Source organism: Xiphias gladius, chromosome 6 (assembly GCF_016859285.1).
Source record: "Xiphias gladius isolate SHS-SW01 ecotype Sanya breed wild chromosome 6, ASM1685928v1, whole genome shotgun sequence".
Classification (NCBI taxonomy): Eukaryota; Metazoa; Chordata; class Actinopteri; order Istiophoriformes; family Xiphiidae; genus Xiphias; species Xiphias gladius.
Window position 1 is genome coordinate 29,893,725 of NC_053405.1, and position 72,089 is coordinate 29,965,813.

The 72,089-nt window shown below is 38.8% G+C and overlaps 2 protein-coding genes across 7 annotated transcripts in view; both read right to left on the bottom strand.

Annotated features, from left to right (window-relative positions):
• Positions 1-527: 527 nt before the first annotated feature.
• st3gal3a (ST3 beta-galactoside alpha-2,3-sialyltransferase 3a) lies at positions 528-58,639 on the bottom strand. The gene is made up of 11 exons (XM_040128883.1): positions 58,161-58,639; positions 51,728-51,879; positions 39,421-39,463; positions 39,100-39,192; positions 28,087-28,181; positions 23,061-23,124; positions 20,148-20,243; positions 18,683-18,869; positions 8,453-8,599; positions 7,870-8,016; positions 528-1,595 (listed from the first exon to the last, which is right to left on the bottom strand). Exons 2-11 carry the CDS (start codon positions 51,840-51,842, stop codon positions 1,491-1,493), a joined length of 1,092 nt encoding a protein of 363 aa, XP_039984817.1. The 5' UTR covers positions 51,843-51,879; positions 58,161-58,639; the 3' UTR covers positions 528-1,490.
• A 7,743-nt stretch (positions 58,640-66,382) lies between these two features.
• Positions 66,383-72,089, bottom strand: part of kdm4aa (lysine (K)-specific demethylase 4A, genome duplicate a) — a 27,032-nt gene continuing 21,325 nt past the window's right edge. For 2 of the 6 annotated variants that reach the window (XM_040128739.1, XM_040128738.1), the window contains exons 21-22: positions 69,943-70,035; positions 68,773-69,773 (exon numbers count right to left, since the gene is read on the bottom strand). In XM_040128739.1, the coding sequence (XP_039984673.1) occupies positions 69,633-69,773; positions 69,943-70,035 (234 nt within the window). In that variant the 3' untranslated portion in view covers positions 68,773-69,632. Of the gene's footprint in view, positions 66,843-68,772; positions 69,774-69,942; positions 70,036-71,287; positions 71,429-72,089 lie in introns of those variants that run through there. The other 4 variants (XR_005707582.1, XR_005707581.1, XR_005707580.1 and 1 more) reach the window with 4 other exon arrangements.

Sequence of the window (72,089 nt, forward strand, 5' to 3'; positions counted from 1 at the left end):
TCCAATACACAGCACAGTACTGTGGAGAAGCCAAGAGCCTGTACTACTTAATTTCAACATGTTTTGTCTCCTTTACTAACCTGTCCAGGGAATACAAGAGTCACACTCAGCAGTATGACCCAAGATGCAGGTCACACATTAAAAAATGGACGTTTGAGATGAAATGGACTCAGTGAGATAACCCCTCATGCCCACTAAATGAAGTTCTGTCTCGTTCTGGTTGCACCACAGCTTTGTCACGTTTCTGTTGCAGTTCAGATGTTCAGCATTTCAACAGACACATATCAATATTGTTTTGAGTTGTTTTGCCAATATTTCTTGTTTTACAGAAGATTGAAAACTTGTTTGCAGCTTGTTTATGATTGGGAACACATACTTTATGTTTATATTTTAGTGGTTCTATTTGGATTGTCAATGTAATGGACAGGCTGTCTTATATATATGAATAGTAAATATTAGCAGAAAGAATTTCTTCTCCTGCTTCACAGACTTCAAAGGACAAGAAACAAAAAAAAGTAGCTGCACTGTTTGTATGTAAAGACCGTGTTTGTAAAAAACATGAAATGCACCATTAAATTCTCATTTTAAGTCAACTGTCATTTATATACATTCACAAGTGCTTCATGCTTCAGACATGTGAGCTGCTCCAGTGCCATTGGTAGTGAAATGTGACTCCACATCCAGTGGACACTAGGGGTGGGGAGGTGCCTTGAGTCATGGTATCTTGCTGCCTCACAAGAACAAACATGATGTGACTCTTCTGCATTTGAGTGATAAGCTAGGCTGTGCATTTGAGTGTGATATCCATGCTGCTGTTGAGGAAGCTTGTGTTCCCCAGCTCTCTAGTTTCCTATCGACTCTGACCCACTCAACAAAACAAGCTCTGGTGATTGCCATGTTGCTCTGATAAGAGGGTTTATTCTCAGAGGTCAGAGACTGGTCCAGGACGGCTGACATGTAGTGTGCACCCTGTTTAACACAGTAACTGGAAGATATAAATCAGTGACTACAGGTTTGATGCAGAATACATTCAGATGTGTGAGCAGAAGGACACTTATAGAGGTATTCTTGACACAGGCTCAGTGTTTTTATACCCAACATCTCTATCCTCTCCTCTTCTCTCGAGCCTGCAGCAGTTCTAGTAGGGCAGCCTGGTCCAGGTCCTGGTTTGATCCCCAACACTAATGACATACCCCTGAGCCATGGCACCAAATCCATGTTTATATACACTAACCTGCAAGGTAGAGCTAAATTCTGTGATACAATGCAGTGGCCAACTGCAATATGTCGAAGTGCAACACTAGGGCAGTGTATCCTGGTCAATAAGCCTCACACACACACAGTCTCTGCAGTGACCATGGGGTATGACGGCTGCTGCTCTCTGCTGGGAACATGGCCTACAGAGCCTTGAGTTTCCCTCCTCAGGTGCTGGAGCAGGTGGGGTTAGCACAGTGCTGCAGGCCACGAGCCACGAAGCTGAGTGCAGACCATCAGCACCCTGCACCACAGATCCCATTGGTCCAGTCCTGGATAACCCCAGCCTTCACTAGCTTCACCAAGAACTCCTTTTCTTTAGATATGTTGTGAGTCCAGGACTGCAGAGAGGACAGACACACACAGGACAGGAGGTTTGGTGTAGACAGCACAGTACACTGAACAGTTGGGTTTCCACATTACTTCCAAAATTCTTTACATTTCATTTAAAAAAATTACTATATGCATTTTCATCAAACAGAGTATGTGGTACAGTATCATGGAGTACAGTATCTGTCCCAACACTTTAGTCCAGAGCAGAGGTTTTCAAACTATGTTTGAGGAGTTACTTCTGTGCTAAGTGACCCAATTCAAAAAGATCCAAAATTTTGCGTGACCAACAGTGGATGCTAATCCTATGTTGACTTAGGACCTTCTACCTTTTTCTACCATGGAAACAATTTTTGGAGCCCAGTGTGACCAGAGAGGTTGTGTGTGTGGACTGGTTATATTACGCATTGAGCATAAACAAGCAAAGAAGTTGAGCCCAGAGCACATTTTTGGAGGACTTCTCAGTGTACAAGGCTCACAGAATGACATTCAGAAAGTTGAGTAAAACATGCCTGAACTCTGTCCAGAGGAGAACATGAACAATCACTGCGCAGTGTCTGTGTGTTTGTGCTCTCCAGTTATTATATTGTTTATAGATTTCCATGTTGTCTGCCTTGATGATGCTTTATTCTGCTATAAATTCTGTAAGAAGTGTCAAGCTATTTAATTTATGTAGCTTAATAATGCTTGTTACACCAAGCTCCGCAGTGGCCATTGGCCTTTTTGTTCATTTGAGTTGTATTGTATATTTGTAATCTATAATCAGTTCAGGTAATCAGTTCAAAATGGTCAGGTAACTTTAGCAGCCACTGACTGTTGCTGTCACCAGCTGAAATCACAATCACCACAATATTTTCGTATTACCATCTGATCCACTTTGCTTTGTCGACCTTTGATCCCCTGAAGCTGTTGTTAAATATTGTATACTTGCAAATGTTTCACAATAAAAGCCCTGTTAAGAAATGAAAGGTTTCTGTCCCCTGAAAAGCTAAAGGACTTTTAACTTGAAACGGTGATGATCAATGATAATCATCAAACAGAGGGAATTAGAAATAAAGACCTGCCTCTAATACAAGCCTGCCTCAAAAAAGGCTTGTTACCTTCTGCAGTTGAGGTAAATAGAGACCCTGGTCACTATTTGAGGAAATAGGGTATATATGTTGACAGCAGGTCAAACTGAAATCTTGTTAATTGTCTGTTTAATTAGCTCTCTGCAAGCTAGTACTTAGCCAATGATTGCTTGTGAGGGAAAAGAAAGACCAATTTGTAACATTTGTTTACCATCAAAAGTGGACAGTGTGTTATAGGACAGGACCGACAAAGAGTCCTGTCCTTGATCTAGTTGATCAGGACAGGACAGTTTCAGTAGTTGGAATCTCCTGGTTGAATGTTTTCGTATATTATATCTGAATTAGGATCTTCAGTATTTAGATGAAATCCCTCATGAAAAATAATGTGCAAGTCAGTAGGCCATAACTGTACAATGTGTGATACCATGAACAAAAGTTGATTACAGATCTTAACTGAATATGTGAGCTTCAATTATTTATTAATTTAAGTTACTTGTGAAATGTTGAAAAGGAAGCTAAATTAAATTTGTTAAGGTATTTGATAGGTGGTTTAGATAATGGATTCATAAAATGCTGTTGGACTGACTAACAGGATCAGCCCATATTCTTGGAGAGTCCACGTGGCTACTGTCATGTGAACCCAAAAACCCCTATGTCCACCTGGTTTTTAATATTTGACCTGTATCGGGATACATTATCTGGATATTGACATCTGATCACAGACCTTGGCATTTGCACTTGGTATTAAGACTGAAAGAACACTTACAGTCTTGTTTCTCCTCACAATGTGATCAGATCTCTGTATGCAAGGTGAGGGTCACAGCCGAAAGCATCTGTAGACTACTTCTCATTAACTTTGCCAACTGGGCTTATGTTACTTACACTTTAACAAGATAATTAGAGCCAGTGGAGAAGCTTGCTAACACTAGTTTGATCAAATGTCAACATAATTTCAGTCTTGCCAAGGTTCTAAACCCCATTCATTTTTTATCTTATAAATCATCTACTGACAAGTGCTGGCTATTTGATATGTTCTGTTGTTTTGTCTACATATTTTTTTCTTTGAGCAGTCACTGAAATGAATGACAGGTTGTGGCTTATAATAATCTTCTATATTTAATTGCAGTATCACAGACACAAGTGGTTCCTTGTTTGAAACCTGAAGGGAAAGAAAAAACTTACAGTGCAAGGACAGAGAGAGAAACTGATAGGAGAGAAACTCCATACTTAGTGCATAGGCACTCTTTCCAAGAAAGCAAATAAATGTATTTCCCTGAATGTTGGATTATTCCTACTCATCCCTAAAGGATGAACCCATTCAAGTCTGAGCTTTCTTTATGCAAAAGAGTTGTAAAAGTACTATACCAGTTTTGTAATAGTAAAACTGACTGATTTAAAAAACATTTATTAAGATATTATGGTGGTAGTATCAATAATATTCAATTATGAGATTAAAATGATGTCATATTTATTGATAACAGCTAGTAATTTCCAGATGCCGGTTCGCTTGGCATGCAGTTAGCATGCTAGTTGAATTTGTGTGCTAGCTAACTTGACATGTTGCTTGTTGTTAGATCAGTTCATCTTATACACACTTCACTACTCACGAACAGAAATTTTGACCAGAGGTGCCAAAACTTTTACTATTACTCATATTGAAACAACCTCTTTTCTTTGGTAAGAGAGGTTCAAGCAGCATAACTCATAGTCTCTCTTACTAGATCAGTTGCTAACTAGTAACTATTGGTAAGACTAGCGGCACAATATGTACAGCGACCGGTGGAATACTGAGCATGGCACTCAGATGAAGTTGTCAATTAAGCACTCTGTGGCCAACAGACACCTGCATGCACAAAGTATGTTATTAACTAGACAATAGTTTCTTCTTTGTTGTTTGGGAAACAACATTATTTAATTAATTAGCTACAACTGAGCAAATGTGCAGGTGACAGTTGTCATGATACCTGAAGAAAAAAAACAACCAACAATTAAAAGTTTCACATCTTTCAGCTAATATAGCTTTAATAAAGTTTTAATTAAAATTGTGGCTCTTGCAATTTGAAAATCAGAATAAGAAAAGTTGGTGTTTGTCTCATGGTTGGATAATGACACCTACCACCAAAATAGATCAGTCCATATGAGCCAATGAGGGACTGTAGAAGAGAACAAATTTCTCACCTGTCTCAATTATACATGCAAGGGGCTGGGGCCAAGCAGCTCTGTGCCTCTTTGAACTGAAACACAAGTCTCTGCAGTCGGTGAAAATAACATGCGGGGGATTGCATGTCTGTCTAAATAACCTTGGCTAAGAGTAATTTATGAGCAGGTTGGAGAATGTGAGACTGAGAAGTGGAGAGAATGGCAACTTAGACACTGTACGTAGTGCCCTTTGTCCTGCTCCCAAAAACCAGTACCAAGCAACACTCCTACAATTGAGATTTCATACACATCCTAGGCCACTACTCAGTGTGCTTGGTAAATCCCTTCTAGATTCTTGAGAGGCGTTTTATATAAGAAAAAGGTCACAGTAAACTGTTCCAGTGCAGCGTAAACCTGTAAAAAACTAACAAAAAGGATGCCGGTCAGAGTGCTGACAAATTTTGAAGTTGGGAATATTACGTGGGATTATTGTCCATTAAGAGTAAAATGCACAGTAAATAGAAGGTTGACACAATGGAGGGGATGAATCATAACTTAAAACTGTAAATTCAGAGCTCAGACTTGGAGGGTCAGAATGAGCCTCTTAACATTAGGTTATTTGTGCCTGATAAATCTAGCAAAAAAAGCCAATCAAAGTTGCTGTCAAATGGCCACAAGGTTTTAATAAATCAGCAGCTACACTAATTTCTTAAAGTCAGACTGAAATTTTAATTATTAATCTTTTTAATTTCCTCTTTTTGTATGTAATGAAATATAAACTATGATACTGCAGCTGTTGTGCATATTTAATTTGTTCATAAGAGGATAAAATCTCTTTCAGACCTCTGTGGAAACAGCATCTAACTCTAAAGTCTCTTAGTGGGCGTGTCCTGTGACGTCGGCTGAGTCACAGCTGAGAGCAGGTGTTGCTAAGAGGCGAGCTGTCAACCTCTGTGGTGTGCTACTGACTGGACAGCATCGGACTATATCCTAGCAACGGTGATAGAAAATGATTTTCCCCCTTTTTAAAGAAGTCTACATAGCATTAGCTATCAGCCATTACTAATAGCATCTGTTTGTCCATTTACAACAACTGGGAGGAACAATCATGCTTTTAAGTTTGTATTACAATCAGAAAGGGGAAGCTAGTTAGCATAGCTCGTTGTTATTACCAATTCCCACTAGATGTTACGTTACAGTACTGGCACTGTCAGTTGGTGCCAAACACACAATTTCTCCAGTGGGCATCCCTGGAGAAATCGTGTGAATGTAGGGAGCGCTATGACTGCAAAAAAACAAAACAAAACAAAACAAAACAAAACAAAACAAAACACCAAGGAGATACATGTTGATTCTTTCCCAAAAATTAAATATAATATCAGTCTGACTTTAAAGTGAGATGATGTGATTTTTGCTGAGGAAAGGCAACAGCGATCTCTGTGGCCACAAGTGGTAAATACAGGATGCTGCTGCAACATTCTGTTGGACTCCAAGTCTAAGCGAGGAGGGGTGATGGAATGGAGATGAAACCCATCCTCAAGTGAGGTAATAAGACCGAAAACATCTGAACCCACAGCAGTTGTGAAGTGAGATGTAGTTGCTAGGCGCTAGCTTTACACTGACTTACTGACTAGCAACAGGGAAGGGTCTTCCCTCAGCAGGGGTGACAACTCAAGGACTGCTGACCCTCTGCTGATCTTTCTCTTTCCTCGTGACTTTCAATGCTAAATGCTCTGGTTGGTGATGGCTCTTCCACTTTCCCTGACAGTTTTTTTTTGCGGTCACCTCTGCAGTCACTGGTGTCTTTGCTTTTACATCAGAACCTTTGTTTACACTTTTATGCTTGGGGACACACAAATGAACAAAAAGTAGGATTTAGCAGCCAAAACAAAAGTAACTGTGGGTTTAGTATGTTATCTTTATTGCTTGGATTGTCATATAAAACCGTACTTAACTGAGCTTGTGGGTTGCAGCTGGCAGAGTGATATCATGGGTCTGAGGGGTATTTGTGGATGTCAGTTGGAAAAAATTTTGATATTTGCAGAAGACAGAATTATAGGTCCAATTCTAACAATACAAGGGAGGGGCGTGTTGGTGGAGGCAAACACTTCTCTACAGCTCTGTATAGCACCTTTCCCTAAGTATTTGATTGAAACCGCATCCACATACTCCACATACTCTGTTTCACTCAGAAATACATCACATTACGGAAGATAAAGATGCTCCGACTGCCAATTCACTGTGACTCTAAAAGGTGCTATATGTAAGTTTTTGTTATTGCTACAAAGCCAGAAGAGACATTGCGAGTTCAGCATCAAACTTAATTCCTTTTGCACTACTTCTTCATCCTATCATTCTGAATAGAGGGCAGATTGGACACTACAGTGTCTCACTATTGGAAAGTGGTATTATGAGATGGGACGAGCTGGTGCTAGCTGGTTAGCATGCTAACTTCACTACAAGAAAAGAAGTGATAGATATAGAAACAAAACAAGAGTTAACATTGGCATTGCTTTCAACTGCTGGAGACAGCTCTTGGCAAGTAAAGGAATGATGTTTGATGATTTACTCACAACATTTCTTCTAGACTTTTAAATAAACAGCTCTTAATGCTAACCCCTATATGAAGTTACTCTTTAAGTGACTGAAGGTGGGGGGCAATTTACTTGTCTATGCCCAAGGGCCCGTTGTCTCACATTCCATCCATGCTAGGACAAAGATAAGCAGCAGAAAGTTGATGGATGAATCAACCGATAAAAAAAATAATTAGTTTAATTATTAGTTTTTGCAAAAATCAACACAATGACTTATGAGTTTCCTAGTTATTTGCTACAGAAGCCAAGAAAACCTATATGAGACACCTTTGTAAATGAAATATTGAGGGAACTTTATTAAATGCTTTTAAGACAGGACCTGCAGATAACCTGATGTATCAAATAAAAGGTGGGATACATGTCAGTGTGGCTTAAAGATCTGTTAGACTGAAGTCTTATCCTGAGCTACGGAAAGCTGTGCAATGTCTAGCATCAGTTTTAGAACCAATTGTGGCATCTTAACAAATCAGGTCTTTAGGTACCTCTTTGATGGCTGACATCCTGATCCTCTCATAGTAGTGCAAAGGGGCATGGGGAGTGCTCATGTTGTAGCCAAATCCAGCCACAGCTACCTCATCACAGTTATGAAGGGCCATCGTTATGGCAACTGTCCCCAGGGTTGGGATATTCTGGAAAAAAAGACATAAATTAAAGAGTTAGTATGAAACATGTAAACCAACCATGACCTGTATCCCAGAACACGTATAGTATGTAGTGTAAATGTGAATGTACAACTGAAGAGCCTTAAGCACTGTTTGGTTATTGTGTGGATATCTTTCAGATGTGAAATCTGAAGCATGGTTATATTTATAACAGCCTAATAGAAATGCTTTTTGTTCTCAGACTGTTTTCAGGCTCTGTGTACGTGCTCGGTTCCCTGCAGCATCTGCTGTGTGTTCACAGAAGCCTTCATAATGCAAATAGACAGACAGGAGAGTCAGCTCCCAGAGCTCTGGTCCTGGCCATTAACTCAAGGCTGTGTGAGAAACAGCTCACCATTCCTGCTACTCCTCTACCTAGAACTGAACAGTACCTGACTGCTAGGCAAACAACCAGGTCTCTCACCCCTCTGCCCATCTGTCCATTGTTATAAGGTAAGCCAATCAGCTTGAAGGAAGCCTCCTGGATGAAGTACGGGTTCAAGATGCGCATGTCGCTTGGCTCCCTTGGAACATATCTGGCCACCGACTTCCAGAAGCCATCAGTGCTGCGCTGAGAGACAAAGCGTGAGGAAATGACACTGTGTGGTTAGTGTGACCCTCGCACTGAACAAACAAAAATGTACATATAAACAGATACATTGATAAGCTTTTTTTTTTTTTTTACATACAATAATACACTAACACCATATCGTTTTAGAGAAATTAAAATGAGATCAAATTAGCCAAATGAATAACAGAAATAATTAATTAAGTAATAGCAAAATAGAAATACTGCCAGTGTATCAATGGTGAACAAACTTGTGGATTTGTTTACTTACTGTTTTTTAATTTTAAAAACAGTAGTTTAAAGCTTCATCAATCAATATTTTCTATATGGAATCAGGATCAGAAACATAAATCTAATGACAGCATGTAATATTAAAACAGTCATTCATAGTGATGAAGCAACAGAGAATGATCACCCAGCTCTGTAGCTCTACAGAGCTTTGAAGCTTCCGTCAGGTCATTGTTTTGGTTTTATGGCAAATTTATTGTTTTGGTTCACTATCACAGCTCTCATCAACTTTTTAGTGAAAAAGCTCTGATAAATCCACTGCACACTACCTGCTCAGCAGCCAACAGCACAGACACAGTTGACAACTTGTTGGCGGAGCATTTAGCAGCTAAAGAGCCAGATCATTTTTCGCAGGAGTTGATGGAGAGTAAAACAGAGTTAAAAGGAGAATGAATATTGCACTTGCATTCATCAGGTGAACACAAACAAGACTACAGATGGATATTAATGTTCCTCTGGGTAATGTGTATATTTGGGAACCGTTTGCTAACATGTTAGCCTTTACAAGCTGCTGGGGCTCTGTGTCTGTCAGCTTTTATTGAGTTCTTCTGGCCATACATCAAATAACAACTTTAAGTGCCACAGAAAGTTGGGACTATTCACAGCCATTTCAATCTATATAAGTTTTATTTAAAAGATTAAAGGAATTATTAGCGCATTAACAATTAATCATCTTTTTTTTCATTTATTGCAGGAGTTCATGTCATTTTTAAAAGTTTTTAAACAGCTTTGTTACTCTATCCTTTTTTTTTTTTACTGCTGTTACAACATACAAAATTCTAAAGTCTTAAAGAAAAAAAAAAATTATTGATCAATACAGTGGCTTCAGAAAGTAATCAGATCCCTTCACTTTTTGCACTCTATTGTGATGTAGATTTACCATTTTCTTCATCTGTCAATCACAAATCAATTAACAAGCCATTACTCCTAATGACAAATTAAAGACATGTTTTTAGAAATTTTTGCAATTATATTTTATTTAAAAACTGAAATTTCACATTTAAAAAATTATTCAGACCCTTATTTCAGTACTTTTGTAGAAGCCCCTTTGGAACCAACTACAGCTTTGAGTCTTGGGTAAGTCTCTACAAGCTTTGCACACCTGGATTTGGACAATTTATCCCATTCTTCCTGGCAGATCCTCTCAAACCCTGTCAGATTGGACGGGAAGTGTCTGTCAACTGCCATCTTCAGGTATCTCCACAGATATATAACTGTATAACTGTATATCCATTATCAGAAATGTTAATGCTGATTATTTATCATCAATATTGACCCTGAAAATACTGATAAATTCTTACAATCATCACGCTGTGGGGTGGAATGCAAATATGATGGTGCTTAAGAAGCCCAGTGAAAACAATACCTTGAGCAGAGGCCCTGAAAGGAGAGTTCAGCACCATTAAAAGACTGATGAAAAACAAGGAGCAGCAAACAAAGCCACCCAGAGAAAGAAGGCCCTGTATCAGTATACTTGGGGCAATTACACTAATTACTAGCAGCCAACCCAGTCCTCATGGTTCTTTATGAACTGTTACTGTGATACCTGCCTCTGGGTTTGCTTAAGTATGTTGGAGTACAGGGCAGGGAGAAACCAAACAGCAATGATATGAGCTTTTAGCTTACTAGCATAGCACTGTTACCCTGTAAGACTTTAAGCTGCTCACTGACAGATCAGTTGGTAATCCTTTCTGACTGAAAGCATTTTGCTTTTCTTTTGGAGTTGGAAACCCAATACCTCTTCTCTGCTGGCAGCACTGGGAGGATACTACACTCTGTGGAAAACACATCTGCACACAGCAGTTGGGATCAAATGACAAGCAATTCTCACATCCTTTAATAAGTATCAGTGAATATGTTTACATACACTTACTCCAGGTAAATCTATGTCGGTATATATACAATAAATAAGTTTAGCCTATGTCACAAAGTAGAGCTGCACTAGCATCTAGTCCCATTCGGTTATAGCTCCTTTCCATTGCAGGAATATAACAAAGCATAACCTGACGCTTCCCACAACCTGAACCTTGTGAGGCCTCAAAATTACGTTTTTCCCTGCATTTACACTCTAAATGAGACAGGATGTGCAATATGTCATGGACAAGATTAAGATTCTAAAGTCTACTTTAGTTATTCTTTAAGCACAGTGGTGCTTTGAATAAGTGAAATTTTTGAAAAATGAAAAGATCACCAAAGCCATCAAAAGCCATCCTTTGGGCACCATGGATACAAGATTTTATGGCAATTCTTTCAGTAGGTGAGTGATGGACCAATCAACATTTCCTTTTTTGGAGCCATGCCGTAAAAGGGCAATAACAAGACCAATTAGAATGACATATAATTATAAAAATACATGTAATAACAACACATGGCAAATATATTGTTAAATATCCAGTCACATATCTCTATGTCTTTTCGATGGACAGACCTTCATGGCTTCTATATTGTAACCTAATAACTTTGGTAATTACCTGACTTCTCCTCTGGTGTCATCAAGAGTATGAACATGATTTTAGACTCTTGATCTTGTTTTATCATATAACGTGCCTATATACAGTATACAAGAAAACTGAGTACACACGGTCAATATCACTAAGATGTTAAGTAATTCCAAATCTTTTTCATTGATACAATTTTATCTGTTTTCAGCCAAAGCCCAAGAAGAATGAAGCCAATTAAATGGAAAAACAGAAATGTTTGACTAATAAAATTACAATGAAAGGTCCATATTTAAGAATCAGCTGCAACAAAACAGATTCTGTTTTTTAATTTTTTAAATATTTTGTGTCCACTTTGATAACAGATTCGATCCTCCTGGGCATGGATGTAAGTACTGCCATTCTTAACAGATGATTCTTTTCAGCTGCTCTTTGCTAGAGGGGTGTTCTTGCTCTAACTTCTGCTTTAAAATACTCCAAATTTTAATTTTTCACTTTTTTCTTTGGAATTTTGCAATGTGCTTGAGATCACTATGTTGGAAAATTCCCCTCCTGCCAAGCTACTTGAAACTGGGAATCATCTTTTAGATGCATTTGGGTTTACAAAACTCCCATTCATAGTGCTATCTATAAATGTCTCCCCCTACACCTTTTGTACTCATGCAGCCCCATATCAGCACACTTCTTTCTCCACTGTTATGCAGTCACTGTGGTAGTCCTGGCCAGATCCACGCCAAACATGCTGGAGCCCATCTGATCCAAACAAATTTATTTGGGTTTCATATGATCAAAGAATGTGTTGCAAACATTCATCAGGCTTCTTTTAATGTTCTTTGGCAAAGTTTAACCTTGACTCTTGTGCCATTTTGTGAGTTTTCTTCTTGGACGCCATCCGTAGAGGTTGACTTCATGCAGTGTCCTTCGCACTGTTGATCTGATCAGTCACTAAAAACACAAATTTCCACAGATAATCCTTGTGCCAGGTCAGAAGCACTTAGAGCTTAAAGCATTGTAATTGATGTCATTCATTCAAGTATGGCCACTGTGCCTTCTGTTATTGATAGTATAACTCTTCCCATACCTCCTTACCACTGTTGCAATTTAAAAAAGCGGTACTTTGGCTTTGATGCAGCCACCTCTCTCTGTGTAATCACCATTCTGTGGGCTCGACCAACTTCACGCCCACAGAACTCTTTGATTGGTTCCATGTCACGAGTAATAGCCTTTCAACACTGAGGGCTACTGCCACAGACAGGCACAGAGGAACAAATTTGCAGACTGGAGCAGCGCCGGTGAGCAAGTGGAACTGTGTGTCGAAGGTAAGGCAGCAGATATTGGCAAAGTTGCAAAAAAAAATCACAATCTTCTATGCTGAAGTTGCAAAAACACCATGATCTTATGAAGTTAACTTGTTGATCAAAGACACATGAGCAAGCGAGAGTAGGAGAGATTAGCCATCGCTAACTGCTAAGCTAAAGTAACTAGCAGATCTAAATAGCGTGAGAAAGTGGCTTAAAGGAGTAGAAAGCTAAGAGTGCTTGAGCAGAACTAGTGCAAGTTTAAATGTTAGCTGCTTTAATTAAAAAAATAGCAAAAAAAAAAAATGCTACCAGTAACACAGGAGTGCTGGCAACTGAAAATGAGACAATATGCTTACCACAGAATGTCAGCAACGTGAATGGCCACTTAGTACTGTTATTTAAAATAAAATTTACTCAAGTAGAAGTAAAATTATTTGAGTAAAAATCTTATATGGTGATAATAATGATATACGGTAAAACTATTACATTAAAGAACATCTCTAGGCATTGGTAATTCAATGTATATACACCACACCAAAAGCCACCAATAAATTCAAGTCAGGAACTTTAGAGCCTGTGCATACAACAGATAATTACAAATATACACTCAGGTGGCAGTTTATTAAGTACATGTAGCTAACACGGATGCAGTCTAATAGCAGAGTCCTACAATAAATCCTACATTCATAAAAATATTAATTTTAATTTTTTATTAAAATTGTTTTAGAGAGATGTTGATTCAACTGTGTGTGTATATTATATATATATACATATCAGTTATATATATAATATTTACGCACACATACACATATTTACACACACACGAACACATATGTACACACACATACATATATACACACACATATAAATACATATATATGCACGCACATATATACATATATGCACAAATATATACACGCACACATATATGCACATATACATACGCACACACATATATAAATACATGTATATATACATACGCACACACTCACATACATATACATGTATATGTACATAAATATACGCACACACACACACACACACATATATATATACGCACACACACACACACACACATATATATACGCACACACACACACACACACACACACACACACATATATATATACACACACACGCACACACATACACATATATACACACACATATACACATATATACACACACACGCACACACATATATACACATATATACACACACACGCACACACATATATACACATATATACACACACACGCACACACATATATACACATATATACACACACACGCACGCACATATAATCATATATACACACACACGCACGCACATATAATCATATACACACACACACACACACACACACACACACACACACACACACACACACACACGCACATATAATCATATACACACACACACACACACACACACACACACACACACACACACACACACACACACACACACACACACACACATATACACACATATACACACACATATACACACACACACACACACACATATATATACACACACACACACACACTGTAATCTTTGTTGCTGCGGATGTCTGTGCTGTCCACTCTCATATTACGGATTGGATCTGGGCCGGAACATGTAAGGATGAATTTGAGAAGTTCTCATTTAAAATCAATTATGTTATTTTACTTAGCAGCTTTACAGTTTTCTTTCAGAACCTCCACACCAGTAAGAGCCCAGCATTGCTCACAAGCACTTGTTGCTGCACCTCAGGAGGCTTCCAGAAGTTGGCCAGTGAGAAGAAAGATGCGCTTTTAGGGAGTGGGGCCTTAAAGAGCCCGGAGCGAATATTGGCTGTTTCAGTCAGAGGCTTAACTGAGGGGTTGCAGTATGAGATAAATAAGATTTTTTGAATTGTGAGTCATGCAGAGCTACTCTAGTGGAGTCCCAGAAAGAAAATATAGAGCTAGAAATGAGCTTAATAGGTCCCCTTTAATTGAGGCCCTTATAGATGCACTGACACAAGGTCTACTGTACAAATATACAGTAAAAACCTCGAAAACTATCACTGTTAAATCTGCATGTTTTCTCACGCCATCCTAATTTTGGGAACACTGGAGAAAATAACTAAGACAAATTAGAACATATTCATTTCCTGAAGAAAATGCGTGAGATTTCTGCTTCTACTGCCGTTGCCATATTTTGTGTTTTATTGAGCAAAACGATTCTAGTCTTATAATTTCACTTTTTTGTACTATTGTTGCATCGAATGCAGCTCATATCACCTTGAACAGCCATAATAGGAGCCAACTTATTCTAACATACAAAGTAGTTTTGTATCTGGCCACGCAGTGGTGCTATCGCAACATTTTCTGACGGAAGCACTTCACCAGTGGCCAGCCATCTGTCAATTTTCAATTCTGTAGCCTTTTCAGTTTTTGAGATTAGTGATTTTCTGCACTCCTCGCTGAAAAATGAATAACTCATTAACTATATCTAAGTATATAAGATATCATCAAGCCATTTACGAGCTAATATGGCTTTGTCATGCTTGACGTTTTAAAAGTGGAACCATGGTTTTCTAGCCATCACTATCTGGGAGTAGTAGCGATTTGTATTGAGCAAGTTTTGTTTTTTTTACACCTCCTGGTGTTGAAATTGGATGAAACTCGGCAGTCTTATTCATGGCCTTAGTCTGTAAACTTGAGCCAAATTTGGTTGCAAATGGATGAAACATTTAACAGTTATAGTAGGCTGAGCTGATTTGACCACACCCACAAAATTTTATTAGCCAATCATGGAAAATGATACATAATAACTCAAATCAAATATGTGGGCAGTTTTCAGGGTCATACAAAGATGGTATGTGTGGTGACGCTTGAATTTAAAAGTATGTCGAGCAAAAAAGTCGAAATGGCGGAAATATGTTTTTTTTTTTTTTTTTTTTTTTTAAATGGGCTCCATATTTGAGCATGTGAAACAATGAAATATGGGGAAGCTGTTCACCAATTTTACGTTTAATAACCTTTAAAGTTTTTGAGATATCGATCATGTTTCACTCATTCCCCATAGAAAATTCAAAAAACAAATTCCTAAAGAAATTCACATAAAATCAACCATTACAGATATCTGCACCAAAAGAATGGCAGCTATCCCCTAAACATGCTTTATATTATAGCTTTGGAACCATGTTTCTAGCTGCAAGCATGTAGGATTAATAGTGCACCAAACATGTACAGAAGAATAGAGAGCTAAAGTATAAAGAGCTACTCTGGCAGTAATTGTAAATTCATTCTTATGTTGCATAAAAACGTTTGGGAGGCAATTTTCTTTGCTATCTGGTTTATGTATGGCAATGAAAACGGTTCAAGTATACGGGTTTTACAAGAATGTTTAAATAAATTTGTGAAATAAAAAATAGGGTAAAAATAAAGTCACATTGAAAACAATGTGATGGAGCATGTCTACGGCCAGTGTGGATGGCAGCAATAGCTAAACAAGTGTTGAAGTCACTTCCAATACGGACAACATATGAGCCTGTGGGTCTTTGTAAGACTTCACAAAGTGGAGGAATGTAGCAATACAGGCTGCTACAGCAAACAGACTGTCTGTGCTTCCACCTGGCAGTGGAGGGGAAATGTGATCAAGGACTGGGACCAGTCTGGTGATATCCACCTTCTCCTGACAGACCACACAAAGCCCTAGCTTCCTGCTCTGCCCCCAGTACTTCTGATGAGCATCACAGCCTAAGTCTTAGTCTCCCCACTCAGCCCCCTCTCGCTGGGGGTTGGATAGGCATGCACACTAGATATCAGAGGAATCTAGGTACTAAGAGTCTGACCAAGGGCAAAAAATTGTTTTCATTACTTATCCAAAAGTGCATCATTCAAAATTAAGCAATTAAATAAAAATATCTTAGGTATTCTTGGAGAACATATACAAATGTAGTTTTAAAAAATGTGTTTTGGCTGGTAAAACTGAGGAAAAATGGAAATATGAAGGTATTTATGTCTTCTCCCCTCCTTCCAGAGTCAATAGTTGGAATGCTAACTGATAAAACAAGCTGTCTTGCTAATAGGTATACTTCAAGTGGTTATAAATAGTGTATTGACTAACATTCTTAAACATTTACAGTGGCTTCAGCTTGTAGACAGGCAGATGTGACATTAGAGGAGGCAGCCTTTGTTTGCTCGGTTGATGTTAAGGCTCATAATAACCACCCCAAGGCCTGAAAAGAGGGACAATATTGATAAGCATGTATTTAAGTATTACATTCTCTCTCTCACACACACACACACACACACACACACACACACACACACACACACACACACACACACACACACACACACACACACACACACACACACACACACACACACACAGGTTACACCTCCCTCTCTCCTACAATGCAAAGTATCTGAAAATGAGTATCTGCATTGAGCAGCGTCACTCTGATCTCAGATAGATACCTCATATAGAATCTCATCTTCACTGTGGAGTGTGTTTCAACAGCCACTGTTCAGGCCTGCCCCTTAAAATATGATGATTAGAATCATTAGTTGAAAAGCCCCTGAATTGGATTTCATTTTGTCAGACAATCAGAGCTATTTTTGTTTTTTTAAATGCCTCATTGTACACAAAGTAACACAGGATAATAGCTTGGCAGGGTGATGTAAAGTGAGAGCAGAGCGACTTGTTTCTGTTCGCTGCTCCAATGCTTTTAGCTCCAGTGCTTAATGGTAGCGAAGCTGGCTAAACGACTTTTGAACTAGACACTGGTACAATCTCTTCGACTGCCATCCAGTTTGGTTGATTCTTTGTCTGACTGCGCTGTCAGCAAACCCCCAGGAGTGTGTTAGGATCTTATAACTGAACTATGTCCAAGATGCACACTTTTTATTTTTCCAACAGTGTGGAAATCTGATATTGTTACATCACAGTGGATGAACATAAGTATTAAAATAGGACTCTTACAAATAAAACATGAGGCTCATTTTGGCTCATGTGTTAGATTTCAGTGTTAAGTGGGTGGAGGTCGTGTATAATAAATTTCTAATAATTGTAAGTGAGGTGTACTGAAGAAAAAACATCACTTATAATACTGAGTATAAATATGAAAAGTGTAGATATGAAAAAGATAACATGTGGATAAGACAAAGCAGGAATCACAGGAACCACAACCTACTCATACTAAAAACTGGCAGCTGCTAACCTTCCATTTAGACTACATGACTTACAAGATGCACCATACATGACCTTACATGGTCTTACTGTGCTCTTGTCTTGTGCTTTCAATATGAGAGTTGTTTTTCACACTGTTAACAGCCTCTGTTAGCAAGGTTAACCCACACCTGGTGGACAAGATTTTGGGTGGTGATGGAAAAGAGTTGCTCTTCATGTCACGCAATGTTCAACTCTCCCTCAGCTTTCTGTTAATATTGTGCTAGAGCTCTACCTGACAATGTTCAATGCTCTTAAGAAATTTCATGGCAATCCATCCAGTCGTTTTTCAGAAATTAACGTATGGACCAAAGCGGTGGATCGAATTGCAATCAATAGAGCCTCCCCGCAAGCGGTTCCATTGGCCTTTACTGCATGTCCTGTTTCTGAGTTTCTTAAAATTTTTTGTGATATTTTTGAATTTATGGTGTTTCCCATCAGGTTTTTTAATGTGCAAATCAAAAATGTACATAAAGACAGGTTGTTAAGCCCCACCTAGTGAGGCTGAGTACATGAGTAAGTGAGGGACCCTTACCAGTGAAACCTTTTAAACTACTGCAGAAAACTAAGCTTTGAATTAATATTAGCACAGAGTTTTATTTCCTATATATGTTTGCATACATTTTTGTATTATTTTTCAGATGATAATTTTTCCCTACTGCAGTCCTGAAATGTTTTTTAATCCTGGTTCAACCATGTACAGCACTTTGTAACTTTGTTTTGAAAACTTATAAACTGTATAGATAAAGTTTATTTTTTATTCTTCTTATTATTCACATCACCACCAACTGTCTAGCTACAGATGCATTTGCTGGTGCAGTGGCAAAATAAAGTGTCCAGCTGGCTTACCAGCCTCTGGTTGAAGACCATGTGTCGAAGCCACTTGAGGTCCAGAGCTTTAAAGGCAGAGAGGACAAATAAAGACTGAGTCTCGTAGTGTTCTGTCTTCTGGATGGCCCCCTCTGGATAGGTGATCCTCATTGTGGTCTTGGAGCCGACGTCTTTCTCAAAGCCTTTCACTGGGGCCTCATTTAACCTGCAACACATGGCTGCGAAATCAATCACAAAAAGCACTCTTCAAAAAAAAATCAAAACAGGTTAAAACTTCTCATTTTAAACTGCAATTGTACAACATTTTTCCAATTCCCAAATATAAAGCTGATAGTGCAGATCATATTGCAAGGATGTCAGAGTCCTAATACTCTATTATATAACGTGATAGTTGTCTTAGCTTGTGTAAGCAGTTTGTTACAACAAATACAATACAGTGTCTTCATGATGCCTTCCTGGCCAGCTCTCTCTTGAAAGAAGATTTTAATTTCAGGGAGACTTATCAGGTTAAATAAAGGTAAAGGAAGAAAGATACTGTTGTATAGCACATAGAAAACTATTCATAATCAAGGTGGGGGAACGACTGAAAGAGCAGTTGAACTGATCGACAGGTAGTTGGTAAAGCTTATGGGCGCTGAAAACTCCTCATGGAAACATATGGTTGATCGTACAAAAAAAAAGAAAAAAAAGAAAAAAAGAAGCTTTTTTGTACCAGTTTTACATCATTTTCAAAAAACACTGATGATAGGAGTCTTTCTTCAGCCCACATTAGATGAGGACAGTTGATACAGTGAGGCTATCATCAATAAGAATGAACTTAGATGGGTCCAAAATACATAATAAAAACTAATACTCACAAAACAGACAAAAAAAATTAATAGATAAATTAACAATGAAATAAATTAAGAAAAGATGAACACACGACCACACACACACGACCACACACACACACACACACACACACACACACACACACACACACACACACACACACACACATTTCTGTTCAAGACTCAAGACTCTCTATCCTCCTTTCATTTTCAACTCGGTTTCTGATTGACCAGGCAAGATTTTGTCCGCATCTCTGCTGAGCAACAGAGCAACCAATCATTACTGTTGATCCCGCTCCTAGAGGTTGATTGACAAGCACCATCCTGAAATAAATATGAAATGAAATACATAAAGGCCTTCACGGAGGAAATAATGAATAAATAAAAAATGAATGAAATAAATAAAAAAAGCCAGAAACTCTGATATATCTCAACAGATCTCCATTGTTTATTTCAGTGGATACTTCAGTGGACAGGTGATTTGAGTATTTCTGAGGCTGAGGGAGTGTGTGAATTTTTATCTGTATGTGCTTTGGTATTAGCTGCATTTCTGGGGGACATTCCCTTAATGTTTGTGCTTTCACGCTTATGTGCGCTTCTATGTACTCTATCCTTAGGGGCCACCGTAGTATAGTACTTCTGTCATAACATACCTGACCACCACATCAAACTGATCAATCCTCTGTCCCAGAGACTTGTTGGCGAGGATTCCTCCATTCCCTACGATGATGCACGTCTTACAGCTCATACTGTAACACAGACAAAATGCACCATTATGATGTGCTACTACATTACTACAGTCATTTACCCCATAGATTTGCTTGAAGGAAAGTATGTGTTACTTTTTCTTATTCTCAGCAAAAAAAAGAGATGTGTGTTAAAACTAGTATGCTTGCCCTTAACCAGTGGAGGTAAGAGAGAACAGGAGGAAAAAGCTCCATAAATAGAGGAATCCCTACATAAACCCATTTTTTTTCTCTTTTGGAGGCAAATATTGTCAATCAGGTAACAGGACAAAGAAAAAAAAAATCTGCACAAATTTGGATGCCATTTGCATCTGTTCAGAGCACATTATCTGTTTATATTCAAGTAATGGATTCATATTCAACTACATCCCTAATGCCTACTGGTCTTTTTCTTATTCTGTTTTAAATGATTGATAGATGGCAAACTGACTGCTATTTCCATGCCTTGAAAATGTTCTTGTATTGTTACTCTGATTGGTAGATTTCAGAAAACCTGTCAAATACTTGAGCGGAATGTTTCTTTCACCTTCATGATTTTTGCCAGGAAATTAACTTACACTTATTGAACGAGTCAATTTATCACACAATCACACACACTCTTGATCTCAATTAAATGTATTCTTTAATTTCTAAATACAATACAACTAGCTGCATCACTGATCATTTAGATGTGTCACATTAAAGTAGCTTTTCTGTTGATTAGTGTCAGTGGTTACAAAAACCACCAACTCCAAAGAGAAGGACTTTCTTGTATGCACATTATATATTTATGTATTCATTCTTCATTCCTGTCTTGGGATTCCAATGTAGAAAACTGTCACTTCCAAGGAATATTAATACCATAGTTCTTCACTCGTTGCATCTTTACTCATTTCTTAAACTCAATTTAAAGTGGCAAAGTGGAAGATGTCATTCCTGGTTGATTTGGCAACACCTGTAGTTACTGGTTTAATACTGTGGTTTAATACTATTGGTCACAGAAATCTGGGGGCAGCGAAACAAACTATAATTGGCCTTCTTCCATCATACTGTGAGCAACCGTGATCTGATTTGATGCTGCACACGGCATGAGTCGGTGAACAGCAGAGCACAGTGAAGGAGCTTGTTACCTGGCTGAGAAGTTGGAGGTGTGCATCCTAATCGCTTGCAGCAAACTAATCCGCTGTCCAAAACTGCCCAAAATGATGCCTTGTTTTGTAGACACATTTTTTATGAAAGACAGAGGTAAATGCTAAGCTCACTGACCAACACATTGCATTTCCTGTGACTACTTTATAATAAACGTCAACTCATGTTTTGCCAGTTAAATGCTTTTAATGTGAAGCTGCAGCAGTAGGAAATGTTGGTTTGCATTAGCAGTAACTTAAAACAGCTTTTTTTCCAGGAATGTTGCCACAGACAACCAGGTAATAAAACTGCAAATATATAAATATTGCAGTACTTTCATCAGTGGGCCATAGGCTCAGTCACCCCTGTGTTACCTCATCTGGTGATAGAGAGTGACTTAACAGGCATTTATTTAAATGAAAACCTTTGGGATTACCACTTTAAGTACTCTCTGAGGCACTAAAAGCAGAAATTGGACTGTTAACACAAGTCAGTATGTCACACTTTAGTTAACATTATGATTATAATGCTGTATTTTAGTACAACATGTGTCCTGTGTTTAGTCTGTGCTGCTTAATTCTGGGTGGGAAAATAAACACATTCCTAATTGTTTTAGCTGGCTGTTGAAACAGGGTCAGTGCACAATGTCTGTGCAACTGATGAAGTCCATTTAAAGATAAAATCTTCAACCGAAAGTGGAATAAAAAAATAGATATTTCAAGAACTGATCAGGGATCCAGTCAATAATGTTGGAGTTTCAGACTAGACTGACAAACTTACCATTTACCCATAGAATCTTCTCAATTGTATAGATAATATATGGATAATGAACCATTGGGTCCAATATTTGTAAAAGCCACAAAGAGCCTTTCCAAGATATGATGATGATTTATAATGATCATGTAACAAAAGAGTTGGCCAGTGGAGCAAAGCAATAACAGTGAAACCTTTAGTGGCAAACAGGTTTTAAGTGAAAGAACTTTTTGATGAATGTGCTGAGTCACAAGCATTGAAAACCAAAGCTCAAAACTTGGGCTTCAGGGAAGATTTACTGAAGCTACTCCTTAAAACAGAGGAATTTTTGATTTCTATATTGGGAACTTTAGGCCCAAGAGGGTCAAATAAAGATCTAGCATACAAGCCATTTTTGTAAATTACAGTGGATTAAATTTGTTCTCAAAAAAGAGGAATTTCTTGAGATCATTATAAACTATACTAAAGGGAGGGACTTGTTGAGGTAAACTGAGGGCTGCCTTAGAATTCAGTTTGGGTTCTCCATAAATATAAATGCTGAGAGAGATTTAAGCATTTGTTTTGAAAAATAAGTTTGATAAATTAGGTTGAAAAACTTTTTTGTTATCGATGTGGAAAAACAGAGGTTCAACATTTTTATGCATTGAGGAGTTCAGATGAAATATTTCACTCTATGATTTTGGATTTATTGCCATTTTATTTTTCTTTCAAACTCTTTTATGTCCATTCTGAGTAGTTACTGAATTTTGCTATTCTTAAAAGGTGATGGTATTGTAGTGTATTTATGGTGACCTAAAAGACAGATGACTAATTGATGGACTACATATAAAGAAACTGGAAACATTGGCACCTTACTGTGTGTGCATTCAAAAAGTTTTAACTGACTCTGTCAACAGTTTACAAATACTCCTAATTCTCTGTTTGGATCAGAGCATGAGAGGAAAACTAGCACCAACTTACCTGTCAAGTTCTTCCCCAAGGCCGTAGCTCTTAATAGCTGACAGAAGAATATCTATGATCTTCTCTGCAGATATAGAGAGAGAAAGAGGAAGAAAGAGAAAACAACAAGTAAGATAAAGATGAAGTGAAAGACTTCCTCCCTCCTTATGATGTCCTCATCTTCTGCATGACTTGACTAACTCGACTAACTAGGTCGGGCTGGGAGTCAACGGCAGGTGGGCTGACACCTCTTCATGTTACAGTGGTATACCACAAGGGGAACGCCTTTAGATATGTCACTAGCTTTTCTGAGTGATAGGCATGTGAAGAAACAGCCAGATGAAGGAACAGCATTTTTAAACAACACACTCTGCCTGATGACAGCCAAATGAGATAGAGGTTATGTCACAGCTTTGGAATAAAAGCCTTATTGTCGTCAGGTTTGACTCATTAGGCTGTGAAAAGTCAGCACTAGTCTTATGAAATACGTAAATCACACTATAAATCCATTCAATCGCTCAGATTTCATTGCTCCAAATTAAATAAACAGCGGAGATTAATGCGGCAAGTTGTTCCAAAAAATCATATGATCATATGCTCTGTAGGAGGAAAGTTTGAGTCTGAATTGCATTTTGTCATTAGGCACATTTGCTCATTCTCACAAGTAGCCAACTCCTCCAAACACTGATTCCTGTTGCTGGAGATGGATATATAAAGTGTCCAGACAAGGTCAAGAGGTTCAGTTAAAGAAATAGTTCCACTATTTAGGAAATACACTTATTTTCTTTCTTCCTGAGAGTGAGATGAGAAGATTGATGTCAATTTTATGTCTGGTTATTAAGTATATAGCTGGAATACTCAATGTTGTCAAAAAATCAATAACAGCAGACAACAAGCTCTGTATACATGAATACATGAATACACTAACATCAATTTTCATGTTCCCCCTTGCTCCAAAGTTGGAATGACCACTTCTCCACATCCTACTGTCCATATCATTCATTCATTCAAACCTTCATTTATAAGGGGAAGGCCACTGAGAGAAAGCTCTCTTTTTAAGAACACCCTGATTACAATACAAATATATAATCTACAAATTTAAAAACAATTATTAACATATGCAATAAGCAATATAAAGTATAAGAAACAATTAAAGAAATATATAAAAGCAGTAAAACACATAATATAGGACCTATTAAGTCGATAAAAGCAATATAGGCATATATAAGTTAAAGCTGAATTAAAACACACATTAACACAGCCCTGAGTCAAGTAAAAGATTTAAAAAGATCAAAAGAGATTAACTCCTCTAATTTTACTCTTTTCTGCATGTTGTTCCACTTGTGTGGAGCACAATTTTTAAAAGCCAATTTTACCAATCTCAGTGTTAATACGTTGATTTTCAAGGACCCAACAGTCTTAGGACTTAGTGCAGTGTGAAGTTGAGCGACAGTTAATAAGACATGTCAGGTACCCAGGAAGTTTGCCAGTAAGTGCTTTGTAGATAAAAAATAATGCAGTGTTGTTCTCTTCTCTCTGCCAACAACTGCTACTCCACTTTCTGATAAAGAATGCTATGAGTTCTAGAGTTATCCCCAGTTATGAATCGAATGGTGGAATGATAAACCGCCTCTAGAGGTTTAAGAGTAGAAGCAGGAGAGTGCATATAAATTACATCAGCATAGTCCATAACTGATAAAAAGATTAACTGAACAATTTGCTTTCTGTAATTCTGGGTAATACATGTATTATTTCTATGTAAGAATACCAGTTTTGCTTTAAAGAATTAGTCATTTCATTAATGTGTTTCTTGAAGAACAGCTTGTCATCTGTCCAGAATCCAAGGTATTTACAAAAGGATACTCTTTCAATCCATGTTCCATTTAGTTTAGTAATATATACCTCCATGGTACTGGTTCTAGAAAACACCATACTTTTTGTTTTTTTTAGTTTGGCAGAAATTTCAGATCAATCAATGTTTGCTGTACCGCACAGATGTCAATATTCAAATTCTGAACAGCCTGGGCAGCAGAGGGTGCTACTGTATAGATAACGGCATCATCTGCATAGCGTTGAATTGTGCTGTTCTTCACTTTTTCACCTAAATCATTTATAAAAATAGTGAATAAAGAAGGCCTAAAATGGAACTCTTTGGCACACCTTTGCTAACAGTCCTAAAGATTGACATTTAGCCATCTGCCACAACAGCTTGAGTTCCACCATTTAGATAATTCGCAATCAACTGCAAGCCTTTCATCAAATCCAATGAATCGTCAGTATCAGGCACCTTTTAAAATTTTCTCAAATAGTTTTGATCTAAGAATTTTCTCATCTGCTCATTTACCAGTTTCTCCCTACTGTAGCTAGACGCAATAGTTTGGAAACTGGTTGATAATTATGTCACTCATTGTACTATACCCTTTTATGTAAAGGTAGGAGCACTTCATATTTGGTAGAGGGCTTCAATGAAAAGGTCTGAGTGTCCAATGTGTTTGTCCAATAATCTGAGGAAATAAAATGTTAATTAAATGCACCACATTTCTTTATCAACCAAGATAGTGGTAGGACCTCAACTATTTCACCAGGTAAGGATCCAGTAGGATTATGTGATATGTTTTACAACAAAAAACTGCCATTAAACCATTGCAGAAGAAGAGAACACAATGACATGACATCAATAAAACAGTGCCAGTCAAACATCCAACAATGGAAAAATATGTGGAAAACATGATGCAAATATGGCATTCATCTTTGTTTCATGTATTCATTTGATGAGTTACAGATCTGCTGCTTATGTTTGTAGGTATTTTACTTCTCTTCAAGGCTTGAGTGACAAATAAGTCACAAGCTTCATGTACATCATGATTTATTGTTTGATTCCACTGCACTTTATCGCATTTGGTTTTTATCGATGCACCAACTTTTCCACCTAATCAGACAGTAAAAACGTGTTTGCGATATTTCTGGTGTTTGAACTCAGGCTTTTAACACATAAATTGAAAAACCTCATGAAAGAATGTGAATAGAAACAGACTTAGTGTTTCCCTGGGGAAGGTGCAGACAGCTATATGTCTCCTCTCATACGCAATAACTCAATACTTCTTTTTACATGTCACACCTGTCAGCAGAGTTTCAATGGGATCTAGAAATGCTTGATTTAGACATGGATTACAATGGGGAGTTTCTGACTCCTGGCTTACCCAGAAAGCAATGTGTTACACTGGGATCAAAATACAGTACACAGTATAAGGCCAATGCCGATCTGTGTATGTGCTCATGAGGCCCAGACGGAAGGACTAGCATATCAGATCGTTTCTGGCCTTCTCTTGCCTAGTTTGATAGCCTGTAAAATGTGCTTGGAAGTCTTCTGGCCACTTCTGCCTCATCACTTTTGCATGTAATTCAATGCATATCTACGTCCCTTCAACATGTCTGTTTCGGAAATGATTTATAAAAAAAACAAAACTCTTTTCGTCAATATGCAAAATTTATTTTGAAAAACAAGAATAAAAGTTTGTAAAAATGGTTGCTCCAAATACTGCTGATTCAGTTAGGACATGTGCACATGGAGAGAGCATAAAGAGCATCTCTCACTGGCCTTGTCTACTACTGTCCCTTGATACCTTGTTACAAAAAAATTTACAAATTAGGAGGTTGAACAAAAGGTAGCAGTACATTGAAAACACTTTAGGGTACATCTAAGAGTCATCTAAGTGGCAAAGTTACAACAAAAGAGAAAAAGTTAAAATCAAAAGGAAATCTTAGAAGTAAATCTCCAACATATAACAGTAGAAATTTAAGGAACGGTGATCACAAAATTTGACAGAGCAGACACTTTGAAAGAAGTGAGAAGTGAAGTCAGATTCTGACAGATTCTTTGTGTTAATGATGTCATTATGTTCCCAGATCTCAGAAATTACTCTGGTAAGAACAATGCTATTATAACTGACAGAAATGTTAGCCACAACTATGACAGTAGGACCCAAGCTGTAATAAACTGAAATGATCCCTTAACATTTAAATCCTTCTACCTGTATGGTCCTGGTGTCGGGATTGTGCCGTATCTTTTATCAAAACTCCCTGCCATTTATAGAAGGTTTTTGAGCGTATTCCGCTATTTTGAAAAGGTCAGAAGTGGGCTTCAGAATATGTAAATGAAATGTGTAGCGTATGCCTGAGCAGTTTAATTTAAGTGTCCTAATATATCAACTATACTGTAGAAATGTTTACTTGTGCCATAATAACAAATGTCTTGCCTTTCTAGCGATGCCAAAATCACTGTATGAGCAACACGACTGTTAAAGGCCAGAGGAAAGTCAGAAATCAAACTTTAGGTTTTACAGACACACAGACAGATTTCTACCTTTTGACGCAGTGGTCTAGTTTCCTGTTTAGTGGCTGTTGTGCAATAAAAAAATACTCCATTTGGAGGTCAAAGTTAAATGTCTGACTAGTGTATAGTGTACAGAGATCCATTAGTAAGGGAAATTAAGAGACTTAAAAGTTAGATTACCTGTCAGGAGACAAAAAAACTCTCTGGGACTCCAAACAGCTAAAATGGCAAGGCCACCTAGTACTACTATAACTAAAATTGATGTAGCATTGTTGTGCTTTATTTCTTTTGCATTAAATTTGGTAGAGTGGCAGTTTAGAGTTTTTAGAAAAGGTTCAATAGCATCAGTCTGAAGCGATTCATTGTTATGAAGGGTACTCCATTAACCCCAGTTGTATGATTCACTGTGTCAAGAATACAAAAGACACTCCTAAGACAAAAGAAAAAATTCATGGAGGGAGATCAGGGAGTTAGTGGGATGGAGCCAGGAGGATGAGAGCAGGCTTTTCCACTCAAATTCAAATGTGGCCATTCAGAACAGGTAAAAACACTTTTGTTGCCTCAGAGAATAATGAGGCCTTGACAGTGCTAGGGTATTTTCCCAGCTAGTGATTATTAAATCTAGCCTTAACTGGTGGTGAGGAATGCAGTACCACTTAAATTAAGTTGGTCTGTATTACCTTCAACTGCAAAGATAAGAATGTGTAATCATACCTTGTGATTTTACTCCAAATGGAGGCGAATAATCACCAATCTTGGACAATCGTTTGTAATTTGGATCAAGGAACATGGGCGCCAGTTTGGTGAATCTGTTGATATAAAGGAAAACATGTTACAACAAGTAAGAAAGAAAAAGTGGTGTTCATCAATGCAGTATCTTTTGGAGACCCCTACAGCCCTGATGTTAACAGTGTAGATGCACTGATTAATGGCAGAATGCTTAAGGGGATTTAGAGTATCGTGTTTCCAGCTAATCCAAAATCTGTCTGAGTTTACTTTTAACAAAACAAACTCAGACACCAGTGTGAGGGAGAGGACAAAGCTCCAAACTTCACACAGTGACGCTGGGAGCAAATAAACAGTCTGACTTACTGGCCGCTGAGCAGCCACATGGGAGCAGCTTGTTAGGTGCCTTGATTAGGAGCATCTTAATGGTAGTTACTGGGAACCAGGCAAGCACAGACCAGTTACTTCCCCGCAAAGAATTATCCTGGTGGACTGGGGAATGAACTGGCATCCTTCCAGCGACAGGCTCCCTTCTTATCCCTGATATGGCTGGCCACTACTGCCACGTGAGCTAGCTAACTCAAGTACAGAGGTAACACTATTTAAAACAAAAAAGAAAAGATAAATGAGTGGTTGCTATATTAGAATCTCGTCCAAGAACTCTACCTGGCGTACACATTTACGCATTTTTACATACTGATGTTGACAGATAGTGGTTGTAGACCGTTTCTAACAGATGGTTAGATTCAGCAGAAGACGACACTAATGCCCCCCTTAACAAACATGCATTGTACACTAACATTAAATCTTAGGTGAAACGACAATACAAAAAGCTTAACACATAAGGAGGAGGTTGGGGTGGTAAAAGAAGCTGCAGCAACAAACCCTGATTTGTATGTAAACCAGGAAAAGACAGATGCAATGAAATTTGTGATATGGCCAACCAAGTGTAGCCCTTCTGAAACTGGCTTTTTGAGGCTGATACTGATAGATATTCAGGAGTAAAAAAAAATCTGATAATGATATTTCTGCCAATATAAACCTTTTTGATGCTGATACTGATATCCACATTTATGAGTTAAAAAAATCTGATAATGATATATGCGCCAATAGTAATTCTTTTCAACATAAACAAATAATCTTAATATGGATTTCTTAGATTTGTTTTTTCTTTTTACTATGTGGGACATTTTACAGTTGAAAAATAAACTTGTTAACACTCTCTAACAGACAAACTATGTAATGTTCACATTGTATCTAAATTACCCCAAACCTATTCTGGCATTTTTGTACTGCAATCTCGTTACTTATCGGGTGACATAAGAACCAATATGATATATCTGCAATAAGTTAAGATCAATTTAACTATAAAATTTCCTGCTTAAACACAACCGATATCTTGTCCTAACCTATTTATCAGTCTAGATGCATATATGTAAACCTAAAGCATATTAAACGGCACCTGGGTTTTATCCTTTTAGACTCTCAAAATGACAAGTGTAAACTAGGTCACATATACCAGAACAAGTTATGGGTTCCAGTGATCCTTGACAACACGATTGAAATATATATTTCTTAGATACTGCCAAAGAGTTGACCCAGTTTGCTGGCCAACACTAATGCTAAGCAAGGATTTTTTGTGGGTGTGTGTGTACCCTCTGAAAAGTTAAGTATTCAGTATTAACGTGTGATATATCAATATAATCTTCATTAGGCTACTAAAGCTTTGTTAAACTTTGAACAATTATCCTTCAGAAAGATGTATACAATAGCTTCATAGAAGGTATTAAGAGGTAAGTGAACAGTATAATAAGATATAATAAGATGATGATCTAACCTACACGAATACCACCCTGCCTATAAAAGGAAGGTCTGCTCAACATTGCACATAAAACAAAAATTACAGATAAGTGTATTTTGTTAGTTTGTTTCTTCACAGCATTAGACATGTTATGCTTTATTTAATCCTCACATCTGTCTCCACTTTGGGGGAATAGGCCTTAATGAATGCTGACATCGCTGAACTTCTTGTTTAAGAGCAACTGCACATGTGTGTACTGGATGTATGTAAATGTGTGCGTGCATTTTGTCAAGATCCCCAGGTGACAGATGACAACAACTTTTGGACCCCATTGTATATCCAAATAAAATTTTGATGCCACTGAGTGTCCTCACATTTCCACTAAGCTTCCCCACATCCAATCTGACAAAGAGTTTGATTTGCAATCTGACATAAAGCATAAAAGCAAAAATGTGAAAACTGACAGTAGCTGTAAAGAGGAAATACAAACTAGGTATTTGTAAAAAATACATTTCATAGAGAGCACACAGTATCGGAAGCCAAACTGACTTTCCTGTAATACTGGAATGCAACTAAGTACATACTCTGTCAGGAAACTGATACTTTGGAAAGCTGTTAAAAAAAATATGCTTTTTTTTTTTTTTTTTTAAACGACACCTAGAAAAGGTAATTCACATAAATCTAAACAGGAATTTCCTGTGGAACAACCATAACAGTCTAAGAGAAACTTTTTCTTTAACCAAGTCAACCCCTGCAGCTTTGGCAGCTTATTTCTTGTGTGTAATGTGTAATATCATGTAATGAAGCTAAAATGAGCTCAGATTTTGCAAAATAAAGAAGCTGCTAATCAGTGAATGCTGGAAGGTATACAAAATAACTGAAAGAAAATTTTCCTGAAAACACTTAAAACACAGTGAGGAAATCAGCTACTAAGATGACTAAGATGTATCTTGATTTTCTGTTTCCATACTGTTTTACTGTTTGATGGTGTGTTTTGATGGACTAGTACTGCTTGAATGTCCTTCCATGAAGGCACTAGGTTCAGTTCCCATAAACCAGAGATGAAGGAATTTACTTCTTGAAATCACAAGTGAAATAAAAGATGTACACCTACTTTACACTACAATCTGGCTATGTGTTTTGACTGGGTGAAAGGTGAAAAAAAAAAAGAATCGAAACACTTCACTTAAAATCTTCAAAATACAAACCTAAAATTATTAGGTAAAAAGAAACTAAAGTGGCATTAAAAAGTCTGGGTACCCCTAGTCAAAATTTCTGTTTCTGTGAATAGTTAAGTGAGTAATAGATGACCTGATTTCCAAAAGGCATAAAGTTAATGACACGACACAATGATGATGATGACGATGACACATTTCCTTAATATTTTAAGCAAGATTACCATTTTAATACCATCTTTTACAGTTTTAAGTTCAAATACAAATTCTTTTTGTAGTGGCTAAGACTCTTTCAGGTTTTGTTTGAGGGATTTTCACCTATTCTTCCTTGCAAGAGGCTTCTAGTTCTGTGAGATTCTTTGGCTGTCTTGCATGCACTGCTCTTTTGATGTCTACCCAAAGATTTTCAATTATGTTAAGGTCGGGGGACTGTGAGGGCCATGGCAAAACCTTCAGAGGTAGTCCATTGTGGATTTTGAGGTGTATTTAGGATCATTAACCTGTCGTGGAAGCCATCCTCTTTTCATCTTCAGCTTTTTTACAGAGGGTGTGATGTTTGCTCCCAGAATTTGCTGGTATTTAATTGTAATCCATTCTTCCCTCTATCAGTGAAATATTCCCCGTGCCACAGGCTGAAACACAAGCCCAAAGCATGATTGATTCACCCTCGTCCTTGTCATGAACAGAGGTCTTCTGTTCATGACATTCTGCACCCTTTTTTCTCCAAAAATACCTTTGCTCATTGTGGCCAAAAAGTTCTATTTTTAACTTCATCAGTCGATAGGACTTGTTTGCATCAAAATGCATCAGGCTTGTTTATATTTTTCTTTGCAAATTTCTGGTGCTGAATGTTGTGGTGAGGACGCAGGAAAGGTTTTCTTCTGATGACTCTTCCATGAAGGTCATATTTGTGCAGTTGTCGCTGCATAGTAGAACAGTGCACCACCGCTCCAGAGTTTGCTAAATCCTCTTGAAGTCAAATGGGGGATTTGATTTCTAGCAATCCTTCGAGATGTTGTCTCTGAAGGTTTTCTTGGTCTTCCAGACCTCAACTTGACCTCCATCGTTCCTGTTAACTGCCATTTTTTAATTAAATTACGAAAGTGAGGAAACAGCTACCTGAAAACACTTTACTATATGCTTAAAGCCTTCTCCTACTTCGTGGGAATCTATAATTTTAGTTTTAAGAGTGCTAAGCAGCTGTTTAGAGGAGCCCATGGCTGTTGATTGTTGGGACAAGGTTTGGGGAGTCAGAGAATATAAAACCTGTGAGGACTGTGAACAAGTCATAGCCCTACCAAGCTAGTTATGGTCTGAAACCTTGGTAAAAGTTATCTGAGAGCTCCAATCTCTTGGGGTGCCCAAACTTTTGTATCATGCTCCTTACCTTTTTTTTTCACTAAAAAATTGTACAAAACAAAAATAATACAATACTCTTGCTTAAAATGTTGAAAAGCATGTTTCATCCTTAACTTTATGCCTTTTGGAGTTTAATTCATTTTCTACTCACTGAAGTACACACAGTAACAGAAATTTTGACGAGCGTGGGCCCAAACTTTTTCATGCCAGTCTATGTATTTTGAAAATCAAGGTCCAATGAATGAATAATTATATTTTCTGTGATCTGAAACCACTTAAACACTTTCCATAGGTTGTATTAATAGGTTGGATTTGGATGTCTGTACCAGATTTCAATCCATCCAAAAGACTTTTATTTGAAAAACCAAAAATGTGAACCTGCTGTTGGCTCTAGTGGAAATGAATGGGGATCACCAAAGTCTTAAGAATTCATTCTTTGAAAACTACATTCACTGGACGGATAAACATCTACATCCAGTAGATGTTCAGATATTTCAAAGGATATGTGAAAACTTTGACCTGCCAGTGGATCTACAGGAAAAGTGAGGGTGATCACCAGAATCATAAGGATTCATCATTCAGGGACCGTGAATGTCTGTACAAAATTATATTTTAATACACCAGATAAATGTTGAGATATTTCAGTCTTGACCAAAGTGGTGGAGCGACTGACTGAAAAACAGATTGATTGTATGACTAACATTGCCATCCCTAAAGTCATGCTGCTAGCATGACTAAAATGTTGATATAAAAGTTAACTGTTTTAAAACATGATTATTCAATTAATTTCAATATATTTCCCTTTTATAAATCAAAAGTTTTTATTATTTTCTTTTGACTGTGATAGGAGACAGAAAGAACAGAAGCAATGACAGATTAGATAAAGAAAGGATAATGAGGACAGAACCAAATGGAGTATAAAGGATATGGATATTTCTTTCAAAATATCTTTTAGAGGTTTTGGCCAGTTTTCTTAGATAAGTTACTTGCTGTCAGCTCCAACAGAAGAACCAGCTGAGCGAAGACAGCAGAATAAAGGGGGCAAGGATGCCCTGGGTAATTTACTACTCCTTTCTCATGAGGAAAATTCAGTTGTGTTATTTTAACAGGTTATAATCTGGACTCTTTGAGCACACTTCATCAACGCTGCTGTCTGAAGGTCATGGTGGGTTGGAGGGTTGTGTGTCTCTGGTGCTCAGAGAGTAAGTGGGTAAGCAAACCGGGCTGAAGTTTTCTCACGCACTGGGACAACAACAGAGCAGAAGAGGACAAAAATAGATCTGCACAGCACATGGTCCCATTCAGACCGTTGTATCCTCTGACGCATTTTAAAGATAGTGCTAAAAACATAAGCAGGTGTAGGGCTTTCACAGTGTGGTCTTTAATAATGCAGAGGCAGAAATGGGATTTTCCCCCATCATACCACTCTGTGCTCAGAGAGCTTTCTTTAAAATAGGAGTATTTGACTGAGAATACTTGACTTAGGCCAGTTTTTAGGAATACAGTAGGTGAATTAGGTGGTTCTCTACACTACAAGCACAGGGTTGGCCTTTACCATCAGGCAAGGTAGGCAACTTCTTACTGTAAAAGCCAATGCGAATGCTATTCAGATCCTTAAAGTTGCAATGCTGCACTCATTACTCCATTACAAGTCTCAAGTTTTAGTTTTTGTATATTATTATATACTTGTATTATTATTATTACAGATGCATTAACATGTAAGCAACATTTTAATGTTAATTTTAATTTCTTTACGTACTACTGGAAAGTTGAATCTATAATGATGCATCACATTTTTGTAGTTGATATATTTTGTATCCAAAATCTGTACCTGTAATTTTAGTGGAGTAGAAATATAAAGTAATGTTGTGGTCAGTTCATCTCGGGTAAGCAGAGGAAAAACCAAATGACTGCATCCACGGCAGTCAGCTATCTTCCTAATACCAAAAAAAAAAAAAACACTGCACTTGTTATTCTACTACATTTAGATTTAAAGTTTTTACATTTTAGAGGGAAACTGTACGATGACGAACAAAATCCCTCAATAAAATTTGATGCATTAGTATAGATTAAACTACCTAGCAGTATAAAAAGCATTTGCCAAGGTTGCAAGATCACTAAATTTGCACCTGCACAGCCAGCCTAGAGTGTCACTTATCTGATGCATAGTCTGATGTCTGACAGAAATGTCCATTAAAAATGGTGTCCAACTGGCAACACACCTCCCACACCTGAAACCTTTAGTCATAGGGCTGAATACTTTTCAGTGAGAGGGAGCAAGAGGAAATGAGGGAAACAAAGAGAGGGAATGACATGCAACTAAGGTCCTTGGCCAGGAGTAGAACTGGTACATTGCAATCACAATATACAGTGGCTTCAGAACGTATTCACTTTTTGCAGACCTTATTGTGCTAATTTAATTTTAAATGGAGGAAATTTCCATTATTGACCATCAACCTCTACTCAATAATTTATAATGACAAAATGAAAATATATTTTTAGAAATTTCTGCAGATGTATTGAAAAATCAAAAACTGAAAACTCAGAGTTTACCAAACTGCATTTAAGGGACTCTGATGAGTCAGAAATGTAACTTGGAGCAGAACTCCAAGCAATATGTTTTGCAAACACCAGGCCTTGCTTATCACCTGGCTAATACCATTCATACAGTGAAGCATGGTGGTAGCTGCATCATGTTTTGGGGGTGCTTCTCAGCGGCAGTGACAGCAAGACTAGGCAGAAATGAGGGAAGAATGAATGCAGACAAATAGTGCACACTACCTGAGACAGGAGCAATGGTTCACCTTTCAGCATGACAAGGACCTGAAGCATACAGCCAAGACAACACTAGAGTGGCTCTGGGACAAGTCTCTGACTGTCCTCTTAACTGGCCCAGGCAAAGCCCAGACTTAACCCCAACATGTGTGGAGAGACCTGAATGGCAGGTCACAGATGCTTCTGATTTAATCTAATGGAGGTTGAGCTTACCCAAGAAGACTCGAAGCTGTAATTGGGCTTCTACAAAGTACTCAATTAAGGGTCCGTAAACTTTTGTAAATGAGAACTTCCATTTTTTGATTTTTAATAAATTTGAACAAATTTCTAAAAACATATTTTTACTTTGTCATCGTGATTATTGAGTGTAGATTGATGGGTAACAATGGCAGTTTTATCCATTTAAAATTAAACCTACAACACAGTAGGGTGAAAAGCTTGCAAAAAGTGAAGGGATCTGAATACTTTCCGAAGCCACTGTATGCTTGCCTGTCAAAGCAACATGTAAGAGGTACAAAAACAATGACTCTATGGTATCTCCTATCACAGGTTATAGTAATGGTGCTTTTTCTTTTGAATACTAATGCGTCAGTAGTCTTTGAATCCCAAGAAGACTTTTCAGTATCTAATTGGGTTTACACTCACTAAGCTTCAACACAAAATAAATCTTGAAACCTATGATTTCTACTCCATCTATCTCATTAGCAAAGGGCATAATCCAGGTAGCAGTTTCTCCTTTTTAGCTGAGGCTTCTACAAAGTACTGAATGATAATAGAAAATACTTTCGAAAGCCACTATATGGTATTTATCTTAACCATCAGCCCGCCCCAATGTAACTGGAAATTTTTAAGTGCAACCGTGGTATAGTTACAACTTACAAAGTTACAAAGCACAGTTACATTTAAAAGCAGCATAACCACCATCACCACTTTTACGTATATTAGCAAACTATGCATGGAAAAAGACACTTTCATACGATATAGAAGCAAAGCTCTGGCTGCATGGAGATAGAAATGGTTAATGTAGCATCTCCTACAGGCACACTAGTATGCTACTTTAGGCCCAGCTGAATGTTGTGACGGGCTTGTAGAGATCATGTGCAACATTTAGTGAATTCTGTTGAGCTATATGTCAAGCACCAAATACTGCCAAATTGAAACACAGGTATTTAAGTAGGTATTTGAAATTGAAAAATACAATGTATTTGATGAATCCCTTTGGAGAAATTTGTCTTTTATACACTGCTCAAAAAAATTGAAGGAACACTTTGAAAACACATCAGATCTCAATGGGAAAAAAAAATCATGGTGGATATCTATAGTTATATGGACTGGGTAATGTGTTAGGAACGAAGGTTTCCACATCGTTTGGTGGAAATGAAAATTATCAACCTACAGAGGGCTGAATTCAAAGACAACCCGAAAATCAAAGTGAAAAAATGATGCAACAGGCTAGTCCATTTTGCTGAAATCCAATTGCAGCAACTCAAAATGGTACTGTGTATCGACCCCACATGCTTGTATTCATGCCTGACAACGTCGAGGCACGCTCCTAATGAGAGGACGGATGGTGTCCTGGGGTATCTCCTCCCAGATCTGGACCTGGGCATCACTGAGCTCCTGGACATTCTGAGGTGCAACCTGGCGGTGTCGGATGGACCGAAACATAATGTCCCAGAGGTGTTCTATTGGATTTAGGCAGGTGAGCGTGGGTGGCAGTCAATGGTATCAATTCCTTCATCCTCCAGGACCTGCCTGCATTCTCTCGCCACATGAGGCCGGGCATTGTCGCGCACCAGGAGGAACCCAGGACCCACTGCACCAGCGTAGGGTCTAACAATGGGTCCAAGGATTTCATCCCGATACCTAATGGCAGTCAGGGTGCCGTTGTCTAGCCTTTAGAGGTTTGTGTGTCCCTCCATGGATATGACTCCCCAGACCATCACTGACCCACCACCAAACCGATTCATGCTGAACGATGTAACAGGCAGCATAACGTTCTCCACAGCTTCTCCTGATCCTTTCACGTCTGTCACATGTGCTCAGGGTGAACCTGCTCTCATCTGTGAAAAACACAGGGCGCCAGTGGCGGACCTGCCAGTTCTGGTGTTCTATGGCAAATGCCAATCGAGCTCCACGGTGCCAGACAGTGAGCACAGGGCCCACTAGAGTACGTCGGGCCCTCAGGCCACCTTCATGAAGTCTGTTTCTGATTGTTTGGTCAGAGACATTCACACCAGTGGCCTGCTGGAGGTCATTTTGTAGGGCTCTGGCAGTGCTCATCCTGTTCCTCCTTGCACAAAGGAGCAGATACTGGTCCTGCTGATGGGTTAAGGACCCTGTCCAGCTCTCCTAGAGTAACTGCCTGTCTCCTGGAAGCTCCTCCATGCCCTTAAGACTGTGCTGGGAGACACAGCAAACCTTCTGGCAATGACACGTATTGATGTGCCATCCTGGAGGAGTTGGACTGCCTGTGCAACCTCTGTAGGGTATCGCCTCATGCTACCAGTAGTGTCACTGACCCTAGCCAAATGCAAAAGTGACAAACAGTCAGAAAAGATGAGGAGGGAAAAAACGTCAGTGGCCTCCACCTGGAAAACCGTTCCCATTTTGGGGGTCATCTCATTGTTGCCCACCTAGTGAAGCTGTTGTTAATTTCATTTACACCAAAGCAGCTTAAACTGATTAGCAACCCCCTCTGCTACTTAACTGACCAGATCAATATCCCAGAAGTTTTACTGACTTGATGCAATATTCTGATTAGTCTTTACATTTGAGTAAAGACTAATGTGTTCCTTTAATTTTTTTGAGCAGTATTGAGCAGCTGTTGTTGTATTTTATCAATCCTAACTATATGGGATACTACTAAATGATTTTTCCACACAGAAACCCAAACAGCCCCGGTGAGGTGTGAACCAAAGACTTTCTTGCTATCATGCAACAGTGGCAACTACTGAGTCACTGTGCCATACAAGGGACACTGGTGATCATATACAGAAGGGTCAAATGAGCATCTAGCTATCAAACTAGCTGGCTGTGAGTCAAGGCCATTGGTTTGGTATCAGGACTCAAACCCGCATCGGGTGTTCTACACACAAGGAAACTACTTTCTATAGGTGTTTTCCCGGACTGGCTCAGCAGAGTTGTGTAGGACTCGGAATAGACTGATAATCTGTGGTTTCACTGTGCTAATGGGTTGGAAATACAAAGGCAAGTGCAGAGTGACTCTGGATTAGACATCACCTTCCACTAACTGGTGTCATGGGGGACAACTCCATGTGTGTTTCTGTGACAGCTCAGACTCTGTTTTTAAAAGTTACCAAAAACTCCAGTTTTTTCAGAGCTTTTCTCTAACACATTCCGCCAAGTTTATAAAGTTCTTCCTGCCTCTGTATGTTTATGCAATTTTGCTTCCATGTTTCAAGTTACCTGGATGTAACTCCAAATCTATAAATCTATGTGTGGAGCTCACTGTCTATCTGTATCAGTAAATTAAAGAATGTAAACACAGTTAGAGTTGGGAAATTAAAGCATGATATGGCCCAATAACACATGCATCAAACATTGCTGAGGTAATATCAATTGGTGAAGTCCGACCTTCGACTGTAAATCAAAACCTATGCTGTGGGTACCAATGATGGCATTCTTGTTAGCCCCTTGCATTGAGTATAAATCCAGCTAAAGTAAGTTACCAAACAGAAATGTGATCATGGTCTACAAGAACACAAACACTAACAGTACAACTAGTATGAGGTGGAGCAATGGTTGCATGAGTTTACAATGGCAACAACAGGGTCACACTGATCACAATGTATCTGAAAATTACTTTGGATGTCTAAAATGCTACAAGCTCACTTCCATTGCGTAGAAACATTCAGTATGTATTCTTACTTTGGATAAATTGCAGTCATCTTAGCAGCTGCAAAACCAGGCTTACAGGCTCCCTCACTGAGATTGCCATACTTGTAGATCAGCTCCAAGGGCCTTTAGACATGGAGGAATGAAGTCAGGCAATGATTATATATTCACATACAAATTTTATATACATAGTAGATATTGCATAAATAAATAACAGTAGGGACAATTCAACAGTGCTGGTCCACACATATTATAAAATCACTGATACCGTGCCTGAAAAATAGCACCGTAGCATTAGTTCCTAGATTTTAACTGGGGAGTTAAACTTGTATAAACAGGAAAATGTAAACTCACAGACTGCCATCCAACTTCAGAAGGAACCCTTGCTTGTCATACACTAGAAAAAAAATAAAAAGGAGGTAAATATGATGACAATAGATGATATGCTTTAACATTTAGGATTTCAATAGGCTATGGTTTTTGACAATCAACTCATTTAATTAAAAATAAGGTACGATGTTTCTGTTCTGGCACATCTGTTAACTCATTCCAGTTTCCAAAAGTCATTCTGTTCACACTGACAGATTCTACATGTCTATGTTCAGTGCCAGTGCAGGAAGGTAGTGTGAAATTTATGTAATGTGGTGAAATGTGAGGGTGTAAAATATAATAGGAATTATAAATTCAAAACTTTGGCATTGAAAATTCAAGAACACTGCCAGGAACATAACCCAAGGTTTTTCAGAATTGTCCAGTATCAACACTGTTTGACAAGTGGTTTGAATCTGAAAGCCTGATAAAGTTAGTCAACATCTAAGGGTTAAAGGAAAGACATTTTGTAATAGCATTTGTCATCGATGTCATTTGTTATTTTTTCATTGGTTGCCAGTCTCAAGAGGGTGGGTCTTAAGTAATATGAGCTGGCCTGAGGAATGAGGCTACAGGCAAAATATGAATGCCTGAGAGTTTCATGCTGCAGATGAATTCACAGCTCAACTCTCTGTTAAGGATTATAACAAATAATTCATCCCCAAATTATTTTATTTTAGTTTTTGCTTCCATTTATTAACCTGAATGACCTGAAACCAACCAAGCTCAATGCACAGTCTCTGACACACGAGGAGAACCTGAGCAGGGTGGTCTGACCAAGCAATTGAGTGAGTGACACTGTGAAGCACAAGTGGCACAATGATGGAAAGTTAGTCGAATTTATGGTGGTTCAAGTAAGGCCTGCATCTTTTCTCAGCTAAGGTATCTTATATTTCATATATCATTGGATACTGAAAGTAAAATAGAAATCAAATGTAAAGACGAATGGCTTTTTTCCTTTGTTTAATAGCAGATTCTATCAAGATTATGCATTATTGCCCTCTGCTGTTCTTTCTTTATCTTGAGAGAATTGCATCAAAGATGGTCCTTTCAGAAACCAATCCCTACCCACTAGTCACCATAGATACTGATAGATGCCTTGTTCATTCAGTTGCTGGGTGGGTGTAAAATCTAAGTATTTACTATAGGATTATGTACATGACCAAAGAGTCAAAATGTTATATGAAATTTCCTCTATCATTCAGCCCTGATGCTTGTGGGTATGGGTAGCTGGAGAATGACAAGTCAACAATGATGCAGACTTCCTGTTGGAGGGTATTATTGTCTACTTCCACTCACACACTAGACTAACTGGTTTAGGATGGCCGTTAATATGATGAACTTTCTCCACACATATGTGTAACAGAGGACAATTAGATAGGGTGAAGGTGTCGTTGGCTTGACTGTGATTAAGCTCTGTTAATGGAAAAGGGGGAGGCTGAAACACTTCACACAATGCTTGAATTGGGACACCAGTTTCATGTGGACATGCCATCAGAAAGGGGAGGGGTAAGGATAAGGCGTGTGCAGACCTATCAAAAAAAAAACACAGCTTCCTGCATTTTACCAATTAGTCAATCAAGTACAACGACACATTTGACAGTAGATAAGTGTTTTTAAAGGCTTTTTGAGGTTTCAGACTAAAAATAGTACTATGTTTTTAAAAAGCACTGTTTGAAGCACTATAAGACAGGCTTTTACAACTGTGAAAAGTTATTATGGCAACTGCTGTTTTATCCTCTATGTTGAAGATCGAGAGCTGAACAACAGAGTTTAAATGATACTTTGCATGTAGTGCATTGTGTGTGATGTCAGTTTCTTCATCTGCGGACAGTACATGCTGATAAACATGCATGAACACATCTGAGCCTAATGTAATATAAACAAATATGAGTGCATGTCTAGTGACTGTGTCAGAATCCAATTTGGAGTATATCCAACCCTGTACAATGTGTGCCGGCACATACTTTAAGCCGAGCTGACACTGTCTGCGGAGAACCGTGCATGATGTTAGCTGAAGAGCTGAAGCCAGATTCTGGATTGCTGATGGAAAAGCTGAATGAAAAGACAACATGGCTGGAGGGAAAATAAGCAGCAATTGTTGTTTCTGGACAGTGTGGAAGGATGCATATCCTGCTGTAGCATCAAATAAAGCAAGGACAACCTACCACTATCAACTTCTAACTTAACACTTTGGCTTTCAGTTAGTGTCAGTCAAGTGAAACTTTGCATGTTCAACACTGATAGTCCTCCTGAAATAAATTTATCCATCTGCACATACCTGCAGAAAGTGAATTCAATGAAAAATGCTATATTTCTTGACTACACTAATACAAGCTGTGGAAAGAGGGGCTGTTCTGTTGAACTACACTTAACTGTACAAGATTTTTCTATATTTGTGGTCACTGAGTGCAGTTATTTGTGGCAACAAAGTATTGGCTGGTGCTGCCCATGCATTACAACAACTGTAATCTGCTCTTTACACATGTAAAACAAAAACATTTATAACTCATTATGTTACATTGTTGGCTGGACTGCAACAGAGGGGCCAGCCCTATAAACACATAACGGTAAATATAGCTGAAGCACAGCGGTTGTCTTTAACTTATGTGTGTGGCGATTTTGTCGGACAATGTCCCGGTTATAAAAATCAGGATTTTAGCAGTGCAGAGCAAAAGCTTGGAAATTGCTTGGAAGTGACTAATGGTTAACATGTCGTCTTAATGGGCTGAATTTAAGTCACCATTTCATACTTATTCCCTTGTCTGACAAAAAATGTAAATGAGAACCGTTTTATGGGAATTCAGCTGTATTGAATTACTTATCACATGAGCACAGAGAGTAGGAGAAGCAAACAGATTAGGGGTCCTCCAGTTATATACTAGGTTTTTGACCTAGTCTTAGTAGAATACATTTTGCTCAGAATCATTAATTTCCACAACATAATTTCATAAAATGATACAGGATAATTTCAAATTGTAATTATACCATTCCACGAAATGTTGATGCATAATAATATTGAAGTACTGCCCAGCACTACTCTGTGGTACCTGTAGAACAGTGATGTCAGGTTGTACTGACCACACTCTGAGTACATGTCTACATCACTGCAGCAAGGTGAACTTAAAGAACTGGAGCTCAGCAAAAACGCAAGAAAATTTTCAGGCGCTCTTAGGTTCCTTTTTAAGTTCTTTGAAAAATGCAGTCTATACTTCTGCAGACAAAAACTAGCCGTCTTGGTTAAAGTTGCGGTCACACTGGATTTCACTCCTCCTTTACTTCAAAGAGTAACATTATGAGATGTATTTACATCTGTTTGCAAATTGCCCCCAACTCATTTGCTTTATGACCATCATGACATGAAGAATCATAAGGCTCAGTGAGGTCCAGCCAGTGTCATATCAGAAAATATTGATAAGTTTATATCCTTGATGATAGGACTGCAGGTTAAATAATTCAAGCAGCAGAGAAGCAGGGATATTGATTGGCTTTTATAAAGTGTTTCATAAATATTTGAATAATTTACATCATTTGGAATGCTATTGTTAGGGTGCTCGCCACACATTTTTTTAATTTTATGAATAGCCACAGTCCAAATGAAATAAATGAAATAAATAAATAAAAAATAAAATGAATTATTGACTCATGGTTGCGTGCCTCCACCAAGCAGTGAAGTTGCAGTTTACATCCAGGTATCTCCAGACTCATAATATACACAGAAGCCCATGTCTGCATAGTATTTGCTGTGATTGAGATTGATGACTGATTACAAAAATTCAGATCTAATTTTCCCTATTTATGGCACCTTTCAAAGCAGATTAAAGAACAGCCATAACCACCACTGTTGGAATATAAAAGCCATTCAATCTATGAAGACACTACACGCTGTTAAAAGGTTTGTTTGAAAAAAAGTAATCTACAGCTGAACTGTCTGGCACAATCCTTTTTCTGGCTGCCAAAGGTTTATAGACTCAGGAAAAGCTTAAGTGCACTAAATTTGCAAGTGCACTAATTTACTTGGCTCTACCTAACATACAATTTTTTAATCAAGCGTGGACACAGGTTAGCAGAGACTCAGCTATTCTTCATCTTCAACTCCAACAACCCTTTTATGACTTTGAGTGCAGCCTTCATCCGCACCAAGCTGTGCACAAACATCCAATCCAACCATCTCCCAAATTGCTAGCAAATGCTGATATGCCTGAGGAAAAAAGTAATTTCCCTCTTATTAAATACGTAAATTTTCTGAAAACCTGAGTTGCCGTCAACAGACTGAGAAGAAATATAAGATGCTGACTAAGAGAATAATAATAAAATAAGTTGTCTCAATTGAATCTGCTGGAATCTGCAACTGATCCAATTCGTAATACAAGGGTGGCCAGTGTGGAGTGCCTCCATACATCAAAATATGATTTCGGCCCCAGGGAAAAACTGGATATTGAAGGCAGCCCTAAACCAACAACTACAGGTCCCCACTAAGATTGCCACCACAGCCTTGAGGCCTGACATTGTCATCTGGTTGGTGCCTCAACAGAAAGTTGTGCTGGTGGAGGCATGGAGGCAGCCTACAAGAGGAAGTAAACCAAATATGTTGGATGGAGTGAGAGCAGCTGGAAGGCTTCAACCCACCCAGGGGAGGTTGGCTGCAGCATGCCAGGAGCCCCCAAGAGGAGGAGGAGGAAGTCAAGAGTAACCAAGCAGATGAGGAGGGAAGGAAGAAAACGATGAAATGGCTATCAGCAAGAGAAAGCAGAAGCTGGCACGCCTTGGAGAACGATCTGGCACTCACCTTGAAGAACATGGTGAGAGTCACAGCAGAAAGCATGCAGCAGGAAAAGGAGCAGCTGAGGGACCTATGAAACCAACTAAAGGGTAAGGTGGCGGTGATAACCAGTGCGTATCCATAAGGGTAAAGGAAAGAAAGGCAAAGGGCCATATTCACCAAAGACCTTGTCTTTGGTGAATATGGCCCTTTGCCAAGATGGCCAAACGTTTGCTTGAGAAAAGTTATCTGGCACACTCTTAATGGCAATAGACGACATCGAAAAGTATGTCAAGCAGCAGCTTAATGATCCTCAGTACGGAGCTTTTAGTATCCCCGGGCTACTTAACATCATCAGCAGCCCCTGTAGTGGAATTCCAGACAGGACGTTCCAAACTGAGCAAACTCAGCAAGCCTTAAAGAGGAGCCAAATCAAGCTCTGTCCCTGGTCCAAATAGCATTCCACACAAACTGTACAGGAGATGCCCCTAGGTCCTGAAAGAACTATGGAAACTGATCAATGTAATCTGGAAGAACACCCTGCAGAATGGAGAAAAACAGTGGCTATCTTCATTCAAAAAGAGCAAGACTCTTCTCACATTAAGCAGTTCAGAAGTACTGCTCTGCTGAATGTCAAGGGATAGATTTTCTTTTCTGCAGTGACAAAGAGGCTGATCACCTTCCTGTTAGACAACAGTGACATGGACACAAGCTGCCAGAAAGCAGGAGGAAAGGACCAACCTCCATGTCGTATGGCAAAATCTCGCAAACACCTTTTTTTCAGTTAACGCCCCCACATTGCCCTGGGTATCTTGAGCCAGCAGCTGGGCTAAGGATTAGCGATAGGTTGCTCCATCTCACCCATCCTGATCACAGCCGCCTTCAAAGTTCTCCTGATAGTTGCAAGGGCAATGGCCTTTGGAGTGCATATATGTCATGACCAAAGGCTGCCAGCCCTACACTGCTACATGGATGATGTAACAAGCCTTCTTCAAACAGAAGCATGCAACTCCAGGCTCCGCAAACTGCTAGAGGAAGTCCTTGCCTTGGCCAAGATGAGGATAAAATCATCAAAATCCCACAACCTCACGAGAGGAAAGGATTCAAATCTTGGCAGAACAACCTATTTGGAGCCTTGGGAGGGAGTACACAGCAGAACTGTCAGTCAAGAAGATGCCATAGTTATCCTGAATCAGCTCAAGGAGGAGATGCATAAGATAGACAACAATGACCTGCCTTGAAGTTCAAAGTCTGATGCTACTCTCTACCAGTGTATCATGTGGCCCCTGAAAATGTGTGAAATAACACTGACCACAGTGAAAAAGCTAGATGGTAAGTTAATAATTTTGTTCGGCCCCAATTTCTGCCCTGGTACTTTTCCAATGCACTGGAATCCATCTCTCTGGGGTACACGGTGGAAAAGACCAGTCTGGTGCTTGATCTAAGTAACTGCTTTCTCAGAGATGCCGGCACCAACATACAAACTGGAGTGCATTTAAGGCAGAGGAGTGTGTAAAGCAAGTCATTGCGAGGCTGATGCACCAAGAAGTGATCGGTGGAACCTACTATAAAAGAGCCAGACTTGGATGGGGGTAGCAAGCCAGAATATGGTGATCTCATCTACCAAAAAGAAGAAGCAAATGGTGGTTACAGATGTGATTAAGATGGAGGGAGACTGCTAACTGGTGAAGGCATTCAGCCAGAAAGTGCAGGGCCAGTGGACCGCATGGGGGGGGGCATCCTTGCCAGACCACTGTAGTGTTCTGACCACTTGAAGATGCAACAAGAATGGACAAGCTTCCTAATACGGGCCACATATGACACCCTTCTGCTTCTGAGCCCAGCCAAGCGAATCCAGTGGTATGGTGTTAAAGAGAACTGTGCCCTGGAGGTGCCGTGGGAGCAAGTCCGCAACATGTCCTGTCGGATGCAGAACTTCCTTGATTCAAGGACAGTTCAAATGGCCCCAGGATCGGGTGCTGAAGAAATTGGCTAAAATAAATTGTGGAGCCAAGGCAAACATTGATCATCAAACCCATCAACAGTACCTGATCCAATTCTTACCATCAGGTGGACCAGAGTGCCTCCATATATCAAATTGCAATCTTGGCCTGAGCACCACCAGCACAACTTCCCGCAAAGGAAGTTGTGCTGGTGGAACTAACAGTATCCTGGGAGGAAGAAAGCCTACAAGAGGAAGAAAACCAAATACAATGAGCTGGTGAGTGAATGCAGGGAGAGTGGCTGGAAAGCTTCAACAAACCCAGGGGGGGTTGGTTGCCAAGGCTTCATGAGCCTTTCAATCAGATGTTTCCTGAAGGATATTGGACTGTCAGAAGGCAAACTGAAATAGACACTAAAAGAACTGCCTGAAGAAGTTTCTGGCCCTGGCTAAGGAAGAAGGTCCAAGGCTGGGGTACCATAGAAACTGCAGGGTAGTAAGAAGAGTCTTCTTGGGATTTACGCTATCGGTAGACAGTTTTAAAAAATCTCTATTTTTCCAGTTTTTAATTGAAATTTAAGCAGTTCAAGTCCAGTGAATAATCACAAATGTTACAAAGGTAAGCGATAAACTGCCCAAGGTAAAAAAAAAGTTTAGGTCAATAAAAAATCATTTAAGATTCAAGAAACTGGTACACTTACAGATTTCTGGCAGGAATGGAAGTAAATTAGGCATTGAAAGTTAATGCAAACAATTCCCACAGGTGATCCAGCTTCTGTTGATTACTAACAAACTCTCTGTCTGTACAAAGGCAGTGTTGGAACAAACTTGTGGTGCTACACGCTCTGATGCATTATTATGACAATACTGTAGTGCAGGACATAGTACTGTATATTGCTATCAGAACGGTGAGAAAAAGGCAAGTGACAAAGGAAGACAGGTAGGTCAGGGGTAGATCCTACAGAAAGACAATGACCCAAAACATTAGAAGAACAGAACTAGACGGTTACTTCATGTGATGGAAGACAGTCTCCAGACTTAAACCCCATGGAGCTGGTTTGAGATGAAATAGACAGAGGGTGAAAGCAAAGCAACACATTCGTGGGAACTTCTGTAACAGTGTTGGGATTCATTTTCTGAACAATATTTGATTGTCACAGGTGTGTTCGGCTGCTGGATGAGTAAAAAATTTAGATTTAATTTAGTTCATCAAGAAGATTCCATGATTCCTTGTTTTAAAATAGCCAAATGTTTATTTGTTCTATGCTTTAATTTCAGAAAACATGAAATATTGAATTATGTATATTTAAAAAACAAAAACAAAACAAATCAAAAAACAAAAACAAAACAAACAAAGAAACAAAAAAATCGAGGTATTCTCGAACGTTTAACTGGTAGTGTACATACAGCTGCAGGGGATGGAAGGAAGACATCCCTGACCAGGATTAAAGAGGCGAAACACCTGAGAAGGGTGGCTGCCGGCTGATGACCCTGGCACTGGTGGAGGTGTGACCGGCAGGAGGATCAATACTTACCTGTGTTCTCAACATAGATGGCTTAGAGGTGAGTCTAATATCTGAATACCCTGTTATATTAAAGCAGGATGAAATATTTGCAAATCTGCACTTTATTGTACTTTGGCTGATAGGTTTGGAAATGAGAACCCTGCTTACAATGCGTTATTTCTGAATTCAACCCCCACTCTGGCCTGATTAAAGGCATAGATAGGTTACTCTGTTTAATTTCTTACATAAGGATATTTTAAACAGGTTAAATAATCAGTTTGGGAAAATGTGAAAAGCATATGACATACATTATACTGTGGTATTGCCTTAGTTCAACTTAATCAAACCTTGCCCTTTTTTGTATGCAAACCTAAAATGTTCAATATGTATTGTGTCTTTGGTTTGAATGAGCCCACAACCAATTATCTAACTTGCTCTGCCCTGTTTGTCTTAATTAAAAGAAGAAGACTTTCTTGATGAAAAGTGGCAATATGAAATAAAACTGGAAGTCACTGGGGAAAACAGTGCAAAAATAAAAACGGACTTTGGAAAAAAAGACCAATAAAAAATGAAATAAATACTGTCAGCATTACAAAACAAGCAGGATGAATTACCCTTCCATAACAACTTTTACACAATTTTATTGTTAGATTTTATATAATTTTGTCTATATTTATTCACGTAATTTTCTATTTCAAAATGTCTTATTGAATTATTTCAATGTGAACACATTTTCTCCATATATCTAACTATGTCATGTAGGAAACAATGGCTTTAAGAGTGGCTTTATTCTCAGCAGAAATGTAACATTTAAAAAAAAAAAAAAACATCAAAAAAAAAAAAAAAAAAGTACCACTCAAATGAAAAGGGTACTAAAAACAACAAAATTGTTAAAAAGTTTCAGTGGGGGGTCAGACCAGTTTCTGCTATCAATATCAGAATTAGACACTTTATGAATAATGAAAAAATCAAGACAAGAAATTAACCACTTCATATCATCTGCAATGAGCCCAGATGATGAATGCCCACTACTTTACGACTTTAAAGCAGTGAAGAGGCAGTGTAGAGTAAAGATCTGTGAAAACTAAAACCACAAATGAAACATCCTGTCTCTAAGTAAATAGAGTGGCTCCCTCATCTGGTAAAAAAAGTTACATGGATAGCTTCTGCAAGTAGAAAGTCCTTTTCCTTAACAGACACATCACAAAGACTTTGTATATTTTCATTTTGGACAATATCTGAGTCTATCGTCCACATTCCTTAGTTAAAATCACAAGTAAGGTGTGGAAGAGTAATGGGCAGACAGCCCTAAATGCAGTGAAGAATCATTAAAAAAGCTGTTACAGTAAGATCGACTAAAAATAATGTAGCAACCAGTTTTAGATTAAGCTGCTCCTGAAGTTAATATGTGGCTTTAAACATGTAAAATCGAGAAAGTATTGCACATAGTTGAAGAAAAGTTTTAATCTGCATTCATCCTGAGTTGTGTTTGAAACAAGTTCAGCTGAATATCAAAGATGGACTGAAAAAGGTGGATTCAGGGAAACTGAGTGACAGACTGCATAATAAAAAAAACCTAAATGTGTTCATTTTGATCCAACCTACTGAAAATCATTGAATTAATAAAAGCATAACTGAACACTATGAGGGGTTACACTGAATGTTAAAGGATAGGCTCAATTTTTTCTTTATTGACCTAAATACAATACTCACATAATGATGTAAAGCTTTTTTATCAGGCTAAAAGCAATACAGTATGACTTAGGGCTGGGCAACTGCTTGAAAAGTAACCGGTACTTATTAATCAACCTAATTTTAGTAATAACAATATGTTCGATAAATGCAGTCCTTCATACAGGCTTCTGCCTGTACAAGAAAGAATCTTATTTTACCAGCTTCAAAACAGACAAAGTCAGAGTTTGTTTTGTGGGTTCATTTCAAGTCAAGTAATTATTGCTCCACTAGCAGTTTTAAGTAAGCACGCATGTCCAGCATAACTCTGAGAGACTCAGTTGTTGTAGAAAGGCAGTTTGGGCCAGTGCAGATGAGAAAAAGCTGGTCCACAAAAAAAGATGTCAAGTCGGTCCTGTGGACACACTTTGGCTTCAGTCAATACAATACAGGACGGAATGAAGCTAAATGAAATTACTATCGCAAATAGTAAAGTAGCACAGACTCATTGAAAGCTTTCACCATGGTGTACGTGGATAATGTGTGAGATAAAGACACAATGAGTGTGAGCTCAAGACAGGCAGGTGTGCTGGATGTGTGGTGACGGGTTAGAAGTAAACTGTGAATATAACAGTGAATGTTCAGTTTCAGTTACCCTTTCTCAGAAAATAAATACTACAGCTTCTCAAGAACCTAGCAGAATTCAGCTGATGGAATGAAACAACAACAGCCAGTAATCAAAATTTGTTATTTTGATTGTCACAACATGTAAAATATCACCTATTTTAGTTTGATTTTTCTATTTTAGCAAATACTTACAGTAAATGTTCTTAACTACTGGATATGTCAAATAAATATCTGTCATATTTCACAATTTTCTGTTGATTATTCAACACAAAGAATTAATAAGAGCTCCACTGTGAGAACAGAGAATCTTGTGCACAAGTCTATTTAAAAGACATAATTTGGTAGCAAGGTAAATGTGACAGTTACTTGTAATGTTGATTTTAGGTGATATTTCCCCTAGTATAGCTACATTATTTAGTTTTGTTCTATTGTTCACTTGAATGTTTCCATTAGATCTTTGCTTTAATTTCATCCACTGCTCTACTGTGACCATTTGGACTTTCAGAGGAGTGGCCTTTGTCCAGGAGAAGGGTGGGAATAATAATCAGCCCCAGACTTTTGACGCGGACTGGCCTACCAAAACCCCTCTGGAATCACACTATTGTGTCACACTTGAATCATTCAGTAGTAAACAGAGGTTAAATTAACCTCTAAATTTATGATGATTTCTGGAACAATGCATGACAGAGAACATCTGCATACAGGGTCCAATATTAGCACCCACCACTGGCCAAACACAAGTAAAAATCTAAATTGTTGAATAAAGAAAAATGAGCTCATTTGCCATTGGCGGGTTGCGGAAATGGGCCTACTTCACTACAAACTTTAATCACTACAACACATAACTTGATTGACTACATTTCGCAAATCTTTTATTGACCTTCACTGTCCACTGTCGCTTGAGCTTGATGCAAGAGATGTGATGACGTCATTTTTGGCAGCAGGGACACTGCATTGAGCTTAACCTAGCTGTAAGCGCTAACCACAAAGAGAGTCTGCAAGTATGTGGCAGCACATTCCCAGAGCACAGCAACCAGAAAGGAAAAATGAAAATAACAGTGGAAGTATGGCTAAAATAAAATTAACGAGAAGTGGTGTTTCACAGATAAGATGGTAATGAGAGAGCGGCTTTTTAATGACAGCAATGCCAGTACCATGAGCTGCAGCAATGGCCGCAGGTACTCGACAAACAGGACCTACTCTTATGGTTGGAACACATTGTATGAAAACAGAATCAAAATAAAGACGACAAAAACTCAAAAGCCCACATTACTTGTGTCAAGACTTCAACAGCTTCAAGATTACCAACTGCAACATTACCCAGCTGCAGCATAACCCTTTGCAATGTTTGCAGAGTATGCACAGTCCAAAAGACTGCACATTTTAAAATGAAAGTTGAATGTCCTTACAACAGCATCTCGAATTTTCATTATAATTCCCTTTAAAAAGGTCAATCAATGGGTAATTAGCAATTACATTGTATTTGATGACATTGTATTTCGCATTTCTGTGGTTGGTTGAGAAATATTTTGGCTGAGCTTTAAAGTCAAACCTTTACAGGTTTTTTGTTTTTTAACATTATTATTCATAAAAAGAGAGTCTGTGAAAGTCCACTACCCACCACTGGGTTCTCCCAGTGGCTAGCCTGTCACTGTCTGTGTCAGTCACTTGGATAGAGGAGATAAGTTGTATCACTGTTGCTTTAGTTGTTACTGATCAATGAAATATGTTATCAAAAGTCATAGTGTAGAGTACATTATGCCTACTTATTAGGAGAAGACTCACATGATTTGTGGCCCCAGCCTTGTAAGCTGATCCTCCCTGACGAGTAGTAGAGGAATCCCAGGGCGAGCATTGAGCACAGGCCCAGGAGGAGGTTGCGACTGGGTTTCATTCTCATGTCCAGCTAGCATACATGGCACATCCCACACTGGAGGCTGTTTGAACAGGGAATAAACTGGTTAGGCCTGTACTCATATACAACATGTTATGACTTAATACAAACACCCACAGAGGCTGAATGTCTGAGACTCTGCACCAGTCAGCAGAAGTATCAAATTAATCTATAGTGCTCTCTTCCTGAGGAGAGACTTTATTTGTATCCACCCCGGGAGTGGAGGTGGACCTTCTAATGTGTCATGTCCATATTAGAAGGTCCAACTAGAGGTAATCACAGGTCCTTTCAGTTCCATCGTTGCGTTTACGAGACAAGAGTTTAGAATACACCCTCTGGGCAGTGCTACTTCTTCATCCACACGTTGGACTGAGAGCGGATTGGAGTCCCTTTCAGAAAGTTACGAGACGAGCCTGCCGGGCAAGGGCTAGCTTGTCTAACTCACAACATTTCTTCTAGACTGGAAAGTAAACAGCTGCTAATGCTGGCTATGCAGCGATAGCAAAAACTTACATATAGCACCTTCAATAAACCACTGATGCCTGTTATAAACTGAAATGAAAGGGGCCTTAAGGCAACACTTGCAATATTACCTAATCTTTAAGTCCTATCTTGCAAAGTAGCCCTGAGTTAAAATAAAGTTTTATGTTTATTTTGTGCTCACATGTATATTTTACTAAAGAAATTTGTGCTAACCACATACATAATGCAGAGAGTAATGATGAGCCAATAAGGGCCCACAGAGCATATTTGCCCCAGAGACCCTGGGTTGTTTAATAAAGCACTGGTCTTGTTGTAATGCCACAGGCTAATATGTCTACTAAACTGAATCTGAGCTCAGAGCTGATCAGCTCTGATCATGGTGGGTTGTCATTATCACAGGACAAAAATGTGCCTTTTTGAGGCAGATAGACCGCATGAACTGTGGAGAGGAAAAATGTGCTACCTCAACTATAAAACATTGCATGAAACCCTGAGCATGCTGTTGTCTGTGTTGTTCTCTTTTTATTTGGGTCAGTTTGGGTAGGATGCATTTTTGAAGCATATGATCTAACTATCCTCAGGTCTATTCAGATCAGGTCTCTTTCTTTTATTCGAAAAATACATTTATGCATGTCAGGTTTGGAAGGTTTTCCAATGGGCTGTTTAAATCAGATCCAACATTGTAGATGTCTAGTTCCTACATCCCCCCCATCCCGACCTCACCTTGCACCTCAACACTGAATAACAATGACTGCTAATTGTATTTTGAATTTGATGGCTCCTTTGAATGCTGTTTTTAAATTTTAATTTTTTTAAGGTTGAGACAAACAACCAATGTGGCAATTTACTGTCAATTTTGACTTGCTATTGTTATACTGGCACAGATATCAAAATGTGTTCCAAGACTTTCATCACACAAAGGAATAGTGGTGGTACACCATCATTACACAATCACCAAATAAATGCATTTTATACTCCAATTTCAGCTCTGAATACTACATTTGTTGGTAACAAACTGATTTAGAAATTGCTAGAATCATCATACCCAGAAATTCTGGGATACTCAGGTGATACTAAGGCAGAAGCGAGTCCTTCCTTTACAACAGATATGTTAAAGGACCATTTCAGTTTTCAGATGTTTAGCTCATTAACTACTGATCATGGCCACCTAACCTTTGGTGACTAATTTCCAATGTGTACTATACAGTTTTAAATCTCTAAAGGGAACCTTCCTCCTCGTTCACTGGTTTTGATGTAGTTTCAGATCTGAGGATTTACTATTTTTCTTTTTTATATATGACAGTAAACTGAATATCTTTGGGTTTTGAACTGATGGTAGGATAAAACGAGGGATTTTAAACACCACCTTCCACTCCGGGAAATTTTAGTAGGCATTTCTCACTATTTACTGACATTTTAGAAAAAGCAATTAATCAATCAATCAAGAAAATGATCTGCAAACTCAAATTTCTAAAGCATAGCAGAATGGTTTGCAAATTGTTTATCTGTGATATTAAGTATATGTGAACTGTAGTAAAACCGCTAAAACATGGAAGGCTTTCAGCTTTAATTTGAGGTTTTGTTTTAAATAAATAGTCCTTCCATTTTCAAATGCTCACAAGTAACTGGACAAACTAACATAAGTATAAAGATTATTTTTAATACTTGGATGTAAATCCCATGGACATCACCAAATGCTGAGTTTCCTCTCTTGAGGTGCTTTCCTTTGCCTTCAGTTGCTGCTTGTTTGTGGGTCTTTCTACCCTCAGTTTTGTCTTCACTAAGTGAAAAGCATGCTCAATTGAGTAGAGGTCTGGTTGCTGACTTGGCCAATGAATAATATTCCATTTCTTTGCCTTGAGAAGTTCTTCGGTTGGTTTCACAGTATGTTTTTGGTCATTATCCATCTGTACTGTGATGCACCGTCTTATCAGTTTTGCAGCATTTAGCTGAATCTGAGCAGACAGTACAGCCCTATACACTTCAGAATTCATCCTGCTACTTCTATCAACAGTCACATCATCAATAAACACCAGTGACCCAGTTCCATTGGCAGACATACATGTCCATAACACTGCCTTCACCATGTTTGACAGATGTAGTACGTTTTGGATCATGAGCCGCTCCTTTCCTTCTCCATACTCTTTTCTTGCCATCATTCTGGTACAAGTTGATCTTGGTTTCATCTGTCCAAAGAATCTTGTTCCAGAACTGTGCAGGCTTTTTAAGAGGTTACATTCATGAAGGCCTCTTTTGATTGTAGACATTGACAATGATACGCTTACCTCCTAGAGAGTGTTCTTGACCTGGTCAAATGTTCTGAAGGGTGTTTTTCTTCACCAAGGAAAGAATTCTGCGATCATCGACTTGAGTGGTCTTCCGTGGTCTTCCAGGTCTTTTGGTTTTGACAAGCTCGCCAGTGCATTCCTTCTTTTTAGGAATGTACCTAATTGTTGATTTGGCCATTCCAAAAGTTTCGGCCATCTGTCTGATAGGTTTGTTTTGTTTTTTCAGCCTATAATGGCCTCCTTCATTTGCATCGACAACTCTTTGGATCTCATATTAAGAGATCCCTGGAACAGCTACCAAATGAAAATTCAACACTTGTAATTAAGTCCAGAGCTTTTATCTGCTTCATTTGTCATGAAATAACGATGGAACAGGCCACACCTAGCTATGAAACTGACTTAACTCAGTTAAGGGATCGATTACTTTTGAGACTCTGAAAATGAGGGACTATATGTAAAAGTGGCTGTAATTCCTAAACAGTTAATGCTATATTATTGTTAAATTCCATTGAATTAAAGCTGAAAGTCTACACTTCAATCACATCTTGATGGCTTTGTTTCAGATCCATTGTGGTGGTGGACAGAGGACAAAATTACAAAAATTGTGTCACTATCCAAATACCTATACCTATACCTCAAAAGTGCCTAACTGTACTTTTGAGCCAGGTTGTGATACTGGTTCATGGAGTTTGTTGACCTCAAGTAATTCCAGGAACGCTCTGCCTAGCTTCAACCTGAGCAACGGCCTAACCAGCCAGAGTAACTGAAAACAACTGTAAATGTAACAGCCCTTAAATATATAGGAAGACCACAGTTGATGACGCCTCCAGTTTGATTGCTACCACCTTCAGTTGGGCCAATCTCACAGTCTTCACGACGTTGAACCCAGTGTATCGATTTGGTAATTGTTGATCGTTATATTGTTATTAACCCTTTTCATCATGTCTTGCCCTGCATATTTAAACCCTTTGGTTTCTACATTCTGCACAGCTTAAACACAAACATGGTAACAGAAAAAGCAATCAAGAAATTAAAATGTAATCATCATATACAATGTGAGTGATTTATCAGCAATTGTATTATAATTTATTATCATGTATATATAATTTATGTCATTAGTTGTTTTCTGTTTTAAGTCATTTTTAACTATCTAGTTGTTGAAATACTGGTTTATTGGGAAGGTTTACACAATTCAAGAGGGCCTACATGGAGCCAGTCTAGACTTTTTTTATGATCCACAAGTTGCTATGCACTGTGCATCTTTAAAATACCAATTTAATTTTTAAATATTCCACTAAAAATACAACGTCTAAGTATAATTTATTGTCCATGTATCCATATTGCGAAAAGCAGACTTAATTTGTCAAAACTATATAGGAGGACTTTAAAGGATAATACTGCATTATGATTCAAGCAAACTTGCTCAATGTACACTGGTACTTTTCCTCAACAAGAAGAGCAAATGTGCTTTGGTCTCAGTGGGAATGTCATGGAGAATATAAAAAATCCAATCACTATACTGCCTTGAGTGTCAAGGACCATCCTTGAAATTGGAAACAGTTGTTTGACAAAGAAATGTTACACTCAAAGGCCACTTACAGTGCTTTCAAATGCATCTCACAGTCTTCCTCAGTGGATGACGTTTGTACAGCTGAGGTGATGAAAACATAGCAAACTCCATCTACTGAGGAAGACTGTGAGATGCAGCTGGAAGCTCTGGAAAAAGCTACTAAGTGTTGCCATGGCAGCCATGCAGATGGAGCACCATCTCACCGACCAAATATTTCAGTTCTTTTGTCGTTTTGCATGTCTTCAACTGCAGGAAAAAAATTATTACCTTTTATGCAGTTAAACTTAGCTACAGCCCCCAGGAGCTTTTGGAGCCTGACATAGTGAGAATGATGGACTATCCAGCATGAAATGAAGAACTACTGCGTCTTTGTTTTCATTGAAACATGGCTACAGAGCAAACTCTGTACGCTGCCATCGAGCTGGATAGGCTAGGTGCTACCGCAATGACTGGGACTTATTGTTGTCTGGTGGGACTCCTGGCATTGAATTGTGTGTTAATATCCATTAGCAAAGGTGCGTGAATGCTGTGGTTGTGTCCGAAGACTGTTTTCCGCTAGTGGAGTTTGCAGTCATGAAATGCCTGCCATACTATCTGCCAAGGGAGTTCACCGCTTTTGTTATTGTAGCAGTCTACCTGTGACAGCTGCCAATGTCAATCATGCAAAATTAGAGACTGCTTTGCTGAAATTCCACCAACAAGTCAAGTTTGCTAAAAGAGGAGAAAATACACTGGACATTGTTTACATCCAATTTGTTGCTGCTAATGTAAGACTGCTCACTCTTAACCTTAAGACTGTGCAATGTTTGTGTGTCTGTTCTGTATGTTCCACTGAGGTCTATGAGGAACAGATCGTTTCCTTGTATGTCAAGCATGGGTGTGGAAATGACAATAAACCTCAAACCAATTTAAGATTTTTTTGTCAAAATATACCATCTTGCATATTAGCAGAGGGCCCCTTTAGAAATAATCAATTTAGCAACTCTTCAATTTCTTTGGCCCACCAAGCTACAATGACATCAAGAAAAGGTCAAATTCAATAACTGGATTGTATGTTTTTCAATCAGCCGTATTCCACCAAAACGCATGTTGGCAATAAATGAGCAGGATGAAGGAACTGTGTAATGAGGGGGGGGTATATCAATGAAACTGTTGTAGGCCTTCGTGGTGAATATACAGCTCTGTGCATTTACCAGTAGGGAAAGGTACATTTCAAATTCAGAACATCCTTTCCACACATACCTGACAATTCAGAGGCGGCAAGAGAGGTCAGGCCAGGTTAATGAATGTGTCTTCCTCGGGTTTCAGCCTTAACCCAGAAATAACACTGGACCTATCCATATTGAGTAGTTGGCCGAATACTTTCATTTGTGCTTGGAGGCTAGTTTCTTTCCACATGAGGAGATGCTTCAGTTTTCATGGTTGTATAAAGTACATCTATTATAATATTTTTAATACTGCCAAATATATAGACGCACTGTAAACACGCTTCAACGAAAGGGGCTTAAATCGGTGTGTTACACTGTAAGTGAGAGGGAATGGGGTTAACCACTAACGTTAGGTTGAATTATTTCATTTACACTGAACTTTGGGTGGAGTATTGTTAAGTGACGGGATTTCTGTTCTTATGACAAAATGAACAGTGACTGTAACTGTAGAAAAACAAGGAGAAATAAGAACGACAACACTAAAATGAAGCACAGTTATGATAGCTAGCAGCTAGCTCATTAACTATGTTTGGCTATCGTCACAGTAATGATAGCCTATTAGCCACAATAACGTTAGCTACCTTAATAACCACCCCAAACAGATCAAGTACCGCTATGGCTGGTGATGGGAGAGGTAAAACGCGCTGTCCATCAACATACGACATGCATATGACAACAACGATATCAGGAAAACTGGCTAAACCTAATATAACAAGTAGCTAATAAGCATGACTAGCTGGCTACGCTAGCAAGCAATCAATTCTCAGACTCTTACCGGACGGTTGCCGTTAATTTTCAAGTTGACCTCAAGTCCGTCGGTACTTCCTGCCGACGCGCTGGCCACCAAGCTTGTGATATGCAACGATCAACATGAGCGTCGCATGATAACATCCCAGTAATCATAACTAGCGCTGCATTTCATCAGACTTGAGGGGCAGACAATGTCCCCCTCCCCTCAGTCCAGGCTTCAGGCAGCCCGGTTAGTGGGGTACCCGATACGCACAGCTGTGTGTGGAGAGAACGCTACGCCAGACTCCATTTAAAAAATCTGGTATTTAATCACGCTTAGCCTACGCATTCGGTAGAATGATTTACATTGGAAAGTGATTTACCAAGCACCAAAATTTCAAAATTAAATGTCAACTTTTTTGAGTAGTTAACTCAGTTCGCACCCAACACGTAAGGTGTATTTTACCGAGGATGGTGGAAAAGGAGACAGGTGTTCTCCCTGCCTGCCCGCACTGGAGCGCGCACAGCCGAGCCGTTACTATTCTAATGATTTCTAATGACCAGACCCCAAACCGACTACAACAAGACTGAAAATGACCAGAAAGGGACTCAAAACGTTTACCACAAGAGACTCAAGAAGACTACAAAGAAATGAGCGGACTCAAACAACCACAAGAAGATATAAAACAACCACAAAGAGGCACAAAATGAACACAAAGAGATGCAAAAGTAGTAGGAAAAGTTTATAGTTTACCTGATACATACATTATGTAATGTTATATTGTTCCTGCATCATTTTACTTTGAGCTATGCACATACAAACCATGGATGTATGAAGAGATTAATTAAAGAAAGTAGTAGTTAAATATTGTAATGAAACACAATTGGCATATTCATAGAATCTGGATTATTGAGGAAAGAGGAGTAGATGTGCTTGTAAGAATGAATGAATCCTGGGGGGCAAACATTTGTTGTTGGGCCCCTATTGAGCCCCACTATACATGTCAGCTTCATTACTTCCTCAGGCACCCAGAAACCAGCCAGTAGGCTAAAGCTGAAATTATTAGTTGATTGACAGAAATTTAAATGCAACAGTTCTGATATTTGAGTATTAGTTTAAGTCGTTAAGTTACAGTTCCCCTGTCTTGCAACTGTGATAGTAAACGTAGCGTTTTGGGATTTTTGACTGTTAGTCAGACAAAACAAAGCAATTTGGATATGTTAAATAGGGCTTCAGGAAATATTGATTGGCATATTTCACTATTTTCGCACATCATATAGACTAAACAATCAACTGAATATTAAAAAAAATAATTTAGAAAAAGAGTTTGAGACAGAGACCCTCTTCAAGACCAGGGCCACAAGATTGAGGTTGGGAGACCTGGCATAGTTGATATTCTACTTAAGTGGTGTAAAAATTTCTCACAAATGTGCTTTAAATCAAATTATGTATATTGAAATAGGGAAGGTTAAAGTTGTGGCTTTTCTGGCCCCTGGGTATCTGGGGCCCTGGGCAGTTGCCCCCTTTACCCTGTTGGTATGCAGCCTTGTGAATACGTAGTTCATTGAATTTTTGTCTGTGGAAAAAACATATCAGACAGAAATTATTATTCACTGTGTTATATATGTCATAAAACATGTCTCTGCATTACTGCCTCTAAAATAAGTTTCTGTGTTACTACCAAATGAGAAGATTCTGATTCTCACTTTACCGTGTATTGTAGCATTCTCCATAACATGAAAACAGCCTTCACACAGAAACAACCGCGACCACAACTATAATACTACAACTCCAACACCGCTACGCTATCTCTGTTCAGCCGACACGGAGGAAAGCCACAGCTCAAAAGGCGACGTAAGATTTGAAGAAGCAGAAACCACTTCAAGGCGACCTTCTTTTTTAACGTTACCCTTAGTTTTCTTTTATTTCTCCATCTGTGGTCTAGAGCATCAACAAACACAATTACAATAAATCATTTTCTAGAGAGGAGAAACATTTTCCATAAACCACACCACGTTAGTAGTCCGACATTCAGACTGATGAGTCATTTGGTTTCATATGCTGCTGTAGTTTACATGACATGAGTGTTCGTGGATACTATGCTGCTGACTGTTGAGGATATTTCACGTTACTATGTTGAGGAACAGTATTTAAATGTTCTTGTTGTGGCTACATCAGTGATAGAGGTTAACTTCATTTTGTTGGTGGTTATGCTCTTGCTGATGAACATTTACTTCTGACACATGCATTAAACATTTTGAGGGAGTTCTGGCCTTTTGCAGGTCAGATGAACTATTGTGCTGTACAGTATTATTTTATGTAATGATAACACTCAATGTGTTGAGAGACATAATGTATTAATGGATTAAAATTCATCTGGTTTCACGAAAATGATGTAATTGAAGTTGTTAAAGGTTCTGATTTAAAAGAAAAAGTAGTTTTATAATGTTATAGTCTTTAAAATGAGATGTAAATAAATGATTAACATTTGTTCAGCTGTGTGGATAAGTATAAAGAAGAATCCAAAGTTAGGATGAGACTGTATTTTTACCTATTGCTTATGTATTTGTTTCAGTAACTTGTTACAGTAACTTGGACAAGTGCAGCCTGAAGATGCTGCCCAACAAAATGGACGTACTCCCAGCAAAGTGTTTCACGCCCTCCGCCGAGCCCTTCTGGATTCAAAGAGGGAAAACAAGGAGCTTGCTGCAGAAAACACTGCTCTAAAGGAGCAGATAGCCAGCAAGGGCATCAGCTGGGAGGAAGAAAAGAAGAAGATCCTGGATGAGAGGGACTCTTTGGTCTCAACACTGTTTATGGCCAGAAATGACTTCGACAGCCTGGCTTTAGAGTCCACAGACATAAGCAGATGTACAGCCAGCGCAAGGAGATGGACAAAAAGATGAAAGAAAAGGAGGAGGAAGTCTGCTCCTTGAAGGAACGTCTGTGTTTACAGCAGATTGAGACTGAGAAGGTCAAAACACAGTGGAGGGCAGAGTGTGACAAGGTCAAGGAGATGGAGCTTTCCTTCGACAAAGGCATCGTAGAGTTCACTGCAGCATGGGAGAGCCGGTTGACTGTCAGGGAGGAAAAGGCAGCTGCTGAGCTTAAAGCTCTGCAGGAGGGCTGTGAGAAAATGTGAAGCACATCATCCAGGAAGAGGATGAGGTGATCACCAGTGCCAGGACTGAGACCATGGCACTGGTAGAGAAAAACCTGGAGCAACTGGACGAGCTGAAACTACTGAGACCAAGAGCCAACAGAAGGAGACAGGAGGAGTGGCAGGCAAAAGTTAACGCTCTGCAGGACAGTCTCAGATGCTGCAGAAAAAGAGCAGAGCTACAGAGGACAAGTGGCTCGCCAAGCAGGAGGACTGGCTCACCAAGGTGGGCAAGCTCCTGATCCTGCGAAATATTGAACTTCAGGTACGCCTCATCAGCTGATCGTTTTGATTTGGGTAATAACTTGGTGGATTGTAAGAGAAAATTCTGAAACAGATGCTGTCTCTGTCTTTTCAGGAACTCACCTTGAAATGTGACAAAGACGAGGCAAAGATGAAAAAGGAGGAAAAGAAACTGAAGAAGGAGATGAAAGGGAAGAAGGAGTGTCAGGAGAAAGAGAAAGTGGAAAGAGAGAAGAAGGAGAAGGAGAAACAGCACAGACAAGAAAGAAGAGGAGAAAGAGAAGGGGGGGGGGGCGAAGAGAGAGAAGAAGGAAAAAGAGGAGAGAGATAACCCACTTTTCCCTTTAACCCCAACCCAACCCCCCATCCCAACATCCCAACTCCCCCCACCCTCTTAACCCCCTTCACTCCCCCTCATCCCCTCTCCCATCCTTCCTCTCCCTCAACCCTCTCGACAATCCCCTCATCCCAGCTCTCCCCACCCTCCTACACCTTTACCCAATCCCCTCAACTTCTTACCCTCCACCCTAGACCTATATCCATCCACCCTCCCTAAAAAGTAAAAATAAATATAATTAAATATGAAAAGAATTCAATCATATCTCCTGTTTCTGTCTTTATGAATACAAACATAGTAAAAATACGCCTACTACAATTTGAAAGCAAAGGTTTCCATATTTACCTTATTTCACTCTCTGTAGCCTGAAGATGATCGTCCATTTTCACCTAAATACAGCTCTAATGCAGCTGCTACCTCTCATACATCAGAGAAATACCACCCCTCAGTGGTAAAGATTTAGTACTGCATCAAAGTGTTTGACCAGACCTCTTCACCTTTTCAGTTGGACAATATGGGCTTGAAGAAATATGTATTTGGCTCCGACCTCTAGTTTCCATCCAAGTTTCCGCTTTTCTTCCAGATCTAAATGATGAGAACTTAACATTTATATATAGAAATAAAATGCCCAAACATTTCAGGGAGTGAACGCACTCACCAAGGCTGTATAATCCTCTAATTTTGTTATTTTAACAACAGAAAGATATATTTTCTTTTGTTTATCTGCTTGAGGATTTAAAATACACATAATAATACACAGTTATGGGAACTGCATAATAGTTGCCAAGATTTTTGTACAATACCTAACAGGATGTCAAGGATAATTAGGGTTTGAAAAATTGATGATTTGAGACAGAACCTAGCTCTTAGCTGTGCCCAGCTGATCTATTTTTGCTCTATTCTATTCAATTCTATTGGGCAAACCATGATAAATAGGTCCGGCGTGATTTCAGTCAGTTCAGTCATTCTAATCAGTGGACAACCCGCTCTACTTCCTGAGCCACAGCCCACCACTATAGTACAGATACATACAGTTTCTGGGGCTGAAATATCAGTCCATTATTCAGTCTGTCATCGGAAAAATGATCGGCATCTATTTGGAGAAATAATTGATCATTTCAGACATTTTTCAAGCAAAAATTGTGAATAAAACATTCTTTGCTTCCAAATTCCAAAATGAATTGGACTTTGGTTGAACACAATATTTGACAAGACATCTGAAGATGTCATCTTAGACTTGCAGAGGTTTTACTGGTTGTTTTATGTGCTATTTTTATAGACTAAACATTTAATAGAAAGAATAGAAATAATAGACAAAGAAAACTTCATTTAATTATAAGGAAAATAATTAGTTGCAGCCAATCATTTGTATTATCCTAACTTTTGTAGCTGATCTGTGTCATGTACAAATGTTTTATACAGGTACCAGCCAAGTAAGATTGATAAAACAAGAGGCTAAGTATACTTCTTTAAATGTACTATTTTTACAAGCAGCACTTAATACTTTTGATGTTCAATAATGTGAAAATCAAATTGGTTATAGTCATTTGACTTATGACTGAAGGACTGAAGGTGGTAGCAGTCAAACTGAAAGCTTCATCAACTGTGCTCTTCCTATGTATTTAAGGGCTGTTACATTTACAGTTGTTTTCAGTTACTCTGGCTGGTTAGGCCGTTGCTCAGGTTGAAATTAGGCAGAGCGTTGCTGGAATTACTTGAGGTCAACAAACTCCATGAACCAGTATCACAACCTGGCTCAAAAGTACAGTTAGGCACATAGGTATTTGGATAGTGACACAATTTTTGTAATTTTGTCCTCTGTCCACCACCACAATGGATTTGAAATGAAGCCATCAAGATGTGACTCACATGTAGTTTAATTCAAGGGGTTTGACAAAAAAATTGCATTAACCGTTTAGGAATTACTGCCACTTTTACACAGTCCCAAATTTTCAGAGGCTCAATAGTAATTGGACAATTGACTGACAATCAGTTTCATGGTCAGGTGTGACCCGTTCTCTCATTATTTCATGACAAATGAAGCAAATAAAAGGTCTGGAGTTGATTCCAAGTGTTGAATAATATTTGGTAGCTGTTCATGGGATCTCTCAATATGTGATCCACAGAGGGGTCGATGCAAATGAAGGAAGCCATTTTAGGCTGAAAAAACAAAACAAACCTATCAAACTGATGGCAGAAACTTTAGGTGCGGCCAATTCAACAATTTCTGAGGATTACGAGATATGATAAAATGCCAATCAATGCAGTGTCAATTCACGTGTTGATAGGAGCATATAAAGAAACAACAAGAAATGCTTCCAGTACATTTTTGGGAGCAACGTTACTGTAGTTTTATTAACACAGTCCTTTTTACAGGTAGATGGCAAGTGTTGCAAATATAAAAGGAGAGACAGTCTCAAAGGACATCAGGAACATTGTCCCCTCAAATGTTACAATGTCCCTTGACAAGACACAGCAGAGACTGAAATCCCAAACTAAGAGAAGAAATTCACAGAGGGAAACGAAGCGTGGCAGCAAAACATAGAGATCCAGCAACATGGCAGTGACAAGCTGGAGGTGGGTGGTCACCTGTCAAACACCAGTCGCTGTGGACATTGTGAGGAAGTCATCCACAGCAACAGGGTCAACACCAGTGCTTCTTCCAGCTTTGAAGCTCTCTTTGCTCCGTACTAAAAGTTGCTCTTTTAGCTTTGTGAGTAGGTCTTAAGAGGAAACTGGAATTCAGCCACCATGCATGTGCTGTGCTTTTCCTACTGAGATATTTTATGATGTACTTTGTAAATAAAAAGGCGTCTGACCAAGGTTGTTTTGTTTTGTTCTGGTCCGAAACAGTTGTTTGGGTTGATTTATCACTTAGGTCATACAAATAACTGAACAAAAGCTTGTTATGTAGCATTGTTTTAGTTCCCAGGGTTATGATCTAATGTGTATGTGGTGTAGCTATCAGCTCAATAAGTGATCACGAAACCAGGCTTGTATTACTTGGTTCTCTAAGCAGAGAGTGACTGAGCTCTGTCAAGTTGTGGGTGGATGAGTAAAGTTGTTCTGCAGTGAGTGACACCCTGTTAAGAGTTGTTGCACTCATGGCTGCATGTGTGTGTGTGTGTGCAGGCACCCACAGATCAACTGTGGTGTCACCAGTCGGTTACTCCGAAATCCTAAGAGAATAGGAGAGAAGCATGCAGCTTTCACAAGCTGCCACCTTTAAAAAATAATGTATATATTGTATGGGCACATACACGCACGCACGCGCACGCACACACACGCAGCCATGAGTGCAATAACTCTAACAGGGTGTCACTCACTGAAGAACAACTTTACTCATCCACCCACAACTTGACAGAGCTCAGTCACTCACTGCTTTTCTTTTTTATCCCTTCAACCAACTTAAGTTGTTCCTGTTCATTTTTGTCACCATTTCATTTATATTTTAATCAATAAAAAACTTTTTTTGGTAACTGAGGTTTTTATCAATAATTATTATTTCTTATTATTTGTCATTTTAAAATGTCTAACAAGGAAACAAGGAAGGTCTAAAGGTTAAGTCAACAATCCATCTGTTAAAATCTCATTTGAAAAGATGAAGTGGTTGCAAGCCAGAATGTAGGGCAGAGGGAAAACAAGTGAGAGAGTTGAATGAGTTTTTGTGCCATCAATACAATACAGATTGTTCAGCAACACGGCAGCTGGATCACTGGCCCCTCTGTTTGCCCTGTCGCAAATTTATTAAACAAATTTACATTAAAGAAATAGGTACCCCTTTCTAATAAGTCACATTCATTAAGGGCTTATATATTGTTACTAATGGCATTAAAAATGGTCAGTAAAGCATTTACTCATACTTTATAGATTAGTTATACTTCCTTCTTAGGAACAATGTTTGGGGTGCCAGGTTGTTTATACTCCTGTGGCCGGACATTGTTGGCTCTGATAGAGAACTCCAATGGGATGTTTGACCTCTGAGCTTTGCGAAAACAGCTGCAATCCATTTATTAAATACTCTCGTCTATGGGGTCGCTCTCTATGGCTCCCCCCTTATGTCCTATTATCTGTCCACTGTCATAATCTAATTAAGGCATAGAGTGCCCCGAAAATAATACAATATCAAAGTGATAATTTACGGATGCAGTGATGCATTATTGTAAAAACCATTTGTCAAAGACTTAACATTTACTGTACAAACATGTTGAAGTGCAAAAGTGATGGTTTATTACTCTTTATTAAGGACTGAAGAATATAACTGAATATAACTTATCAGAATATAACTGCATACTTGATGATTTAAGGGAACAGGAGAAACACATACGAATTTATTAACTACTTGATTATTAATTCTCCACTGATTTTTCAAAAACACTGCTCACTAATGGCTTAGTTAATTACTTGGCTTGCAAATAAATTACAACTTTTAAAACCTTTATAAAGGGTATCATTTTAAAACTGGCACCATGAACGATAAATAAGACGTGAGTAAATGTGGAATGAAGACAGACAAATTGCCATGAAGCTATTTTCTTTACTGAAACAAAAAAATGAACTTTACAAAATGCTTGAATGATAATCTGGAAATTCAGATATTTCTCTTCAGGAGGAGACAACAGTAACGGACTGCTCATCTCCTGGGTCAACAGGTAACATCTTAAAATAGACTACATGACATTTACACTTCACAGGTTTCTGTGAAAATACACATAGAACATGTTTTACAAAACAAAGCAATAAAATAGAATAGAAAATCCCCCATGTACAATTCTGTTGATACTTTATGAATAAAATAAATTTATTCTGCACTGGACTGATGAAAGCAGGGTGTCTGAACTGGCGAACACTAGCATTCCTCTGTCTGGAGTCTCAGACCACAACAAGAACCAGTTCACAGGCAAAGGATCACATCTGAAGGCCACCATGTCTAAGTAACAAGTGCAATGTGATCAATGAGCTTGGCCAGGAGGGAGGGGCGCACAATCTGTAAGACATTTTATAAATGTACAATTAACATTCTAAAAGAGATTTTAACAAATTAGCAATGGCAGCAAACATCTATTCAAATGTCCTCTCAAACTGGACTTAAATTAAAAAAAAAAAGTGCAATGCACAACTTTCAGTAGAAGAGTGAGGAAACAACTGGGTAGACAAAGCGCATTAAAAATCTGAATGGATTCTTTAAAATTCATCTATTTACTGTAGAAAAAATAGAACATACATCATCAACCTCAACCTCTGCAGTATTACTGCAGACTCATGTCTGTAATGCAGAGGTTACTTTTATAAAGCACCTCAATAAATAGGCTGGTAAAAACAAGTCAACATGTAGAAGCTATATTCAGTTCTGTAAAGGAATGCAGTTAATATACAGGTAAAGAGGAGGCATAATCAGTAGATTAAATGGCATTGCTCCCACTTAAAGAAATACTTCATCCCTATACTATCACTTTTGTATCCATTTGTTACAACCATGTAGTCTGGAATGCTGGTGGAAACGTTTATACTCACAAGTGTGAGCAGTCTCTTGACATACTGAAGTTCCAGGGAGATATGAAAACAATATTAAAAACATTTCAGCGAAACCGTCCAAAAGTTTGCAGAGTTCCATCGGTATGCTCAATGTGTCCAAAACACTAGGGCTGCTCGTCAAACCTGAATGGATTTTTACCCTGTAAATTGTCACACTTGGCACACTTTTGTAAATAACAAATATATGTATAACAGAAAAATCTCAACTCAAAGGCCACTTACCAGCTCTTTCAGAGCTTCAGACTGCAGTTGAAAGCCCAGAGACAAGCTAGAAAACGGACCTTTGAGATAGGATTGTTGTGTAACATTACTGTTACTATGGTCACAAAACAATTCTGTGCTCAACCAATCCTTATTAAAAACGTTTGTTACTTTTTTGGTACCAACCGAGATGTGTCTGTAGCACCGGGTAGTAACTTACTCTTTGATCAGGTTGTTCCTGACTACAACTGAAATTTTGCCAATTTTAGAGGATGTCATTTAGGCAATGTTCATATACTGCTACTTGTGTTTAGAGAACATCTAAGAACTTTGGATTCTTATCTTTAAACATTTTAAAAACAGAGACTCCGTAAAAGTACCTGCACTAGTATAAAAAGATTTCAAGCCATACCCAGTACTTTGAGGTGTTTTTTTTTTTTTTTTGGTGTGTTTGCTATTGAAAATAATCTACCTGTAACTTCAGTGTTTGAAGAAATGGCTGCCATGTATGTTTTTCATGAAGGATCGCAAGTACAAACAATCTGTACGTCATTCCAGTCTATCAGAGGTAAGTAGCATACTGACACAAAACTTTTGGGTGAAGTATTCCTTTAATTAAAGGATAATACCAGTGCAATTTGTTTTCTGATTTATGCCTGTAAAGATCTTTTACATGGTTAGACTCTAACCATGTCAATGGATTCTGACAGTGACTTTATCAGCTCATGTTAATAAAACACCTTGGGCTCTGCTACCTGACCTATTCACCATCTTTCGGGTTGTATACAGGACTTTTTTCATCTTAACATAGGGATATTGTGTTGAATTTGGTCATATCTGAATGTAACTTATTGAGAAATTTCTCTCTCTCAATGTGCAAGTCTATGTCTGTTTGTTGCCAGTAGAGGCGCAATGCCCAATGGGAGGCGCAAAAGAGAAAGGTGTGGCCAACTTAGCCTGACAACTAACGGTAACGAAAGAAATTATGCAAAAATATGGCTCCGAGTCTCCGGTCAGGTTTGGATCTCAAATTTGGCACATACCAGTCAGCAAGGCCTAATTACCAAATGGGTAGAGCGGGCAGTAGCCCTGAGGCCTCAGACCCCCAGTGGCCCCAAAAATGTGTCCAGTGGTTTTTTGGTAATTTGCAAATAAATGAGATTTTAATTTCAGCTCTGGGAAATTTTGATGAGCATTTTCACTAACATGACATTGTACAGACAAAATCATTAGTTGATTAATTGAGCAAATAATTGGCAGATTAACTGATACTGCTAAACTTAAACACTTTTGATAATTTACTAAATCACAGCCTCAAATTAATAATTTGGGCACACAAATTAGTTAAATTAAAGAGTGTGGAGGTGACAAGAACAAAAGGAATACTTGCTACAAAGGGTGTTAATTTGACAGAATTAATTCTGCCATTTGAGGGCACAATTTAGTCATTTAGAAATTCTAAATATGAGGGTAGAAATGAATTAAAACTTTTACCTGTCGGGTTCCATATCATAGGCACTGATGGCAGAAGGAAAGAAATAAAATGATACTGATATTATCCTTTAAACTTAGGTAAACACTGAAGTGGTAGAGTTCACTGAAATGTTTAGTAAAGCTGTGTTAAGTACATTTCACATGAAGTTTAACACCTGCTTTGTCTTTTTTTAGCGGTGCCTCGACAAAATGCTACTTTATTGAATGCCATATGCCGTTTTTATATTGCTTCCTACTGTTACATACTGCCGGGGCTGTACGTCAGCTTACTGCACCGTGTGTGGAGTCCTATGGAAAAAGTAAAATAAAAAAAAATCCTGCTGTCGCCTTAATCACAGTCAAACAATCAAAGCAAACAGAATTCTCTTTGACTAAACAAAGATGGATGAATGAGAATTAAAAAACAGAGAACAGTCCAAAGCAGATCTTGAAGGAAGTCACCTGGAGCTACACTCTCTCGGTGGCTAGCTGCAAAGTTAGGGTACAGTGAGCACAGTTCAGTCTGTCAGTGCTGGTGGTGTGTGGGTGAGCAGACAGGGACCGAGGGTTACTCCATGATGGCTCTGTAAATCACAGGCTCTATGTAGTCCCCCCTGTAACGCGAGTTGATCACTCTCTGTCTCTTTGACTCCTGGATGATCTCCTTCTCTTCAAAGATCCCATCAAATCTCATGTCTGAAGCTTTAGACTGCAGAGACAAACACAAAGCTGCATGATAACACCACAACTTCTTTTTTTTACTGTCTTTCACTAGCTTTACTAATTTGAAGTTCCAACTCATTCCTTATTAAATGAACCCCCAAGATTAGACAAAGCTTATTAGGTGAAAATATGTGAGTGGCTTGGGTTGCACTTACCAGTCTGGACTTGACTCTTTTAGGGAGTTCCTCATCCAGAGTGTAGACATCATCTCTCTTGGCTGTTAGCTGCGACCCATCCTCAAATTCCACCTGTATTCCAGAAATGTAGCAAAGAATAGTCAGGAAACAAACCAAGCTGATCTGTGCAGTTCCTCACATGGTCATTATCATACAAATTTAATTTATATATCACTTTTCAAACACAAAGCTTACTACCTGCTCCATAATACGAACAAAAAATAAGGATAGACAAGAAAAGAAAAAAGCAGCCAACATCACATAACATCTTAAGAACAATATTGGAAAGAAGCATGTGAGCAACTTTTCTCTCTTGAAACAACTTCAGTGATTCTGCTTGGAAAGGACATTTCAAAGATGGGAGGTTCGATGGTAAAGACCAGGAGGCATACTCACAAAACACCCTACAGCTAAGAGCAGCTCCTATCTGGCTGGTTATGAGGAACGCTTAAAAATAAGGGGCGTCTAAGTCCTAACTTGAGGATTCCTATGTTTTATGTTTTTATGTTTTCTTCCAAAGCTTAGCAAACTGAATTGATTGAACATAGTTTAGAAAGGCACATGCCTGTGTATGTAAGGTTCCACAATTCACACTGCATGTCAGGACAAAAGCCAAGTAATGAAGTTCAAGGAAATTGAACTTTAAGACCTCTGTGATAAAACTGTGGTGAGGTGTAGATCAGGACAAGTGTATAAAACCACTTCTCAAGCTTTGGGTGTTCCCAGGAGCACAGTGGCCTCAATAACTTGTGGAATGGAAGAAGTTTGGAACCACCAGGACTCTTCCTAGAGTTGGCTGTGTGGCAAAACTGAGTAACTGGACAAGAAGGACCTTGGTCAGGTAGGTGACCAAGAACCCCTTGGTCACTCAATCAGAGCTTCAGAAGTCCTTTGCAGAGATGGGAGAACCTGCCAGAGGGACAACCATCTCAGCAGCACTCCATTAATTAGGCTTTTATGGTAGAGTGTCTAGACAGAAACCATTCTGAGTAAAAGACATATGAAAGCCCGATAGGTGTTTGTCAAACAACATTTAAAGGACTGTGAGAGCATGAGGAAAAATATTCTCTGATCTGATGAGACAAAATTTTAACCTTTTGGGCAGAACTCCAAACACTATGTCTGGCAAACATCAGGCGCTGCTCATCATCTGGCTAATACCATCCCTACAATGAAGAGACTGGGCAGAATTGAGGGAAGGATGAATGCAGCCAAAGACAAAAAAGTCCTTGAAGAAAAACCTGCTCCAGAGTGCACGCAGTCTGAAATGGGGGCGACGGTTCACCTTTTAGCACGACAGTGACCTGAAGCATATAGCCAGCGCTAGACTGGCTACAGGTCAAGTCTCTGTCCTTGAGTTGCCCAGCCAAGCCCCAGACTTAATCCCCATAGAAAATGTTTGGAGAGTCCTGAAGATGACAGGTCCCAGATGCTTCCCATTCATTCTGAGGGGGTTTGAGAGGCTCTGCCAGGAAGAATGGGATAAACTGCCCAAATGGTGCATAGGATATAGAGACTTACCAAAGAAGACTCAAACTGTAATTGGTGCCAAAGGGGCTTCCACAAAGTACTGAATTGAGGGTCTGATTACTTTTGAAAATGAGAGTTTTCAGTTTTTTATTTTTAATAAATTGCCAAAAATTTCTAAAAACATGTTTTCACTTTGGCCCCTAAACCAGGCATTCTTCTCCCACCAGCTGCGTCTTGAAATCCTGTCCACGAAGTTTGTGATCTTCATAGATTTCAAGGCGCAGCTGGGGAATGTCCTCAGAATTGCTTCTCTGCTATTTGCAGATGACATGGTTTTGTTCGCTTCATCAGACTGTGACCGTCAGCGTGCACTGCAGCTGAGTTTGAAGCGGTCGGGATGAGAGTCAGCACCTCCAAGTCTGAAGCCATGGTTCTCTGCCGGAAAACAGTGAATTGCTCCCTTTGGGTTTGGAATCCCCCAGGAAGAACTGGAAAACATTGCTGGGGAGAGGGACATCTGGGCCGCCTTGCTTAACCTGCTACCACACGACCCAACTTTGGATAAGCGGCAGAAACTGGATGGACGGACGGATGTTTTCGCTTTGTCATTATGGATTATTAAGTGTGGATAATGAGCAAAAATGCCAATTTTATCC

Excerpts from the sequence above, each read along its gene's own strand:
- st3gal3a (XM_040128883.1), bottom strand. The coding sequence starts at position 51,842 with ATGAGAATGAAACCCAGTCGCAACCTCCTCCTGGGCCTGTGCTCAATG. Across the intron at positions 18,870-20,147 it reads CAGTTTGATGTGGTGGTCAG|GTTAAATGAGGCCCCAGTGA; the intron begins GTATGTTATGAC and ends CATGTGTTGCAG. Across the intron at positions 8,017-8,452 it reads ATGGACAGATGGGCAGAGGG|AATATCCCAACCCTGGGGAC; the intron begins GTGAGAGACCTG and ends CTTTTTTTCCAG.